Raw genomic sequence first — 72,089 nt, forward strand, 5'->3', positions numbered from 1 at the left:
GCCTTTCCCCAGCACTGCTTCACCCTAGGTACCTGCTCTGGTTCTCAGCAGCCAGGCCCTTCTCCCTCTACAGGCAGAGGAAGACTGTCTGCCCTTGGCTTCCCTAGCCTTCTTATTAGGCCCTGTTGCTCAGTTTGGGTCATGGCCCCCAGCTGCAGCCACTTCCCCTAATCAGCCCAGCCTAAAAGGCTGCTTTCTCCAGCCCCAGCCCTTATCCAGGGCTGTTTTAACCCCTTCTGGGCAGGAGCAGAGATCCACTCTGCTACACAGACCAAGGCAAGCAGAAACCAGCTCACACTAACGAATGGCAAATCCCCTTTTAATAGGGTTTGAGGACAGGAGCAATTACAATACACAGTTCATAACGTCTCTGGTTCAGCTCCCTAAAAAGTCTCTAGTTAGGCCTAGAGCCAGAGAGACCACCCCCACACTGCAGCCTCCACAGATTCTACTCCCCTCTCTTGCTCAGAGAGCATCTGCGCCTCTTCCTGTTTATATAGCCCAGCCATAGGGTGGGGCAGGGCCTCCTTGATTACACCCCAGACTGTCCCAGGTGTAGGCTTCCAGCTTGTCCCTTAAAGAGGTAGTACACTGCTTTACATACCTAGATTGCATGTTGGTGTTACAAATGGAAGTCACATTCTTTCAGTCAGAAGTACAGACGTAAATTCCTCCAATTCTTCTGGCTACTTTTCCCTGTCCCACCAACATGTTCTCAATCTTGTTTGGAATAATCCAAAACTAGCTGAGCCCTCATCCAAGTCCTGGTTTCATACAGACACTGGGTTATTCGTTCCACTGCTCTGACCAGGTCAGATGTCATGGAGCAGTAGTTTGCATATTTTCTAACCCTTTCTTAAAACTGTTTACTTTCCCATTTTGGCATATTATTCATTTTTTTTCGCACTAAGGTGGAAGACCGTTTTTTTTGTTTAATTTTTGGAAAAAAAATCCATGTATGGAATTTGAGCCATTCTCTGCATTTTTCATCCAAAGCATGCTTCTGACTGAGCCATGGAATAGCATGGTTATTCCAAACCCACTCTATACTAGCCACAGCTGTGTAAGTAATTCACTGTTTGTGTGAGAAGATCTGAGATGGGGAGGGATGAATGTAGGAAGAACTGATAAAAAATTGTGTTTTCATTTTAAATCCTTTTACCCGAACCCTCTCATTTATGTTAATGATATAATTTGACAAAAATGCTGTCATTGGTCAAATGGCCTCCAACTGATTATACAACAGACTCTCTTATATTAGTTGCACATTTAGGATTCAATCTTGCACTACTGAAGTCATTGGGAATTTTGACTTAGATTTTATGGGAGTAGGATCAGGTACAGTAATGGCAAACAAAAGTAAAAATCAGATAATCTATTGCTTTTGTTATACAGAGGTGTCCAAGCACAAAAAGAAAACTTTCATAGACTGGAGACTAGTATCCCATAATCCCTTTAACACAGGTGGCAAATTCCTAATCTATGTTAGTAGTCAGCATGTATGTGGAAATACACTTTAACAAATCTTATTGGTTGAAACTTGCTCATGTAACCAAAGAGTAAATTATTATCCTTTCAGACAGTGATAGCATGTTGGGCATAAGCAGTAAGTTCCACTGTGGATGGTGGGAAAAGGCCAGCACTGACAGCCAGAGAAAGCTGGCACCAGCAAAGAAAATCTGGCACTAGAGCGCTGGGGAAAGAGGAGCCAGCTCCAATGCCTCACCCCTATCTCCTGAAGGCAATCAGTGTTCATTAGCCTTTCTTTTGTCCGTGATTGGGAGTGTCCCTGATTTTCTGCCCACCATCTGTTAAAGGCTGCACCTGCTCTCCTTGCCCCAAACTGGATTTGTCTGGGGAAATGGCCCAAGGAGCCTGTGCCCTTACTACTGGTATCCCCAAATAGTGCCTGTTCAGTTCTGCCCACCTTCCCCCAAAGGCCACTGTAGCCTGAAAGAAAAGGGGCCAGGAACTTGCTCTCTAAAATGGCTACTTCCAAACCACTTCCCCTAAATACTACCTTTCCTTTCTGAGGGAATGCTGTCGCCTGGAGGAAGAGGATCAGACAAGTACTCTGTAAGCACTGACTGCCCTCCTCTTGCAAAGGCTTCTGTTGCTTAGTAGCAGAAGGACCCCAAATCTTGCTCATTCTACTCTGAAGCCTGTTCCTTGAAGAGGAAGAGATGTTTCTTGAGCATGGGGATAAAACTAGTGGGAAAGCCCCCCAAACATCAATCATTAAAACACTGACTCTTCGGCATTTGCTTTCTCATGAAATAAAAATGGGTTCTGTATGCAGACAGTTCCTGGGTGGAGTGACCAAGTGAAGAATCTATCTTATAAAGAAAACTACTGAAATCATCTAAGAGATGGATACTCTGGATTAGATATTTCTAATTCATGCACTCAAGAAAAGAAGTCCACCACTCTTTAAGGAGAGAAAAAAACCTCTTCATTTTAAGAGCTATACGATTACTGAGATGGATAGATCATATTGCCTGTTAGTAAGAGCTGCGTGATCCTTAAGCCTTAGAAAACAACTTACTGGATCAGGGCATGCATCTATGTTAATATCATTTAAGTGTAGTGGAATTCCTCTTTAAATTCTTTGTGCTGTAAGGCAGTGCCAAGAAATATACTTAATATCCCCATTTAAGCTGCCACAGCTCCAGCACACCCAACTGATGAAATGTTTAATTTCATCACAATTTGAGGATTTATGCAAATCTGACATTTACTAGTTTTAATTTTTTTCTGAAGATCTGAAGGTTTTTCAGGCATTTTTCCAGGCTGAGTTGATCCTCCTTTATGGGAACCCATGGGTTTAACACCACAACTGCATACATGGTCCAGAGTATTTAGCTAGGATTTAGTCAGGTGTCACTGTGCATTAGATATGAAGTCTTTAGGCAGAGCTGTCCTAGAAGCATAATCCTGAGAAGGAACTAAAGATTTCAGAGTTGGTTTGCCAAATAATTTAAATAGAATGTGTATGATTTGTAAATAAGGGGAGGAAAAGCATTGTGTGTTTGGATGCTTTGAGTTTGTCTTGTATTAAATTAAATGATATTAGCATCTCTTCATTGTCACACAAATCTCTGAGCAATGTTTCCTAAATGATGGGTCCTGACTCACCAGTGGGAAATAAGAAGGTTCTAAGTGGGTTGCAGGCCCAGTGTAGAGGGGAGGCCCTGGGCAGTGAGGGGGAGGTAGGTGGAAAGCAAGCCTGCCCCACACTCACACCACATAGGTGGGCCCTGTTCCGCATGGCTGGGCCCAGTTCCCTACTCAGGCATTGCGACCTGGCACCTTCTCTTTCTAGGCCATTTCACTTTTTGGTTCTCTAACACTGTCACAGTGCTGTTGGGTTTTAGTTTCCAGTATTGCAGGAGAATGGCTTTGATTGAAATTTTAAAGAATTATGAAAACATTTTATATTTATCTCAGATTCTGAAAAATCCTTTAAAAATCATGAAAAAAAACAAACCCCAAAACAAAACATCTGGTTCTACTTAACCATGCCCCATACTAGGAACATTTTTCACTGATTGATAATCACATTTTGTTATACTTACATAACAACATATTGTTGCACTCATTGTTCTGTACTGAAAAATAACTATACCTGTTGTAAGCGGGGGCGTTGCCGGGGCTCGACCCTCCCAGATGAGGAGGGGAGCCACACCAACCTCGACCTGTCGTCTGAGGGTCTAGGTCCTTGGAACTGTAGCCCACCGTCCGGGTGGCTCGGTCTCTGGGGATAGAACTGGGTGGCGGCACAATCAAAGGGGGCCCAGCCCTTGGTTTGGGTGGGGCACCAATACACAGTTACCTCAGCTCCGGCCCTCTTGGTTCAGGGATGGCTGGCAAGGGTGCGGGTCGCTCGGGCCCTTTGGGACAGGACCGAGCAGTGGCACAGTCAAAGGGGGCCCAGCCTGAGGTTCGGGCGAGGCACCAATACACAGTTATCACCGTTTAGCTGGCCTCTTCAGGCCGAGGGGGGAGGGGGATTCTGCCACCCGTGGACGGGTGGCAGGGGGAACGCAGGCCCACCCACTCCACTGCATTCAACCCCAGGGCCTAGAAGCGGTGATGACTGCTGCAGGTGGTCAGTGGGGATCCTGACCGCAACACACTGCCATGGGTATCGGGAAATCTGCAGCCTGACTCGGGTCGTCTGCCCCCGGGCTACTTCCAGTATCCCCCTCCAAGCCTACCTGGTTCGTGGGACCCGCTTTGGGGACATCCCACCACAGAGGCTCGTCACGGCCAGGGCTGGGCGGCAAGTCCGGCAGCTCCTCCGGGAAGTCCGGCCAGGCCTGTTCCGGGGTGTCCTCGGGGCTGCAGCAGGGGCGGGATGGTTCTGGCGGCTCCTCGTTGTAGCGAGCGCAGGGAAGCTCTGGCAGCGCCTCGTTATAGCGAGCGTCGGGAGGCCCCGGCCAGTCCGGACACCGGCCTCAGCAGCCTCCCAGTCAGGAGCTCCCGCTGACAGGTCTGCTCCTGCCAGTGGCCGGGCCCCAACTGAAGGCCGGCTTTTATCCTTCCGGGTCGCCGCTTGACCCTTTGAGGGGTGGGACTTCCGCTTAGTTGCCCCACCCCTCTGGGTGAGTGACGGGGCTCGACCCTCCCGGATGAGGAGGGGAGCCACACCACCTCGTTACACTGTTTATGTATATATAGTAGTACTATATAGGTACTTAACCACTATAATAGTGTACCTGTAACTATGTTACACAGAATGGGCCAAATTCTGCCTTCAGTAACAAATGTGAAGACCAATTGCAGCTATAACTGAGGACAAAATTTAGCTCTGTGTATACAATTGCTGGTCAGCTTAGCTTTTTACAGATACTGAATGGGTGGTGAAAATCCTTTCAATGCACTATAACGTGCAAGAAGAATTTTGTTGGCAAGACAACTCATGAAGCACCACAAAAATGGCTTGCAGCCTTAAGGAAATACAGAAGAATAAATGAAGGGCAAAAGTTACCAAATACCAGAATTAGAACAACCACAAAAAAAATAAAAAGTGTAACTCTCCCATAAGATAGTCACAATTTCATAACACTCTGAAATGCAGATGGAAAAGACACTTAATGAAAATGATAAAAGAACTAAAACATCCAGAACAACACACACAAGCATATTCAATCTAAACCAGAAATAACCCAAACAATTATGAAAAATTGTAGATTTCTGCCATAGACACATTTCTATGAGAACTTTACATGTTTTCCAAGGGGCCTATCAGGCGAAAGGAGACTTCTCTAATGTTGGCTCACAGCTGCCGGCTCCAGGGTTTTTGCCGCCCCAAACAGTGAAAAAAAAAAAGTCGTGGTGGTGATTGGCTGCAGCTCCTCTTTCTTCTTCGGCAGCAATTTGGCGGCAGGTCCTTCCCTCCGAGAGGGACTGAGGGACCCACCGCCGAATTGCCGCCGAAGAGCCCGACATGCTGCCCCTTCCCCGTGGCCGCCCCAAGCACCTACTTGCTGAGCTGGTGCCTGGAGCCGGCCCTGTCCATAGGCCTCCTACATAGGTTGTAAATCATTGAGGGAGCACTGTATCATGATCAGTGGAACTGGAGTCAGGGAGCCCATGGTCCCTGGAGAGACTTCCACAGAGCAAACACTAGGGGAATTGGAAACATGGAGACTTAGGCCGGGCACAGCTCAGCTACATGGATAGAGCAGTCCACAGGGTTTAGTAAAGTTCCATTTGTTCAACTTAACCTGCATTCAGTTTCACTTAGTGCTACTGAAACAAGTACACCTCAGATCTAGAAAGTATGGAGTAGCCTCGCTTGGTCACCACATGTGATGGATCATAAGAATAATATCAAGAGATTGAAACCCTGACAGCCTAATGGGATGGGTTTTTGACCAGCTGACTGAATATCAGTCTGCTGAGAAAAAATGTAAAGAGTAGTCAGAGGCCAAAGATCTGTCTCTCTCTCTCTCTCTCTCTTCCTGAGACTTTTGTCCTGGAGAGAGGGTGGAGAAACCAGCCATGTAGTTTAAAGACTAGACCCATCTAGCAGAAAATGTGGGGAGGATGCATGTTCTTTGCAGTCATCATGAGCAGTAGTCCTGACTCCTATTCTTCAGCATGTTTTTCCTTGTCTTTTAAATGGTCCTTCAGATGAGATATAAAACGTGTGGTTACTAGACCATGTTGTACTTTTCATAAGAGCAGGAGCATTAACCCCAGTGTCTTGACCACATTCTACTTTGCCTACTTGCAGCTTTATTTTGTACTCTGCTGTCACAGGGAGCCCTGCATGTCAAGCACAGCCATCCTGGTTGTCCCAGTCAAGGGTTGGTACACCCTGTCATGCGAAATTGTGGTGACTCCCTGTGGGCTCTGGCAATAGCAATAAGGAAAGCTCAGGGCCTCTGGTGGGGCCAAGCAAACAATCAGTCTGCAGCCCCTGGGCAAGGCAGAACAGAGTAAACTGTCTATGGCTTTTGAGCCTCCTGGCTGGGACAGGCAATAGCAGTTGGGGGTTCTGACCCTCTGGGTAGGGCAGAGCAATCAGTCTGTAGCCCCTGTGCAGGGCAGAGCAAACCTTCAGTAGCCACAGCTAGTGGCAATGTGTGTGTGGCGGTGGGAGGGGGGTAGGGGAACCTGCACCCTCCTACTCCACCAGGTTCTGACCCAGGGCCCTATGCAGGGCCAGCTGCGGGCACCAGCATAGGAAGCAGGTGCTTGGGGCAACCAGTAGACCAGTTCAAAGAGACGGCACTCCGTCCGGTATCGGGGTGGCATGTCTGGGTCTTCGGCGGGAATTCGGCAGCGGGTCCCTCATTCCCTCTCTTCCTCTTTGAGCTGCTGCTGAATTGCCGCAGAAGAGGAAGAGAGGGAGGACTGCCACAGAAGAAGTGGTGTGACTGAGCTGCCGCTGAAGAGCCGCCATTTTTTTTTTCTTTTTCGGCTTGGTGTGGCAGAAAAGCTGGAGCTGGCCTTGGCCCTATGAAGTGAGGAAATTACCAGGTAAGGGGTTAAACATCAGTTTCTAATACATTCCCAGGGTTATTACCTACTGCTCGTCTTGGCATCCCAGTCAGTCTCCACAGCTGGTTGGTCATCCAGAGCGTCATACAATCCACAGTTCCCACCATGTGCAGAGCTGCAGGTGCTTCTACTGAAGCCTGCAATACGTGTCCTTCCTCCTTCTCAGCCAGCCTAGACTGGGCTGGACTGCCTCCTTTTATCTGTCCCTTCCACCTGGAGCATGCCCAGCGGGTCAAGGGGGTGTGGTCTCCTGGGCCCACGGCAGAGGTGAAAGTAAGCTGGTATGCTCTGGTACAACATACTGGCAAGAGCTGGTATGCCGTGCCAGCCTGGACCGGCTTCTCCAGCATTGATTTAAAGGGCCAAGGGCTCCAGCCCCTGCAGGAAGCCCTGGGCCCTTTAAATCACTGCCAGAGCTCTGGCAGCCGGGCTCGGATGGGGATTTAAAGGTCCCGGAGCTCTGGCTCCTGCGGGGAGTCCCGGGCCCTTAAAAGTGCCACCTGAGTCCAGCTGCCAGAGCTCCAGCAGCGCTTTAAAGGGCCCAGGGCTCCCCGCAGCAGCTGGAGCCTCTGGCTCTTTAAATCACCACTGGAGCCCTGCTGCCGCTATCCCAGCCCTAGCCTGAGCCCTGCCGCTTCAGGGTAGCAGCCTCAGGGCTTCCACAATGATTTAAAGGGCCTGGAGCTCTGCGATGGCCGGAGCCCCAGGCCCTTTAATTCGCCCCTGAACCCCAGGGCTCTCAGCTGGTAGTTCCAAGGTGATTTAAAGGCCTCACCTCTTCCCATTGAGGCCACGCCTCTTCCGGTTGAGGCCATGCCCTTCCCAGGACTCCAGTGTACTGGTAAATCCTTTAAACAACTTTCACCCCTGGCCCACAGTGACTGGTCAGGCCCCGGGCCCCAGGCTTGGTACACCCCATCACGCTTCTAGTAAACAGTTCCAAGTTTCACCCCAAAAGTGGCTGCATTTCACTGGTGGATGGAGGGATCTCTAAATTAAGATGTGTTAAACAGCTGCAATTCCCATTGACTTTACTAGAAATCAGGAATCAGTTGGGATAACAGAATATAGGCGATAGGGAGCTCATTTATAGAAGTTCTTTTCTTCTCCTGACTCTGAAGTTAAGTCCTTTTCCACACAGCATTGTTTATATTTGTTTTTGCTTGGAGGAGGGTTCCTGAGCAGTCCAGGTTTACCATATCACAGAGCCAGCATCTGTGGTCTTTCTTTTATTCTGCATCAGAGTGAACTGAAGTGTTTGATGAGTAGAATTAACAGACCAAATCTATCCTTGATGTAATTCCAGTGACTGTAATAAAATAACACCATGGAAAGATTTAGGCCAACGTTTTTGCTTTTGGGCTGGAGGTGGTTCTCTGCAAGGCTGGGGTGGAAAACTGATTACATTGTGAAGCTTAGATGCAGTGGGTAGCAGCAAAAATTACAAAAGGCCTGAAAAACTGAGGAATCCATAATGTTTTTCTGTCTGTGGTTTTCCATTGGCTCTGGACATGACTCTTTGATTTTGGCATCATATCCATTCCCACTTCAATGGATTAGGATAGTAAAAACTCAGGGGATTATTGTCTCTAAATCAAGCCCATCATTCAAGTGTGTACACAAAAGTGAGCCTAGGGACCTGAGATCTTGCCAAAACCCCAGAAGCTGAAAACAAGCACCGTTTTTGTTTTTTTTTAAATTTGTAAGATACTTTTTAGTGCTTATGCAGTTTTTAGTCCATCTATTTCATTGCTGCTCTCTCTTGATGTTGATAGCATGAGGTTTAGTGCCTCCCATATATCAGCAGAGGAGACTGAGTTCAGTGCTATGGTGGGGCAGATTGAGACAAATACCCCTTTTCTACTTGATGTCTCTATAACCTTCATTCTCAAAAGATCTCCTTGGCTTCCTCTGGGGGTTTAAGCAGTCCTCAACTCCCTGCTGAAACAAGGCTCCCATTTATTGTTAATAATCTCAGATTTCACCCTGTGTGTGCCACAGAATGACTTGCGGTTTCATGGACATTACGATTTTTAAAGTATTTTCTATGCTTGTTTTTGACACAGTTACTGTGGAGAATTTATACAATTGCATAAAGAGTTAATAGTTAATACTTTATTATTTATTTGTGGTTGTATGTACAGGCCCCCCTCATGATCTCAGTCTCACTGTGCTAGGGGCTATTCAATCTAATTTTTGGAAATGTTATTGTTGTCAGTAGCTATCGATGTGGTGCTCTGCTCTTGTTCGATGATAACAGTCGGCTGCGTGCGTGTTCCCTCTGTGTGCTGCCCCGGCTCTGCGCAGATAGCTGACACAGCAAACCCCGAGAGAACCCCCAAAGACCACAGACTCTAGTAAGGTATGAAGAAACCTGAGCCAGGTTTATTGTCAAACAAAGCATGGTAATAGTTTCCTATAGACTCTACATGTGCCCCCTGGCAATGGACACAGCTCAGTCAGTGGCGGGACTTTCTGTGAAGTCTTGTCTGTGAAGTGTTCTGATGTCATCTTGGCACAAGATCCTCTTATTAGCACTTATGTGTAGACGCACCTGCTTCTAGCAACCCTCTTTTCGCCAACTTTTGCTTAGCAATGCCTGGAAGTACTTTGGTTCAGGCTTCATGCCTCAGACTAGGCCTCTAACACAAGAGTTTATGTTCCAGTGCCTCATCTTACTACAGTTATAAATAGAAAGGTAGGTGCATACAACTGCATCCAGGCATTTGCATGCATTTTGGCATCAATCCCACAGTGTGTATGTACTTGCAATCACACATGGCCATTAGGTGCCTGACTGTGTGGGTATACAAATATATTTGTGCAATTACAAGTCTAGCTTTGAAAATCTGACCTTTAATGTTATATGTTTTTATTTTCAGGTTGGTTCCCCTTCCCTCAGTAGCATAAAATAAGGGTCCATCTCTTAGTCTAAATAAATCAGGTAAGATGATAAGTTATTAGTAAGGATTCTTGTTGATATTTAAAAAGAAATTTGAATCATAATCAGCATTAAAGGAGGACAAAAGCAGCAACCAAGAGGTTGAACTGATTTAAAAGCATATTCTTTTTATATCCTTCCCAAGAAAAATGCAAACAATCCACACAATTGGTGCACAAGTGGTACAACACAAATATGTTTTTAGAACCAGATGATTCCTAGTATGGAACAGCAAAATGAATATCAGAGCATTCATCCAATGGAATTTCCACACCAGACTATAGATTTTATCCATCCATTTGTAAGTTGATTTATACATAGCTATAGTCAGATTTAGCCTAAAATTGATTGTCTGAAGAATTTGTTGAAATAAAGTCTCCAAGTATTTGGGAAAGTGACCACACTTTGGGAAAGTGACCCACTTTTCTAGATTGCTCTCGTATCCTCCATCTCATTAAGATACCCAAGTCTGACATGAGGGGTCTTATCATCCTGGCTGTTTGCAAGTTGTCCAGTGTAATTTTAGGTTATTGTAATTTGAATTATTTATTTATTTATTTTTGAGGCACCAAGAGTAGTGTGATTCTAAAGTTTCACTGAGCACAACTGGAAATAAACATCCTATGTATTGTTTCATAGCTGATTCCATTGGAATGGCTTTCTAAGTTGTCCTAATTTAGGGTCTGACCCTGCCATCCTTACTCAGGCAAAAATCCCACTGTAGGATCTGACCCATATGGTTTACTGTGTTTCCATTTTCAGAGTGGTAACCGTGTTAGTCTGTATCAAGAAAAAGAACAAGGAGTACTTGTGGCACCTTAAAGACTGGTATTTTCCACTGCAGGCATCTGATGAAGCGGGCTTTAGCCCACGAAAGCTTATGTTCAAATGAATTCGTTAGTCTCTAAGGTGCCACAAATACTCCTCGTTCTTTTTGTGTTTCTATTGTTGTTTTTCATTTAAGTTGGAATACAGATAAGTACATTCTAGATTTAAACAGTTTTTTTCAAAAGAACAAATTTGTTTAGCTGTCTAAACCCTGGAAACACCTTCAAAGAGGTGATTTTAGTATCTTGTAATTTTCTGTACACTATAAATGGTTACTTGGAATGTGCTTCTATTTGTCTTCCCTGAAAGAAAAAAAATACTGACCAAAAGAATTTAAAGTGCTTAAGAATTTTAACCACGGAGGATACACTGGGAGGCTAGAATGGCACATGGTGCTGAGCCTGTGAGATTCTTAAAATACCAGCAATTTGGGTCTATAATCCTGTCACTCTTTTTGTGTATCTGAAAAAATATCATTAATTGAAACCTGAGATTTCAGGCAAGACATCTGATTTTTGCAGTACCCATATAATAAATATCAAGTGGGACTTTGGGTATAAAAAAATGCAGAGGCACTGCTTTCTAAACAGACCTTTTGAAGCCTCACCAAAAAAAATCTGAAAAATACAACTTAATAACAATTCTCCTGGATCATATCCATATTTCCCTTTCCTCATTTCTGTTATCGGTATTTTCTTTGAAAGTATCATTTTTAAATGATCTGTGTGCTCCTGTTTATTGCCCACTTGAAATGATGGTTCTCAGTTTGTGACATCATAACTGGTTCATTTAAAAATTATTATGTCAGAAAGGGTCAAATCATGATTGGTACTGAACTCAGTGGAAATTGGGTGCTCAACACGTCACAGGATTGGGCCCATTGTGAAGATTACATTGGCATGTAGGGAGATAATTTATCAGCAACAGTAGATGAGCTTTTAAGGAGAAAATATTCAGAAGACATATAAAGCATAAATCTGGGTGTTTTGAAATAAAATTATTTTCAACATTTTCCAGGAAAAGTCAGCTGCACCTCAAGATTCCAATAAAAGTACAGATTTTTGTTTTTAATGCTAAAAATAGAAAGTTTTTAAACCTCCACATGAGCTACAATTTACTTATGACTTTCCAGAATGACTCAGGGCTTTATAACTAATCAGCTACTGGGCCACTCTTGGACTATTTAGCCTTTGCTATCCATGACCATTGACTCTGCAGGGAAAGGCATCAAGATGTCCCTGTGCCCCTTAACAGGTCAGAATGGTGTGCACCTGATGAAGCAGCAAGGGAGCTGGCTGGATCGCTAAGGTTCACTGACAATTTAGTCCATCACACCACACAGAATGTTGGTATTTTTATGCTACACGTGAGAAGAAGATAGTTTTCTTTTCCTCAGCAGTAGTAACTGTGGCATCCAGAATAGCAGAACTAGACCATTTTGAGCTGTGGGCACTCTGATTAGCCAGGCTCAATAATAGAATTGAGTGATTCTCTGTGGAAACCACTCATTTTCTTTCACTGGTCAGATCTGGACAGAGGTAGATGCTTCAGTGAGCAAAGGATTAAAGGGGGGAAACCACTTTTACTACGGGGTTTTCAGCCACTTTTATTTACTGAAATGTAGGATTTGCTTGCAAGCTGCATCCCACCACTTGTAAGATAATCCCCATGCCCTTCATGCCTGGTTAAAGTCAGTAAGGAGACCGTGGACCAATTATTGCTGAAGATTGATAAAGGAAAAGAAGATGGAGGAAGTAATCAGGAGGCAGCCATTTTAGACTCAATTCTGACTACTGGAGAGAAATTGGAGTTAATATTAAAGGCACAATGTCAAACTATCCTGATGTGAAAGAAACATAGCAAGAATGGAAAGAGGCCAATATGGTTGAATCAAGAGCCCTTTAATGACCTGAAAATGAAAAGGAATCCTACAAAAAGTGAAAACATGGGTGAATTGCTAAGATGAGTACAGCAAAATAGCACAAGAATGTAGGGACAAAATCAAAATGGCTCAGGCACAAAATGAGTTACACCTGTAAAAGGACATAAGAGGCAATAAGAAGAGGTTCTTTAAATATGTTAGAAACCAGAGAAAGATGAAGGAAAGTGTAGTCCCACTGCTTAGCTGTGAAGGAGAGCTAATAACAGACAACATCAAGAAGTCCAAGGTGTTTAATGCCTATTTTGCTTCAATCTTTGCTAAAAAAGTTAAATGTGACCAGTTCCTTAACACTATTAATATTAACAACAAGGGAGAAGGAACACAAACTAGAATATGGAAAGAACAAGTTAAAGAATCGTGACATAACTGGAAACAATCTAGATTAATGAGCAACTGTGCCACCCTTGTAGTGCAATCTTGGATGCATTATCATGCCTTGCTGAAGGAGGTCTCATCTGGTCCACTCACAAGCATGCAATGTTTGTAACTGCAATTTGCCAGCTACACTTGGGTTACACTCTGACTCTCCCCAGCCTTCTTTATACTGCAGGGTGATCCCAACACACTCCCAATCTTAGATTTCCCCCCAGAAATGTATGTCCTGTACTGCCCAGCCTTCTCCTGGACACTACAAGTTATATTAGGTCTGTTATTTCTTCAGGAGAAATAGTATGCGCACAACTTGCCACTCCAAATGGAGTTTCCCTGACACTTCAATTCAAGCACACTGGATTAGATAAAACAAAAAACAAAGTTTATTAACTACAAAGAGAGAGATTTTAAATGAGTACAAGGCATAAAAGTCAGAAATGGTTAGAAGAAAAAGATAAAACGCAACTGGTGCCTAACTTAACAAATTATGTTAAATTCAAAGCAGTTTTCTTACCACTTGCTTTTAGCAGTCTTATTGAACAAACTTCTTGGATCAAGACCCCTTCTCTCAGAATCTGGCTAATGCTTCCTTTTTCACTTCACATGTGGTGGGTGAATGCGATAAGGATGAGGGGTGCCTTTAGGTGTTTGTCCCTCCTGTTTATATCTTCAGTTCCCCTCTTGAAAAACATTTCCAACTCAATATCAGGAGACACAAAGCCAGTGGGGAAGGATGTTCCCTTCTGCTCTTTCCTCACCTGTTTGAGCTTCCTTTGTTTCCCCTTCCTTCTTGATGACTCTGTTTATTGCTTAAATGCAAATTAATTAGAGCAAACATTCCTTTGTTTAAGAAATGCCTGTTCATCTCAGTTTGGAAATGTGTTAGTGGAATCTTATAACTTTACATACACTGTTGCCACACATTTTACCAGGACAATAATGACCAGCAAATTATGAGTTTTTAATAGGACTGTCAATTAATTGTGGTTAACTCACATAACTCAAAAAAATTATCATAATTAAAAAAAATAATCGTGATTAATCGCACTTTTAATCACAGTTAAACAATAGAATACTAACTGAAATGTATTAAATATTTTTGGATGTTATTCTACATTTTCAAATATATTGATTTATATTGTAACACAGAATATAAAGTGTACAGTGCTCACTTTGTTGTTTTTTATTATAAATATTTGCACTGTAAAAATGATAAACAAAAGAAATAGTATTTTTCAATTCACCCCATACAAGTACCATAGTGCAATCTCTTTATTGTGAAAGTGCATCTTACAAATGTAGATTTTTTTTGTTATATAACAGCACTCAAAAATAAAACAGTGTAAACTTTAGAGCCTACAAATCTATTCAGTCCTACTTCTTGTTCAGTCAATTGCTAAGAGAAACAAGTTTGTTTACATTTACAGGAACTAATACTGCTGGCTTCTTATTTACAATGTCACCTGAAAGTGAGAACCCAGGCTTTTGGATGGCACTTTTGTAGCCAGCATTGAAAGGTATTTATGTGCCAGATATGCTAAACATTCGTATGCCCTTCATGCTTCGGCCACCATTCCAGAGGAGATGCTTCCATGTTAGGGTGACCAGACAACAAGTGTGAAAAATCGGGACAGCTGGTGGGGGTTAATAGGAGCCTATATAATAAAAAGACCCCAAAATTGGGACTGTGCCTATAAAATTGGGACATCTGGTCATTCTATTCCATACTGATGAAGCTAGTTAAAAAAATAATGCATTAATTAAATTGTGACTGAACTCTTTGGGGGAGAATAGTATGTCTCCTGCTCTGTTTTACCTGCATTCTGCCATGTATTTCATGTTATAGCAGTCTCAGATGGTGACCCAGCACATGTTGTTAATATTTAAGAACATTTTCACTGTAGATTTGACAAAACGCAAAGAAGGTACCAATGTGAGATTTCTAAAGATAGCTACAGCATTCAACCCAAAGTTTAAGAATCTGAAATGCCTTCCAAAATCTGATCAGGACATACTTTCAGATGTCTTAAAAGAGCAACACTTCGATGCAGAAACTACAGAACCTGAACCATCAAAAAAGAAAATCAACCTTCTGCTGGTGGCATCTGACTCAGATGATGAAAGTGAACATGCATTGGTCTGCACTGCTTTGGATCATTATCGAGCAGAATCCGTCATCAGCATGGATGCATGTCCCCTGGAATGGTGGTTGAAGATGAAGTGATATATGACTCTTCAGCACATCTGGCAGGTAAATATGTTGCAACGCCGGCTACAACAGTGCTATGCGAACATCTGTTCTCACTTTCAGGTGACATTGTAAATAAGAAGCATTATCTCCTGCAAATATAAACAAACTTGTTTCTCTTAGCGATTGGCTGAACAAGACTGAGTGAACTTGTAGGCTCTAATGTTTTACATTGTTTTATTTTTAATGCAGTTATTTTTTTGTACATAATTCTTCATTTGCAAGTTCAATTCTCATGATAAAGAGATTGTGTTACAGTAATTGTATTAAGTGAATTGAAAAATACTATTTCTTTTATTTCTTTTTTGCAGCACAAATATTTGTAATAAAAAATAAATATAGAGTGAGCACCGTACACTTTGTGTTCTTTGTTGTAACTGAAATCAATATATTTGAAAATGTAGAAAACATCCAAAATATTTAAATAAATGGTATTCTATTATTGTTTAATTGCACGACTAATCACCATTAAGTTTTTTTAATCACTTGACATGTCTAGTTTTTAAATGAACCCTCACAAGATGTACTTTGTACAGAGATTATTACAATAATGTATAGGATGTGAATACAGGGATACATTCTGTCCCAAAGCTATTTAGGCAAGTTAGAGATATTAACGTTGACAGGGCTTGACTAAATTCATCCTAGGGTACTTCAGGAACTAGCTGAAGCAGTCTCAGAACAATAAGCAATTTATCTATTCAAACTCACAGAGGATGGGTGAAGTCCCTGAGGACTGAAGAAGGGCAAACATAGTACCTCTCTTTAAAAATGAGGGGAGGGGTGAGAGGACCCAGAGAATTATGCACCAGTCAATCTAACTTCAATACCTGGAAAGATACTCGAACAAATGATTAAACAGTCAATTTGTAAGCACCTAGAGGATAAAAGGATGATAAGTAATAGCCAGCATGGATTTGTCAAAAAACATATCATGCCAAACCAACCTAATTTTCTTCTTTGACTGGATTACTGGCCTAGTGAATGAGGGGTAGGCTGTATATGTGACATATCTTGATTTTAGTAAGGTTTTTGAGAAGTCTCACATGACAGTCTGATAAACTAGGGAAATGTAATCTAGAGGAAATTATAAAGTGGGTGCACAACTGGTTGAAAAGCATACTCAAAGTAGTTATCAGTGTTTCATTGTCAAACTGGGAGGACATAGCTAGAGGGGTCCTTGGGGTGTCTGTCATGGGTCTGGTACTATTCAATGTTTTCATTACTGACTAGACCAGTGGTGGGCAAACGTTTTGGCCTGAGGGCCACATTGGGGTTCCAACACTGCCAGTTCTTCATTAAGTTAAAGAGCTTAATTTAAGTTCCTTAAGACTTCGGGATGCATTTTCTATCCAAACCTCTTGTTTGACATATATTCAGGGCCGGTGCAACCATTTAGGCAAACTAGGTCACCGCCTAGGGCGTCTAGTGGTTGGTAGCACCTAAAAACCCCCTCAGTTGAGGAGGTGTAGATGAGATGGGTGAGGGGCGCGCGGGGAGGGCTGACTGCAATAATGGGGGGGGGAACCGCTCCCTGCCCCAGCTCATCTCCACTCTGCTTCCTCCGCTGAGCACACAGCCCTGCTCTAAGTCTCCTCCAATCAGCGCCGCAAGCCTGGGTGGGGAGGAGAATTATAGCAGCGCCGACGTGCTCAGTGGAGGAGGCGGAGCCGAGGTGAGCTGGGGCGGGCTACTCAGGCAGGCTTAGTTTCTGCAGGAGGTCTCCCCAGGCAGGGTTAGCTGCCGGGGGGGGGGGAGTAGGGGGGAAGTCTCCCCAGGCAGGGTTAGCTGCCAGGAGAGGGAGGGAAGTCTCCCCAGGCAGGGTTAGTTGCCATGGGGGGACGGGGGGAGAGGGGTTAGCTGTCACAGTGGTGGGGGATAGCTGCTGTAGGGGAGGCTCCCTGGGTGGGGGGCTGAGTTAGCTGCCATGGGGGGGCGGGGTTAGCTGGAGGGGGTGCAAGGTGGAAGTTTCGCCTAGGGCACGAAACTTCCTTGCACCGGCCCTGCATATATTCAGTGTTTCTAGGTATTTTCTTATCTGCTTTTTATAAACAGCTGTACTAGCAAAATGTCCATAACTCTCTAGTTGCTTAGATCCCCTTTCCTTAGTTTTCTAGTTAGAGACATTTTAAAAAAGCAGGTTAGTAGTTCTGCCATTTTGGAGTCACCACAAGTGTGTCTCTTTTCTTCTTTATTAATCAATCACCCTCCTTTATCTGTAGTATTTCTTTGCCTTCTGCTATGTGGGGGAAAGGCTTTTTTTCTACTCTGCTCCTTCTTCCTTTAATTCTTACCCAAACACTAGAATGTTCCAATGCATTTTGATCTCAACAGAAAAATAATGCAGAGTCAGAACCTATTTAGAATAGAGAGAGTTGGGCAGCAAGGAGAAGCATTAAAAAAAGGATTAGTTTTGGATAGTGAAATTTATTCCACCTGCAAAAAGCCCAGCTGAGCTCTATGTAAGTGGAGTATGCAGCGATGGGGGTAGATGAAATCTACCACCTGAAACGAGGGGTCAGGGCTGCTGATACTCCAATCTATAGGCTGGGATAGTGGTCACAGCAGTTCTCTGCAAGTTGTGCAGGAAGCTGGAGACACTGTATTGCATTAGTGCTAATATCTGATTCCTGCTCCCTTTGTCCTGATCTAGCCCCCAGTGTAGCCTTCTACCTCAGCCTAGGCAGGGCTTGTGCACAGGCTCTTCCATCGAATGTAGACACCCCTATATGGCCGGTCATCCAGCAAACCTCTTACGCAATCCCTGTAAAGGTCTTAAACATTGTGGAGTGGTTTACAAACAATTCTTTTCCCAGGTGAATTTCATCCATTTAAAGCAAAGAAGAGGAACAACACTAGCATTTTGTTATTAGACAGATATGGTCAAAATACAGAAGTGGGCACTAGGAATTCCTTAGATAGAATCCTTCTCTTATACCAGCCATTTGTGTACAATGGGCAAATCAATAAATGACTCTGCCTCAGTTTCTCCTGTGTCAGATAGGAATAATCCTGTTAACTGACGTAAACCGGAGTTCTGGGAGTTAGTCAATATTTATAAAGCACTTTGAAAAGGAAAAGTCTACGGATAGAATTTTCAAAAGCAGCTAAGACCCATTCTCAAGAGTCATTTAGGAGCAAAAGTCCCACTGTCTTTCAATGAGACTTAGGCATCTACGTCACTTTGGGGTTTTGAAATATTTTTTTGCTGAGAAGTTTGCTAACCTTTATAGAAACCATATTGACATGGGAATGACATTTTATAGAGAGCAGAAAGAATCAACAAAATAACACATTTCACTTTTGTTTGTGAATAAAACAGCATGACTGTGTCAAAGAAATATGAATTCATAGAAGGAGTTACTGGTATATAGAGCTGAATTTTAAAGTCATATTATGTGCAAGAAAAGGAAAATGCCTTGGAAGTATTTCAGGTTCAGGAAATAAACATCTGTTTATTTAATGAACTAAAGGTATGTTTTTCCTTCATGGCTATTCATGATCCTTCATAGATCACATTATGTACTTTCTTTTCCAGATGTGTATAGGCAACTGCTGGAGAATGTGATCCATTTTTGCTTTGACTGTACATTCAACTGGGTCTGGAAGTCTGAGCTCTGGAGCAGAGAGGCCAGCGGAGATGAACATCAGGGAACAGGTTGATTGGACTCCCGTATTAATAGCCCTTTCCCAGTCTTAATTTTCATAGCTTGTATTTTTTTATTTGCTTTTTCCCCTCCCTGTTTCCATTTTCTTCTTTTCTTGTGTGTGTTAAATCAGGAGATAAAAAGTGCTTATTCTGTTCTCACTTCTTGCTGTTAAAAAAGTGCAATAGTTCACTTTCAGAAATTCCTGCTTGCTTTAAACTCCCTGAAATAGTGCCACCAAAACCTGCTTTTAATTATTATGTAGAAGCTGGAGGAAGCCCTGTCGGGAAAGCAGTTACAAAGAGAGTCAGAAGTTTTAGTTATTCATTATCAATTAATTTAATTCCTTTCTCTGTGCCTGAGGTGTTCTGCTCAGACCAGAGGTCATTGTCTACATTGCAGTATTAACACTTTTCCTGCTGGAGGCATCGAATATAAGGTCTCGTTCGGTCATAATGGGATTGAATCTTCTTGGATTCTAGCTGGTATGAATGCAGAAATAAGTTGCAGAAGTACGGAATGCAGAAAGATTACCAGCTGATGTGTGTGAATTTTAATCCTTCTCATTGAAAGGTGCATCATATGTCCTTCTTGGTGTAAAACAGCATGGCATATTATTGTAATTCTACAAGAAGGTACATATAGCTGCTGTGCAGAAGAATCAAGAGAAGGATTTACTGGATACTTCTTCAGTCAAAGTAACTAATAAGAAATGAAAATTCTTTGAGCCAATAAACACAGTCGCCAGCTATCAAAGATCTGAAACCTCCCCTGCCACAAACTTAAATCAGAACTTTTAAACATGGGCGCTTAAAATTAGAGTCCTAAATCTATATCTAGACCCTTAATTATAAAAACTCATGATGGGCAGTGAGTTCCTGAGCTCACATTATGTTCATTGGGATTTGTGGGTGCTTGTCACTTAAATAAGGCTGATATTTAAGAAACTAAATATGGATTAAGGAACCTAACTTTAGGCACCCATACTTGAAAATATTGGCCCTATTGTTTCCTAGAAGAGTGACCACTTTCCATGAAGTCACAAGAACATCCCTGGTTAGGTCATTTTTCATTTTCGAGCTTCTTAGCCCAATGATATCACCAGTTCAAAAAGCTTAGGGTCAATATAAGAGTAGCTCAAAAAGTAATTCACACTGACTGCTTAAAAACAGACAGCAGAAGGGATCTTAGATGGGGTGGGATCTAAGTTACTATGGAGAATTCTTTCCTGGGTGTCTGGCTGATGAGTCTTGCCCACATGTTCAGGGTTTAGCTGATCGCCATCTTTGGGGTCGGGAAAGAATTTTCCTCCAGGGCAGACTGGCAGAGGCCCTGGGGGGTTTTCACCTTCCTCTTCAGTGGGGCTTGGGTCACTTGCTGGAAGTTTCTCTGCACCTTCTTTTGCCTGCATTGTGCAGGAGGTCAGACTAGATGATCAATAATGGTCCCTTCTGACCTTAAAGTCTATAATTCTATGATTCTATGAAATCCTGTTGAAAGTAATGGAAAAGTTGTTCTGCCTGCATTTATATATAGGCAATAGGCAAAGATCATTTTGAGGTGAACAAAGCATGAGCAAATTGGACAAGTTTGAGGTGCATTTAAAAATTGAGCCCAGCTAAGTTTGTTTCTTGGATGATCTTGCTTATTAACATTAGCTTCCGACGTCATAGATTCATAGATTCTAGGACTGGAAGGGACCTCGAGAGGTCATCGAGTCCAGTCCCCTGCCCTCATGGCAGGACCAAATACTGTCTAGACCATCCCTGATAGACATTTATCTAACCTACTCTTAAATATCTCTAGAGATGGAGATTCCACAGCCTCCCTAGGCAATTTATTCTAGTGTTTAACTACCCTGACAGTTAGGAACTTTTTCCTAATGTCCAACCTAAATCTCCCTTGCTACAGTTTAAGCCCATTGCTTCTTGTTCTATCATTAGAGGCTAAGGTGAACAAGTTTTCTCCCTCCTCCTGATGACACCCTTTTAGATACCTGAAAACTGCTATCATGTCCCCTCTCAGTCTTCTCTTTTCCAAACTAAACAAACCCAATTCTTTCAGCCTTCCTTCATAGGTCATGTTCTCAAGACCTTTAATCATTCTTGTTGCTCTTCTCTGGACCCTCTTCAATTTCTCCACATCTTTCTTGAAATGCGGTGCCCAGAACTGGACACAATACTCCAGTTGAGGCCTAACCAGCGCAGAGTAGAGTGGAAGAATGACTTCTCATATCTTGTTTACAACACACCTGTTAATGCATCCCAGACTCATGTTTGCTTTTTTTGCAACAGTATCACACTGTTGACTCATATTTAGCTTATGGTCCACTATGACCCCTAGATCTCTTTCTGCCATACTCCTTCCTAGACAGTCTCTTCCCGTTCTGTATGTGTGAAACTGATCGTTCCTTCCTAAGTGGAGCACTTTGCATTTGTCTTTATTGAACTTCATCCGATTTACCTCAGACCATTTCTCCAATTTGTCGAGATCATTTTGAATTTTGACCCTGTCCTCCAAAGCAGTTGCAATCCCTCCCAGTTTGGTATCGTCTGCAAATGTAATAAGCGTGCTTTCTATGCCAACATCTAAATCGTTGATGAAGATATTGAACAGAGCCGGTCCCAAAACAGACCCCTGCGGAACCCCACTTGTTATACCTTTCCAGCAGGAGTGGGAGCCATTAATAACTACTTTCTGAGTATGGTTATCCAGCCAGTTATGCACCCACCTTATAGTAGCCCCATCTAAATTGTATTTGCCTAGTTTATCTATAAGGATATCATGCGAGACCGTATCAAATGCCTTACTAAAGTCTAGGTATACCACATCCACCGCTTCTCCCTTATCCACAAGACTCGTTATCCTATCAAAGAAAGCTATCAGATTGGTTTGACACAATTTGTTCTTTACAAATCCATGCTGGCTATTCCCTGTCACCTTACCACCTTCCAAGTGTTTGCAGATGATTTCTTTAATTACTTGCTCCATTATCTTCCCTGGCACAGAAGTTAAACTAACTGGTCTGTAGTTTCCTGGGTTGTTTTTATTTCCCTTTTTATAGATGGGCACTATATTTGCCCTTTTCCAGTCTTCTGGAATCTCTCCCGTCTCCCATGACTTTCCAAAGATAATAGCTAGCGGCTCAGATACCTCCTCTATTAACTCCTTGAGTATTCTAGGATGCATTTCATCAGGCCCTGGTGACTTGCAGGCATCTAACTTTTCTGAGTGATTTTTAACTTGCTCTTTTTTTATTTTATCTTCTAAACATACCCCCTTCCCATACGCATTCACTATGTTAGACATTCCTTCAGACTTCTCAGTGAAGACCGAAACAAATAAGTCATTAAGCATCTCTGCCATTTCCAAGTTCCCTGTTACTGTTTCTCCCTCCTCACTGAGCAGTGGGCCTACCCTGTCCTTGTCTTCCTCTTCCTTCTAATGTATTGATAAAAAGTCTTCTTGTTTCCCTTTATTCCCATAGCTAGTTTGAGCACATTTTGTGCCTTTGGCTTTCTAATCTTGCCCCTGCATTCCTGTGTTATTTGCCTATATTCATCCTTTATAATCTGACCTAGTTTCCATTTTTTATATGACTCCTTTTTATTTTGTAGGTCCTTACCACTATTCCATTTTTACTCAGAACTGTTGCTCCCACCCCTTCCTGAGAAAATCTGATCTTGTCTCCAATGTCCTGTGACAATCAGGGTCCAGATACCCCAATGGGAGAACAGAGGGTTTGACTCAAGAATAAGCAATTGAATCAACTGATTGTATACAATGTTATTGTGCTGTACAAATATGTAAATTAAGGTCTTTAGAGAAGTGTTCAAAACTTAATAATCACTATGAGATAAATTCATAACCACAGCCTGGATATATATGTATATAGAGAACTGGTCTCAAAAACTTCAGCTCCACCTCACAGCAGGACAGTGAGCAATCTGCCAGGGAAAGGCACCCCAAGCCAGGTGTTTACACAAAACCAGACTCAAGGAATGATCCATTACACAACCCAGGAAAAGACAAGAATGAGCCATTAAAGTTAACAGAAAGACATTGAGGCAACTGGTGATTTCCCCACTTTGAACATCTACAGTGACTGAAGATAAAAACTGCAAATGCTTTTAAAATGGAAGGAGTCTGGAAATGGAGAAGGACCCATATAATGTTGCAAGCTATCGACTGATAACTGTTGTCTGTGCCATTCAAGGTGCTGGAGTGTCTTACTCTTCATTGCATCTCCCCACAAGTGGAGTCTGTTGTCAATAACTACCAGTGTGGTGCTCTGCTCTTGTTTGATGATAACAGTTGGCTGTGTGCGTGTTCCCTCTGTGTGCTGCCCCAGCTCTGGGCAGATAGCTGACACAGCAGACTCCGAGAGAACCCCCAAAGACCACAGACTCTGGTAAGGTATGAAGGAACCCGAGCCAGTTTTATTGTCAAACGAAGCACAGTAATAGTTTCCCGTAAACTCTACAAAACATACTACGAATTTGTGCCCCCTGACAATGGACCGGCTCTGTCAGTGGTGGGACTTCCCACTGCCCCCTAGGCCAGACAAAGATGCGCACTCTGGGACATACTTTTATACAGTTACAGGACAGATTACACTGGGCTACAATTTTTGAGAAGTCGTCTGCTTCAGAGATAAAATGTGACATTTATTATGTATTTTGATGTGCTGAATTCAAATATGACAATTAAAACAACTGATTGACTGCTGTTTCTAGGATATTTAAGTTTTTACATTTTATGTCTATGTATATTGTGTAGATAGTAGAGTTTTAATCATAAATTGTAAACCTAGGTCTTTTCATACGTTTATGGTTGCTTTACATGATAATATTTCACCTGTCCTGTTTATGTAACACTTTAAAAATCAGCAAAAGTGTTATATAAATAAAATTTATTATGAAACAAAAGGCAAAAAACTATTATGTACATAGTTTAGTCCTATTCAGTGCTTCTTGGCTTGTCTCTTGTATTCATTAAATGGAGCATCTCTTGTCACTGTCCAGCAATAGTCTGCAAGCATTGATGGGCTCTATTTGCCCTGATAGCCTGCCAGGAGATTCCACTGCTGTAGTCTGGAGCCCAACAGCTCTGCCTTACTCTTGGGTAGTTCCAAATCCCTGACAAGATCATTCAGTTCACCTTGTGTTATGAGGTGTGGTTCAGAGGAGGAGGATGGGAGAAAATGTGGGTCCTGTGACATTGATGGTTCAGAACCAGAAGTTTCATCCTCTTCCTCTTCCTCATCTGACTCAAGTGAGAATGATTCTGGTGCATCAGGAACCGGCAGTCCTTCTCTGTGGAGTACTGGGTGTATAGCTGATGGAATGTTTGGATAATGCACAGTCCACTTTTTCTTCTTTGACACACCTTTCCCAACTGGAGGCACCATGCAGAAGTAACAATTGCTGGTATGATCTGTTGGATCTCTCCAAATCATTGGCACTGCAAAAGGCATAGATTTCCTTTTCGTGTTCAACCACTGGCGAAGATTTGTTGCACAAGTGTTGCAGCATATGTGTGGGGCCCACCTCTTGTCCTGATCTCCAATTTTGCAGCCAAAATAAAGGTGATAGGCTTTCTTAACCATAGTGGTTGTACTGCTCTTTTGTGATGCAAAAGTCACTTCACCACAAACATAGCAGAAGTTATCTGCACTGTTCACACAAGTACGAGGCATCTCTGCTTACTTTGGCTAAACAGAAATGTGTCCCTTTGCAAAATCAAACGCAGACAAATAAGAGAGCACGACACTGTATGATTTCTAGAGCTGATATAGGGCAATTTGTTCAGCAGAGTGATGTAAGCTTCATTATGATTGCATCATCCATGACTTCTAGGAATAACATGATGCAATTCATATCATGTATGACACAATACCAGCTTCAGATTGCATCATTCATTGTTTTGCCTAAAAAGCAAGTACTATCCAAACCCAGTTATAGATTTATTCATAGATCCAGTCAAAGATGTATTTTAGTCATTTCTGGTTTAAATTGAGATCCCTTCCCTTTATAACTCACTTATCCTCTGCCATTCCCAAGTCAAGGGTCGTATATACTGACCCAATAGCATATCTTGAAAACTAGAGCCAATCAACAATTTTAAGCAACATTTTCATTCTCAGTGATCCAGAATTAGTAAAGTTGGACTACATTTATTTCAGAGGCATTTTGGCTGTAGAGCAGTGTTATTCATCTCTACTGACGTATTGAGGTACAGCCCCTTGGCTCATTAGGGTGCTGTCTCCCCCTTTGATCATGTTGTTTCAGACAAAGAGATCTATCCATCATGCTGTCCTTTTGACCCTGTCTTTAAGATGCACCTGCCTGTTCCTTGTTATGTTTATGGAGTGTCCTTTTATCAGGCTGTCCAGGTGCCATCTTGGCACAAGTTCCTCTTATTAGCACTTATATGTGAATGCACCTGCTTCTAACAATCCTCTTCTCGCCAACTTCTGTGAGTGAAGCCTGCCTCTGGCTCACAGCCCAGCTTTTGCTTAGCAATGTCTGGAGGAACTTTGGTTCAGGCTTCAGGCCTTAGACTGGGCCTCTGACACAAGAGTTTGTTTCAGGGCCTCATCTTACTACAGAGTCAATATTCAGCATCGAGCAAGCAGGCTTTTGAAGAGGTCATAACACCTTAATTCAACTGCTTGCTTTGACAACATTCCTCAAAAATGATTTTCAGAAAACCTGAAGAAGGGAGGAGCCTTATTTCTGGACCTAACAGCAGAATATGATGTGGCCTGGCACATGGGGCTCTTAGTCAAATTGTCAAGAGCGTACCGTGCCTGGGTAGTCAGTGTTGCTTAACTTCTCCTCTGCATCAGACATTTCTGAGTGCACATGGGAGGCAGAATTAATGTGTGAAAGACGAACCAATGGTCTATCCAAGGGACTGTGCTGGTGCTGATTCTATTAAATCTGTACAGAAACAACCTTCCGCTCACCCAGTCCTGCAAGTTCACATATATGGATGGTATTTGCTTAGGCATCCGAGCATGGTCATTCCCAGAACTTAAAGATGCCCTGAAGACAGACTTGATTGTCTGAATATTATAGTCCGTGACATGTACAACCAAGTCTAACCAAGACCATTTTGAGTGTGTTCCATCTTTACAATGGCAGAGCAGATCAAGAATGAAATATCTTTCTCAATGATCATTGCTTGACACACGAATCCCACACATTCTACCTCAGAGTAACTAGATAGATCTCTCACATATCTTAACCACGTGAGGAAAACTGTGGCTATGATGAGTGTTAGGGGGCTTATTTCTTCATCTTCTTACCTTCCTGGTCCTTTTCGCATGAACAGAGAACAACAATACCCGAAGTCCAAAGGCACAAACAATTTGATGTTTATTGGGGTGAACTTCCAGCAAGCATAATTCCAGTTTTCTTCCTTAGTGTCCCCCTTCCCAGCTCTGACACCACAGAGCCTTGCCTGTGTCCCTGTTCCTGTTGCCATCCCCTGTTCCCATTCCCCCGTTAAAACATGATCCCAATTCCCCCATCCCCAGTCCATGTTCCCATTCCCCCCGCACTTCCTGATTGACTGCAGACTATATAGTAAAACTTGAATTTTGCTTAGCTATTCCTTAACCAATCATTTTACTGAAATTTAACTAACCAATCCTAACATATTGTAACATAGTTATTTAACCAATTATACCCCCCACCTTAATTGGTTTACACTCAATACAATTAATTATACAGTAGACAGAAAGAATTTCAGAACCAGACAGAGACCATGCAAATAAACACACAAAACAATATAGAAGTGAGGATTTCACAACTACATCTATACAGTCATAAGGATTTTCCAGCTGTGTCTATTGATTAGTGAGTTCTTGCCAGACAGGATGCTATCAAACTAAGTTTTCTTTTACATCTTCTAGGCTCTTCCCTTTCTCTGGAGGTGACAGGAATATCAGGACAGGATTGTATTCCTAATAGCCTCGTTATCTCTAGCTTGCTTGCTAGCATATATATACCTGTCCCTGGAAATTTCCACTACATGCATCTGAGGAAGTGGGTATTCACCCACGAAAGCTCATGCTCCAAAACGTCTGTTAGTCTATAAGGTGCCACAGGATTCTATGCTGCTTTAATAGCCCAATAGCACCTTATTTCAATGTGACTAGTTTGGAATGTGAGGATGTGACCATACACTTCCCAGCTTATGGCTGCCTAACTACATCTTAGCTGAAGGCCTTAGCCTGTCACGGTAAGAGAAGGCCATTACACAGACAGTGATCTTTGACACCTCTATAACTAGTTAAGTGATAAAAATACACCTAAATTCTTGAAGTGTAGGCCTTTGCAGACAGGTCTGAATATCTATATCCTAACAATAAGGACGCATAACAGACTTCTGTGCAAATTTGCCACATCTCCGTGGGGATCAAATGCTCAAACTCTCTGATCATCAGTTTAGTCTTCTGTTACTCTGCAGAAGAAGAGTGCTCTGGTCTGGCTTGGTTCTTCTCATGTCAAGTTGGTTGACACCCAGCTGCACCCAACCATGCGCATAATAACTGGGATGATTTGGCCCATACCAGTACTGTGGCTCCCTGTGTTAAGCAACATCACTCCCCCACACATCTGTCATGAGGATGCTACAGTCAGAATGGTTGAGAAGATCAGGGCAAACCTGAGTGTACCACTCTGCACAGACCTGTTTGACCCCCCAAGAACGTGCTAATTGTTGAGGCACCTGTTATGGGCCCACTTGCCCTACCCAGATATCTCTCTGACATCAATGTGGTGTGAAGAATGGTCTGCAGCTGACACCAGAAACCAGTCTCTTATAATATACCCAACCAAGCATGTACCCTGCTTTGATTTGCCGCACCACTCATGGGCCTTTCTGAACTGATTTTGAATGGGCACAGGGTCAATGTGCAGCCAGCCATCACACCTGGGGCCAATGAGAAGATTCCACATGCGGCTGTGGCTAAAGACAGACATCATACCTCACTGCTGGCTGACAGTTCAGACCAGATTGGATGGTGGTCTGAGGGCTCTGCACTTTGCTGATGAGGCTGCCGTAAATTGGCTTTGCAAGCTCCATTATTGTAACAATCTTCATCTCTCCCACCTCAAACCCCCTCTCTCATAGGAAGTTCACTGAACTTTTCATCTTTCAGTCATTTTTGGAGGACTGAGTGGTTTTTTTCCCCAAATGGTTAATGACCTACTTGGAGTCTTAAATCATGGGTCCCTCATCCTCCTATTTTACCTAATCTCATGGCAGCTTTTACTAACCACTTTCATTGGCCACTCAACCATCCCTGAGTGCTTCAATCAAGAAGTCCTTTCTCCAGAAATTTCATGGACTGTTCACATAACTTTCGTCTTTAGGGACCTCTCTTACTGAATCCCTATTGTTCTTAAACATGAAATGTATATGCCTACTCTGAAATGTATCCATTTAGCCTGTTGTATGAGCAGCTGTGGGGCAGACTGTAACACTGAGGTGGGAAACCTTTATCTCAGACAAACTGCAGGTAAGTCCCCTGTAATACAAACAGAAGTATCCTCAGGGCACAATAGAAAGGAGAGGGCATTGAATATAAAATGAGAAATAACAGATTAATTACCATACTTTATTAGAATTCAGAACGGTTTTCCTCTCCTTGTCTGCTGGAAGTGGGATACCAAACATGATCAATTGTTATTGAGAACTGGCATGCCCCGGTTAGTTTCATAGAACAGTACACTTTTTATCTATAAAAAGTTAGAGACCCCATTAAAGCTATTCTGACCCCTCTTCTGACATGGTCCTAGGTGTAACTTCCCTCTATGCTTTATACAGGAATGAAATAACTGAAATGTGAAGTCAGATGCTGGCATGCTTGAGAACCATACGCCTGCTCTACTAAGAGAGCAGAGCATCTGGAGAGAGATGAGAGAGTGTGGGTGGCAAAAGAAAAAACAACCAAGGCTGAATGTTAGAAAGATCATATCCTTACTTAATTTTGTAGGTCTCAAGAGCGATTAAGAAAACATTGAGGCTTTAAAAATATTGTTGAAGACTACAGAGTGATTCACAATAACACTTCAAAGAAGGGAATTCTTGGAAGTTTCATTGTAATGCCAGAATGTAGACTGGAGGGCAGCAGAACAGCCACACAAGAACATAGTGATGGAGAAAGAACATATCTGGAGAGGAAGAAAGAAGAGAGAGGCTGAAGATTGGGAGAGGTGATGAGACAATATAGATTTGTTCATATTGAGAACATGTGAGTCCACTGGTGGGGGTGGATTCATTGCTTTTCAGAATTTGATTATATAGGCTGGGATGCTAGCCAATGCTTAGCCATATTTTCAGGAGAGGTGATGCATTAGCATGTTGGCCAATCAAATAGTGAATTCAACTTCACACCACTGAGTGAATGACTCTACAAGAGCTTGTGAGGAACTTTTTGAGGAAGCGTTTTTATTCAAAAAAAATTCCAGTTAATCAAGTTTTGAGTGTGGAATGTGTTGGTTTTGATAAAACTTTAATTTATAAAGGTTTCTTTGATTCTGGAAGGAATTTCTAGTCACAGAGGGCATTTTTTAAAGACCACTAAAGCTCTCTCACAGGACACTAAGGGTAAAAGCTAGATATTAATGACATTTTTGAAAAATTCACCACTGCTAACAAGGGCTGTGTAATGGGGTACACTCACCTCTTGTGAGCACCACCTTAGCCAAGAGTATGTCCCTGCTATGGGTTAGGGCAATGCCTCAGGGCTCCCTCCCTGAAGACAATGTCTTTGCCCTCTTAGCTACAGCCTTCCAGCTGGGCCACTATAGTTGAGTTCCCCCTCTGAGGTGCCTCAGGGTCCAGACCACTTCCCCTCAGTAGCTAATGGGGGGTGGGGGAAATCCAGGCCCGCCCACTACTCCGAGTCCCAGCCGAGGGATCCTGTAGGTAGCAGCCATCTGCTGTGTCCCTTTAACTATTGCACACAGCTTCTCTAATTCTCTTGCCACTTCCCTGTAATATCTTCACCCTTTCCTCAAGGCCTTGTCCTAATGGAGTCCCAGCAACCAACTCCCTGCTCCTTCTTGCTCTCCCTGGCTTCTGGCAGCACTGCCCTGTCTGCAGTTCTATAGCTCCATCAGCCAGCCAGCCACACTCCTACAGCTCCAGCAAGGAACTGAACTCCCTCTGGCCCTGCAGCTCTTCTTATATTAGGCTGCTCGGCCCTGAGTGGCTCTAGGCAGCTTGGAGGACCCCCTCCACTGCACTTTTTTGGTTAGGGGGTGTGGCAGGGCCATGAGGCCTCCAGCAGGGGGTCTTACAGGGTCTGGTATATCCCATCACAGGCTGTTTAAAATAAGTGTCAACATTCTAGAGATCAGTTTGAATTATGTTCAGTATCCGAAGCCACATATTCTGTAATTTTATAAATGTGGAGGTTTTGAAGAGTAAACTTGAGCTGTACTTTATAGAATCTTCTTTTTAACTGTTTGACTGTAGAATAAATTGTTACGCAGTGTCTTGGATGCAGTAAGAGATAGACATAAGGGCTCTGACTGTTTAGAGTTCTGCAAAAATAGTGAAACAAAGTTTTATGTTGTATCCTCTTTATTAAGTATTACAGCGGTTTTGGTCTCTATCCTGCATCATACTGAGAACTGGAGCTAGATGAATAGTACAAAAGAAGATGAGTAAGTTCAAATATTTTTTATGGTCATACTATTAGGTGCCCATTAGTATTCAAATGTCCATTGGAGATTCATAAATCTTAAGTGTTTGATGAATGATTATTCATACCAACTAAGTGTTACTTCCTATTTGTTAGTCTCCTTTTAAAGAAGTTTCAGGCATCTAATGGAGGAGAAAAAACAGTAGGTTATGAGATTACCGATCACATACCGCAAATAAGCAGAGAGTTGAAACAATGGGTTTACAAGTGCTAGGTTGAAATGTATTCACCGATTAGTCAGTGAAGGGTTATGACTACATTAAAAATCAATCAGTTCAAGAATGATACATGAACAGAAAAAAGACTAAAATTATTCTACCAGATATCCTGAGCATCATCCCAAGTCAGTAGGTAAGAAATGCCTCATTTATTAAGTGATTAACATAAGTTATTCATTTTAATATTGCCAATCCTGTTGTGGATGTCAGAGTAGGATTTTTTTTTAAAAGCATACTGAACATAAATGGCCATTTGCACACTCAAGCTTGGTGACAAAACCTGCAACTCGAGGCCCTATAAGATTCCCCTATCAACAGATAGGATTGCAGACAGATTGTTGTCGGGGTTTTTTCCCCAAACCCACACACCATTAAATTGAACCATTGCAGATATCACATTTCAGCAATCATTAAAATATAGAAAGACAATCTGCATTTTTTTGAACTGCATAGCAGGTAAGTTTAAGTTATGACTTAGAAATATTTTACTGAGATACCCAGTTATGGATATGCAGCTCAGTCCAAATACCAGTTAATATTGCTCTTTTCTATTGTCGTACATGAGATTTAAATAAAAACCCCAAAACTGAGTGACTCAGAGTGGTATCCTTCATGATGAATTTACAACCATTAGCAGTCATTGTTGATTGTCTGTATCAAAGTAGCAGCTGATCCTAGTTCCATCCAGTAATGCTTTTTGTTTAGCCTTATTAGAGAGTGAAGTGCAGATGCCAATGATATCCTTAGCTGTCTCTTGACTTTCTCAAAAGCCTGGCTTGAGTGTTGACTTCTTTTCCAAAAACTGAGTTGTTGTATTTACTAGTGATGGTACATTCAACAGGATCGATATAATAGTAAGTATTACAAACAGATATATCCTAATTTAATGCCTGGTATTAAAGTTAACAAATGGTATTAAAATCAGTGAGTAGAAATTGCTTCCAAGACAGTAGGCAGACACAACATGAACTGAAGAAGAGTTTGGAGAGAGTTTATTTTAAGTCCCTTTCCTCAGGATTGACTTTATTAAGATAAAGATGGCTCTAAAACAGGATCAAAGTGACAGCGAACTCAAGGCAACTGTCAACAGATGTTTTTTCAGTTTCCAACAAGCTGTGAGGGAAGAATACACATGCTTCCCCTTATGTGGTCTCCCGTAAAACAGCATCCCCTTTTCTTGTGTAGCCCTACCCACACATGACCCATATGATGGGCAGGGAACTTGGATTTTACTTATAACCCTTGTAGCAAAACTGCTGCCCCGACACACCCTCTCCTGGCTAGATATGGCATTACAGCACCGTTTCCCTCACCTTCTTTTGGTGTACTCTGGCCATAGGAGTGTCTTGGTCTTCCAGTCACACCACTTTACAAGAGTCCAGCCCCTTCCAAAGCTTCTGAGTTTTCTACCAATGTCTAACAAAAAACATGACCACAGCCAGACCTTCAGTCCAGTAGACCACCTTTTCCTCACAGGCACATCTCAGTTGTGATAGGCTTTCCCTACACCTCATCCCAGAGTCCTATGCCTCCCACAACCCCAGAGGCTGGCACACTCTGCTCCCCGTAAGGAGCTCAGGCAGGCTGCAGCTCATCAGGGATCCTGCCTCCAATCAGGCATCCAACTCACTCTGGGAGTAGCCTGTCTGCTTTCCCCCTCTTCCTGCTTCTCAGCCTTTTTTTAGAGAATTTCATGGAGAGAGGGCACATGCTGCTGCCGCCACCTCCTCCTTCTCCTCCTCCTCCTCCTCTCCTCTCCAGTTGGGCTTACCCAGCTCCATATAAAAATCCCCTGCTCTTCCTCAGAGGCAGGGGCGGCTTTAGGCATTTTGCCACCCCAAGCACGGCTGGCCGGCTGCCTTCCATGGCTTGCCTGGGGAGGGTCCGCTGGTCCCGCAGCCGCGGGACCAGCGGACCCTCCCTGGGCAAGCCACCAAAGGCAGCCTGCCTGCCACTCTCTCAGAGACCAGCAGAGCGCCCCCCAAGGCTTGCCACCCCAAGCACGCGCTTGGCGTGCTGGGGCCTGGAGATGCCTCTGCTCAGAGGTCTGCTAACTAAATAGAACTACCTGATCTCCAGCTGATTGAGATTAGCACAAGGCAGAGTGGGGGAATGCTCTGCTATAGGCTGAACCCTTAAGGGTCAGCCAACCTGTGACATCCCTTATATGTTGGAATTTAAGGAGCACCTTTATATGCTAAAGGTGATTTAGGTAGGACTAAAGCTTTGGCCCTTAAACCTCTGTAGAAATCTTGTGCCGAAGGTCAGAGAAACCAAGCATGCTGGAATTTTAAATAATATAATTGCATATTGACTAAAAATGTCCAATCAGTCAGTGTTCAGCAGTTTCTTCATAGTTTGTCCACTAAACATAGCCCCTGTTTACACTAAATAAATTTGCACCAATGTAGTTGAGTTTCAGAGCAAAACTGATGCAGAAAAACTGCCCTAGTACAAAGCAGGGCTCAAACTAGTGTAGATTATTTCAGTGTTATCAGCTGAAACTGCACTGGTATAAATCCTGCTTTGCATCTCCATGGCTGTACACTCATGGGTATTTAAGGTCGACAGGACTGTAGAGACGATACACGCTCACTACAGAGCCTTCACATTTATCTTCAAAAATCATGAGTGTGCTATATATTGTATGCACCTAATCTCAAATGTAGGGTGCCTAAAGCCAAGAAGATGACAGCCTAAGTCAAGCTAGGAAGTTTCCAGGAAGTTTGAAACTGAAGAAAATAGTGTTTGTGGCTTTGGGAAATATAAACATAATTATACAGCTAATGGAATATTGAGAATTGGGTTGTCCTATCTTCCTGGTTACTGCACTGTACTGCTAGAAAAAAAGCAGTGCTACAAACAGAAAAGCATAGCCATGGCAATGCGTAACCTATCAGCAGGTTTATATTCTCATCTAGACACTTGATATTTTCTTTATAGTCTTATATTTTCACAGTTTATATTACATGAAGGTACACCTAAGGTATGTCTACACTGCACGCTCCTTTTGGCTGTCTGTAGGGTACATACACTGCATGTCTGCCTAGCGTGGTGTAAACAGCAGTGTAGACAGAGATGTGAATAAAGACATGCCTGAACCCTGTGGGTATGTACCCTTTGCTCCCCCAAGCTGTGCCTCCTCATCTACACTGCTATTTTTAGCAGTGGAGTATCCTGCCTTCTGCTGCTGGGGCTTTTCCCCGCTGGAGGGAAAGGCTCCAGCAAGGGGGAAAAGACTTTGGCAGGGGGGAGGCAGTGGGAAAGGGTTCCAGCACCCCCTTCTACTGGAGCTTTTTCCCACCACAGGGACCTGCTGGAACCTAGCTCTATCACAGCAAAAGACTCCAGCAGCGGGGAAAGGCTCTGCCAGGGGGAGGCAGTGAGGAAAGATTCCAGCAGCTCCCTGTTGCCGAGCCTTTCCCCACTGCCTCCCCCATGTCAGAGCTTTTCACTGACTTGTAACTACACACCACGGTGTGAGTGCAGCCTGCTTTTTGCTGCTAGGTGTAGCTACACATACCCAACATGCTGACTCAAGAGGTGTGCAGTGTATACCTAGCCTTATTGACAGGATGTGGACCTGTCTCAAACTCCCTCTCTTCCAGTTTCAAGTCAAAGATGCCATATTTGCAACTGTGCTTTTATTAATCTCCCTGGAGCCTATTTGCTTGGTGCATCCTACACTTTTTCAAAGAAGTACCCAGGTGCCGAAGCATGCACCAACTTTTCAACATTTAGATACCATAAGGCTTGAATCAAAGCCCACTGAAGTCAATGGAAAGGCTCCTGTCAACTTCAGTGGGCTTTGGATCAGGCCCATAGTGTACTCTGATGCAATGGAAATCTGCAACACCAGCTGGCTGTGAGATATGAAGGTCATCATACTCATGGGAAAACTTGTACTTAGCGTGAATCTTATTTATTACTTCATGCAAAACATGCATGTACGTTGTTATTAAGAACTTATGCTATAGTAGCATCCAGCAGATCCAGTCCAGCAGATCCAGTTTTGCTGGGTGCTATACAACCTAAGACCTAGATCTTACAAATGGATCCACGTGGGAATAGTCCTGTGCTTGTGTCTGAAATCAGCGAGGCTCTGCATGGGTGCAGGCTTGTGCCCAGGCACATCCATTTGCAGGATCTAGCCCATGGAAGTAGTCCATGCCCTGAAGAGCTTACTCTCTAAGAAGATGAGCATATGGAATGTGAGGGGAAGAAGAATAATCAAATATACCCAATTTATCTATCTAGCTGCATTTACATACATTTCCTATGTATATATTTTAGGTTTGCAATTCCATAAATAAATCAATATTGACTTTCTCCAAATCCCCCTCAGCTGCCCACCAAAGCTAGCCAGAAAACTCTGGCAATTCAACCAAACAAAAGAACATTTTCAGTGATTTTTTTCATTGAAATTCCCTCTCCCATCTTATGGCATGCTCTGCTCAATTGCCTCTCAGCCTAGTCACTAAACACTGGCCGATTTCTTGTAGGTGTTATGGCACAAATGGTCTTGAGAAGGCATCAAACAGGTAAAACTTTAGCAATATAGCTTCATATTATAGTTGTGTATTTGTTATATTACACACAAATGTTGATTAAACATTAATTTTTAAAACAATGAACTTGCATGAACATCATAAAAATAGAGCTACAATGATAATTACTTTACTGGGCATATCTTTTAGAAAAGAAATACACAACTGAAAGCGAAAATACTCCAATTTAGTACCACCTGATCCTTCATATGTCTGTAGAGCCATTTGCTAGTCACTTGATATATAGTCCAGTAGGACCCTAACACTCATTGATAGTCAGGAGAAAAATAAATAATCGTGCTAGTTTGCTTAAATTTTAATACAGTTATCACTTTCTCAAATAAATGGTTCCCTTTATAAAATGCACCCCCTTCCCCGCCTTGTCCAAACACTTTTGGGCTAATTTTGATCTCTGTTTGAAACTGTATGCATGTGCCTGAGGAATTGGTAGCACAGTATGTTCTCTACGTCCATGTGCTGCAAATCTGGCTGACAACAGCTTCGCACAGTATTCTTTCCTGATTGTCCTTCATCACAAATGTTAAGTGCTGCTATCAAATAACTTGAGACTTTACTTTTTTTGCTCTGAATTATATGGTTCCCAGAATTTCCTCAACCCGTGGCTCAGCAGCCTTAAAAAACTATTTTAAAAAGTCAAAATAGATGTCGCTTTGCTTTCGTTTGTTGCTACAGATATCAGAATCAGGTGAAATGTGGTTTTGTAGGGGGTTTAAATTTGCTCTCTGGGCTACATGAGAATGTTTATTTGTAGGAGTTATTTCTATTATTTATTTCTATTTTGAACTAATAAAAGACATTGACACAGAAAGTACTATAGATATAAAGTACTGGGACTTTGGAAAAGCTTTGACTATTTTACTACAGTAATTATAGCATTGGAAGTGAGCTGCTTCACTATATAAAGAGCTGGTGTGAATACTGTGGTGGATCATTTACCATCCAGAAGATATAACATCTGATATAAACTGGAGGTATTAAATACATATACTTGGCCTACTATTGAGGCAACAAGGGACTTACATACTGTCTAACCAGTCTGGTAAGAACAGCAAGAAGCCCCAGGGGAAAGAACTGTAAGCATATGAATGAACTTTATGTTAATCAAGACATCTTGGAATAGATGTGAAGCCAAGTGAAATATTCAAAGATTCTGGGTCAGATCCCATTTCCAGTCAAGTTGTGTTTGGTGTATAACCTTGATTGGAGTGGATAGTGGGGGAAGTTGGCTTTAAGCCGCCTTTCCACTGCCCTGATCCTTAGCCTTATTGGGGATCAAACCAGACCACCGTGTAATTTAGTGCAGCCTAGAGATTGCTTTAAATTGTGCCAGATGGACAGATGTACCCCTGCCCCCAGTCACATGGCCCATCCAGGAATGCCTTCTAGGCCTTTGGATGGGTAAGGTAGAGTTTGGTATGCTGGCTTTACCTCACCTGGGGACTTCCCCTGTGTTAGGGGAATCCCAGCTGCTGTGTTAGGGATGCTCTCCTTGCTCTTTGTGCTGCATGGCAAAGGAGATGGGGTCAGAGGTCAGGGGCCAAGATCTGATCCAGAGTGTCTACGCCTAACACCTAGCCAGGCTCAAAGGGATCTTTTCATATAAGGTGTGTTAAATGAGAGGAAATTTAAAATATACATTCTATTAATATTGGATATAAAGGTATAAACAAGAGGCACAAGCCAGAGAAAGGGAATGAGCCATGAGCCTGGAGAGACACAAGAATGACCTGACAGCCTGGATGTTAGCAACGCCCATAAACTCCATGGACCAGAGTGTGTAACCCTTACCCACTCAACTAGTAAGATTGATTTCAATGGGATTTCAAAGGGAGCAAGGATTCACCCATGTGAGTAAAGGCTGAACAATCTGGCCCTAAGAAGTGAAGAATTCTTGCTTAAATCCATAGTAGCTAGAAGATTTGACCTTGTCTAGCAAAGTTGTTTCCCTCACTGGATATTTAGTATAATGCTCACCTTTGATTTTTTAAAATAAACTTCTATTTTTAAGATCATTTTGGCAGTAGGCTGTTACAGAAGTAATCACTGCAGGCCATATCCAAAGACCTCTGAAGACACAGGCGCTGCCTTTTGTTTTTGCTGGGTGCTCCTCTCTGCCCCTTCCTCCCCATGTGAGTGGCAAGCGGGGCCTTGGGGGAAAGAGGCCAAGTGAGAGTGGGGCCTTGGGGGAAAGAGGCCGAGTGGGGACATGGCCTTGGGGCATAACACACATGGAACTTGGAGGTGGGGAGAAGTTGATCGGGGTAGGGCCTTGGGGCAGAGCAGGGAAGGAGCCATGGCCTGGGCACCAGAGCCCACAAAACTTTAATCTGGCCCTGTGGTTGCTGAGTTCCCTCTATTTATTTTTGGTGAGTGCTTGAGTCCTGGAGCACCCATGGAGTCAATGCCCCTATGTCTGGGAAGTCAGGTGGAAGGTATGATAGACAGGAGGTTCCTGGAATACTCAGTTAAGTGTGCATAAGAGGAGTGCCAATTTTCCAAAGGTGCGGACAGGACTTTATCTAATGCTAATTGGACAGTGAGGGGGAGATTTTCAAAGGCACAAAAGCAGTGGGGGTGGAGACCTAACTCTCATTTGTGTCTTTGAAAAATCTCTCCCTGAGAAAGTCTGAAGATGCAGGGGAATGGCAGGCATGGCTGACCAAAGAAAGCTATAAATATCAAACAAAAATGAGATACCTTTGCAAATGGAAGGAACTTTATATGGAGGAAGGCGGCCAATAGGGTTCAAAGAATGTAAACAAGGTGTAGTAGGTTGCTGATGGTACTGTATAAACTGCTGAAAGGGATGTAGGATATGGCAAAATACTTCCAGTTGAGAGTGGCTTTTTAAGGTATAAATGCAAACAGATGAATGGTTTTTTTACAATACATTGTAGAAAAATTAAGGTTTTGAACTGTCACAGAAGATAAACACAATGGCCTAGATTTTGATCATAGTTAAATCCAATGTAAATCTGGAGTGACTACATTGATACCAGAGGGATTATTCCAGCGTAAAACTGGTGCAAGAAAGTGTTTAATCAGGTCCTTTGTTTTCCTGCATGTGTGTACAGACTTGAGCACTCTGACAGCACTCAGCAACTAACTAACTAACTAATAATGGTAGGTATCCCTTGTTGGTGGAAGGAAGCATAGAAGAAATTAATGTTAGATTAAGAATTGTTTGCAGGAGTGTTTGAGTGTTTCATTTCCAGGTTTGTACCTGGGACGCTATTTGTTGCTGGACTAAGTTTGATTCTCTCTCTTCTTCTGGATAATTTGAAACAAAGTGCAAAAAACAAAGAATAAAAAGGTATTTTTAAAAAATGAGTAAAATCTCTGGTTTATTTGTTATAAAATATCTTCCTTTGCTCAGCATAAGTAGCTCTCAGTGAAGACAAGTGTGTGAGCTTTTTGCTGTATACAGTTTGTAAAGAGAATAACACACTATTTAGTAGTAGGATGTGTCTCAAAATGCACCAGATCACATTATGTTACTTCACAGTTATATTTGTTTAATGTCTGGAAGCATCCCCTTTAGACCACACCACAAGTTCCTTCCTGTTCTATCCCTCCAAGCTTGAACAGTGAAAGCATGATTATGCTAAGAGTATAACTCAAGTAGCTCTTGACAGGAACAGGTAATTACTGCTTAGATTGTGCTCTGTTTGATATATCCCTTTGCTGCCTTTTGACTTCTGGTTTTCATCCAGTTGAAGGGGGGTAAAAAAGACAAGGCAATAAAATGTGTTTTAAAACAGCATGTTTCTCAATACACTGTAGCAACTGGAAATACTTCTGACACATCTGAGCTTTTCAGAAGTGGATCATATTGTTCTAATCTGATCTAAACAACTTTCCCTGAGCAACCTCAGTGGGATTTATGCTTAAGATTTATTTTGAGTGGAGGATGTAACAGGATCAGATAACTTTGATTTGTACAAGAGGGAAAGTGTGATCTCTTTCAAGGATTCCTGGCATTCACCACAAATTTCTCTTCTGTTGCTCATTAAAGGGAGAGTGATAAATAAGTGATCTGCTTTCCATTTGGAAGCAAAAATGTGGATCTGGAAGCTGATTTATTTCAAAACAGATGAAAATGCTTGACCTCTGATAGCCTTTTACCAAAGTTTAGTAATAGCTGAAGGTACACTAGATGATCCTTTAACTATAGAAGACAATTAAGAAAAAGGACCACTTCCTTCCACATTTTGTCTGAGTGGAAATCATTTTGTGAGCCAGAAAATGAGAGTGAGTCTGAGCTAGCAAGCTGCACAAAACTCCAGGCTTTAACTAAAGTGTGCCAGAAACATGGGACTAAGAGATATGAGGAGCGAGAAAGCAGAAGGTGAACTTTATTACAAAGCAAGGAAAAACTAAAAACTGGAAAGAATTCTACTGGCTAAATTCTGGCTTGGTAAACTGTGCAGCTGTGGCGAGCTCTTCATCATTGTTGAACAAGACTGTGAAGAGCCCAATTAGGTGATACAATGCTGACCATGACTAACAGGTCTGTTTAGATCATGGCCAGTTGTGTTCAGCATCATGTCAGCTAATTGTGCCTAAATACAGCTGGGATCTGCATTTCATCATAATTAGCTGATATGATGATGAACACAACTTCTGGTTGACACTGAAATTGTGAACAGCATCATTTCAGGTAATTGTGTTTAATCGCTAATGGGACAAGTGTTTAATCACCATTAGCTGCTATGATGCTGTTCTACCCTAACTGCATTGTAGCAGATAATTTGATTCTTTATCATTGTTTTCAAACACGATACAATTTTCTAGTGAAGACGAGGGGGGCTGTACAGGGTGAATACTGTATAAAGTTAATGTTAGTAAGATTGCACAGATAAGGATTGGGTCAGAATTTTTCTTCCTTTATTACAAACTAACCAGAAAGGGAGACAATTTGGAATAGCTCTGGTTTGCACTAAACTCTTGTAACTGTCTTAGGTTTTCTTTATTCAAATTGATGTCCAAAGTCTCTGATTTCACAGTTTTGACTTCTTTTCTCAGTCCAAAGGCCAGGTGCCAGTTAGGAGGGGTCATAGGGCATAGCATGTATTATCTCAGGATACCTGTATGAGTGAGACAAACAGTGGCTATTGTTAGGTCCTGGAAAGAAGAGTAACACAGCAGTGCACTGAAAGAGGAGCACAGCAATGTATTCAAGCTATCCATTTCCCCAGGGTTAAGAAAGACTAGAGACTGCGTATTTCATGAGAGTATCTGAACACCAACTGATACTCATCACTGGGCTTATTTCCTTTGAACCCTCTCATGTAAATGCTTCATGAAAGGGCACAGCAGTTCAGTTTATTTCCAGAGGCTGGCTTTCTTTTCTTCTGTTCTTTTTAAACTGGGGGAGTATATCACTAACTGCTTTGGTTCCTTCCAACCTAGGAACAGTTTTGAAGGAAGTTGAACCTATTGCTTTGAAAATGATATCCTTGTGGAAGAGGCAGCCTAATGTTCGCAAGAGTAAGAAGTGAAGTGGTTGATATGCTGAGGGAGGGGAACGGAGTTTGTGTTCTGATGGAGGCTTACAGAATGAGGGGAAAGACTCCAACATTAAACCTAAATGCTTTAAGTGTATCCAGAGCTAGATAAAAAAAAATCCTTAGTGACCCGTTCAAATAGAATTATTTTTTTACTTTAGATTGCAGTGTCAATGGATAGATAAAACATTTGTCTTTAATGATGATCCTTGTACCCGGATCCTTGCTCAAATCAAAAGACAGAGAGTCAAAATAATGATGATGGCACTGTTGCAGAGTGCAGTGCTTTGGGTAATTCAAAAGAGTTACTTCCCCATGGGTCAGGGTTTCACTGCAGATGCTAAGATTGGTCTTCACCACCTGACTTTGGAAAGCAAACTATTCTTGGAGGTTTGGAAATGTGTGAGAGCTCTGGTATGTCTATGAGAAACAGTAACCCCATAACCATAATCCCCTGTAATCTACAGCATGAGAGACTGCCCGTGTTGTGTGTGTGACTAATGTTTGTGGCAGCAAATGGATTCAGCTCAGGGAGGTCTGAAATGGATGGGGCCATTTGGTTTCCCTTAATCAAGGTGGTAAGTTCAGCAGACCCATAAATATGCAGAGAGGTAGCATATTTAATGCACGGCTACAGAATGAAAAAATTAGAGTGTGTCCAAAATTTTCAAACTTGGATGCCTAAAGTTAGGTACATGATTTGATATTTTGGTACCTATATCAAAATGGCCAAATTTTTAGAAAAGCTGAGCACTCACAGCACCTAATGAAGTCATTAAGAGTTGTGGGGAGCCAGCAGCTTTAAAATCAAACCAGTTTGATTTGAGTGCCTAGCTTTAGGTGCACATATATGAAAATATTGACCAATAGTTTTGGTTGCAGACTAATGAGGGAATTAAGTGGTATACGTTCCATAAGCCTGAAGTGGTTGCGTGGATATGGCAACCTATTTCTGAAAGGAGAAGGATTGTAATATTATCAGCAAAGAGTCCTGTGGCACCTTATAGACTAACAGACGTTTTGGAGCATGAGCTTTCGTGGGTGAATACCCACTTCATCAGATGCATCTGACGAAGTGGGTATTCACCCACGAAAGCTCATGCTCCAAAACGTCTGTTAGTCTATAAGGTGCCACAGGACTCTTTGCTGCTTTTACAGATCGAGACTAACACGACTGCCCCTCGGATACTTGTAATATTATGTTTATAAACTGTTTTCTGCAAAGTTAACATTACTTTGCATAATAGGATCTAAATTGCCTTAAAAGTTCTTCCTATTTCTCATTAGGTCTAATCTGATATGGGGAAAATCTTCTTAAATTTAATCAGGAAGATTGCAACAACTTGAGTTTCTCACCTTTATCTTTCCTAAGCGAGATATTTATATGAGGAGCTATTAAAGACATACAAGAAGATGCCTTCATCCCAAAATGTCTTGATAAGTGTGATTGGAAATGTATTAATTGTTATTACTTAAAGAAGTGTAGGGCTGAAAAGGACTTTGAGAAGTAATTTAGTCCAGCCCCCTGTGCTGAGACAGCATGAAGTAAACCTAGACCATCCTGGATAGGTGTTTGTCTAAGTATTTCTTAAAAACTCCAATGAGGGGGACTCCATCACCTCCCTTGGAAGCCTACGTCAGAGCTTAACTATCTTTGTCGTTAATAAACTTTTCTTAATACCTCACCTAAATCTCCCTTGCTACAGATGAAGCCCCTTACTTCTTGTTCTACCTTCAGTAGACATGGAGGACAACTGATCTCCATCCTTTTTATAACAGCTCTTAAGGTATTTGAAGACTATCATCAGCCCCTCTTATCTTCTTTTCTTGGAGATTAAACATGCCCACTTTTTAACCTGATTTATGAGGTTATTCTAAACCTTCTATCATTTCTTGATGGTTTCCAAAAAGATCATGTCCAAAGTAGAAAAAACAATAGTTGGGCATAATCACTTAGAGGTGTTATTTCTGGATTCTTGCTTGGGCTTCATATACATATTAAGATGTTAGATGAATTGAATGTTTTAGCCTTTGTGGTTTCATCATAAATTGGTGATGACTTATTTTCCCTGCTTGGTTTTACTGTAGGACTTCAAAGCAGAATGTAGTAATGAACACCTGCAACTTGAAGTCAAATTGCTGTTTTCCCAAGGTTTGGGTTACAGAAAAGCCTGAGGAATTGATGACACACAGATGAAACTAGGGCTACCATCCCCCACTAACCCATTCTTTGAATACATTTCAGATTACTGAGCATTTTGAGCCTGTCTGCTCTAAGGGGATGCACAGCTGTCCTTTGTTCAGGTAGGAATTGGAGCTTGATTCAGTGAGGTGCTTAAACAGGTGCCTTAGTTTAAGCAGGTGAGTAGCCACCTTGCCTTCAACGGGATTATTCATCTGCTTAAAATTAGGCAGGTGCCTAAATACCGCCTCTGAATCGGGGCCTTCCTGAGATGCTCTAAGTTGTAGGCTAACGGGAAGCGGCTTCCCAGCCTTTGCGAGACGTGACACGTGCCAGAGCACAGCGGGTTACTACAGTGCACACAGCTGTGAGGCAGGGGTACATCTGGGTTACCGGCGAACATATTTGCAGCGTCAGCAGAGACTGCAGCTGCCCCTTAAGAAAAGGCTTAATTGCCTGTGCTCACCCCGTCGCGGACAGCCCCGAGCTCAGGGCTAGAGCGATGCCTGGAGTCAGACTGGGGGCTCCGCAGCCGGAGCAGTGGATTTGTAACTTTACAGAGCTGGGACCAGGAGCTGGACATGTTTGGGATCGAGACGCTCAGACTCTTTAGGGTTAGCGCCGGGTTTGGGTTTTTTAAAGTATTTATGGCCGGAGCCCAGCGGTTTCTTCTGCCCAGCAGCATTTTGCATCTCTTCGGGGAAGGCTGCAAGGTACCCTCCGGGGCAGGTTTTCTGCAGAGCGCTGACAGGGGTCCACGAAGTGCCCGGGATAGCGGGCGCGCGCCCTGCCGCGCCCCCAGCTCCTGCACCTCTGCCCCAGCTATCTCCTCCTGCTCGCCTGATCCCCAGCAGCTCGGGGAGTGGGGAGGGGCGGGGAGAGATTACAAGGTAGAGGTTTCCTTAGCTGATCAGTTCCGTTAAAGGGAGCCAAGAGCAGGCGTGTATTTATTCCAGATCTTTATTACTATAAAAAGTTCATAAAAAATGAACGAACATATTACAAAAAAGATAGGAGAGAGACCCCATAAATAGGACATTCCGTTTTGCCCCGGCTAGTGGCACTTCTAGTAGCTAACAACATCGGACTCGATTCCCTGGTATTTTGAAAACCATTTCAAAATCGGTCGTCACCAAGCGATACTAGAAATTCCAACTAGTTTTCTGGGCACTCAGCAGAGACCACTCGCACACACAAGCATGCGCGCCCACACACACGCGTACCCAGACCCCTTAGAAAAACCGCCATAAAAATAGGGAATGCTTTGTTTGTTACAAAAAAAGGGGTATTTACAAGATGCACAAGGACATGCAGCGTGAACCGAGCTGGGCTGGCAAATCAACATGATTCGATCAGAGAAGGGGCAACAATGGCACTTGCATGAAACTCACACAGCAGCCTGCAGTCCCGAGGGAGAGGAGCGGAGAACAGCTCCTGCCACCCCCCCTGTGCAGGACACCCCCTCCTCACCCTAGCACAGGGGCTGTTTCCTTTTACACGTGGATGACCACCGTGCTGGGGCTCTGGAGCCGGGTTTTGTACTGGTCGAGCCAGCTCCGGAGTTCGGAGATCTTGTAGCCGTCTGGTCCTCTGCCTCCCTGGTACATCACCACCTCCTCCTGGATGATGTAGAGCCTTTCAAAGAAGGCGCCATAGGCAGCGCTGGAAGCATTGTCCATGGTGTCCACTGCCAGGGGGCAGCCAGGCGCCCCTTCCTGCATCAGCTGAGCCGCCCTCAGCCTGTCCTGGAGGCACTGGTGCTTGGGGATCTGGTAAGCTGCGTCCGAGCTGACCCAGCCGTCGGAGGGGTGAGCCTCTTCGATGTACACCAGCAGGAAGTCAGCGATGTCCACGAAGTGCGCAGCCAGGCGCTGGAAGGATCTCAGGCGAGCCATGAAGGGGGGTCAGGTGCAGCTCCCAAAGTTCAGGATCAGGGGTCTCTTGCCTCGGGCGTAGTCCAGGATCCTGAGCCGCTTCTGCCCGTCCAGCTGGATGACTTCGGGGTTGGGAGCGGAGGAGCCCACGTGGGCTGACTTGAAGAAGTCCAGCTTCTGCCCGTGCCACACGGCTTTCAGGGACTCCAGGGTGAACATGCGGTTGGAGTCGGACACACAGACCGGGGGGTCGTCCGGGGGTGGCTCCTGGCCAGGGCTGGCTTCCTCCTCAGCCCGGCTGCCTATCAGCAGCACCTTCTTCCTGATGCAGAGAAAATCCAGGAGCCAGAGCATCAGCGCGGTGAGCAGGAAGCGGGGGAACAGGAGGATGCAGGCAGCGACCTGGGTGAGCAGCTGTAAGGTGTGAACGCCGAGGGAGTGGAGCATCTTGACGGTAGCTGGGCTCCCGCCCCTTCGACACACGCCTGCCTGCCTGCTTGCCGGGCTCTGTACAGCGCGGCTGAGATCCCGCGTCTCTTTAAGCCCATTTTATAGTCAGGGATTTAAATGAAAAGTGACTCCACCTCCGGCCAGAACCCGCCCCTTTGGAACTTAAACCCGGGGATTACCTACCCCTCCACTCCAATGACCTAAAATACACAGGGAGGAGGAGAGAGACCCGGCAGGAGCTGCAAGGGACGTGCCACGGAGCAGCCACTCTCCGGCAGCAGTCGAGAGCCAGGGCACAGCCGGGGGCTCCGGCGCAGATAGCAAACACCCCACCCCCTCTTTACAAACAACCCAGCCTGGACAATGCAACAGGCGAGCTCCGTGCTCCCTTCCCCACTGCGCTCCAGGGGTGTGCGCCAGGGGGCAGCGCACGTGGGGAGGCAGCGTGAGGGCCAGCCATAGCTGCACGCCCCCAAGGCGCCTCAGCCCCGGGTGACGTGACCCCGCTCCCCGGGGGCAGGACCAGTTATTTCCTCCGATTAATCTCGACTATTGCTGCGAGTGTTCCTCTCCCCAGGTCCCTGACACGCCCCCTCCTCTGCCCTAACTTCGGGCGCAAGCCGCCGCGTGTCTGCGGGGCGAACTTTCCCCTGCGCAGCGGCCGGGCCATGGCCTGGAGGGGCTGGGGCTGGAACAGGGGTACCCTCCGCCTTGGCCACGCTGGAGGGCTGGGCTCTGGAAAGGGCCGTACCTAGGAGGTGCATTTGGTTAAGGGGCGCTTCGCCCTTGCTCTGCCTTGATGAGCAAACAAACGCCCGGTCCCCTGGTAGCCAGCGGTACGCCTTGCGCTCAGGCTGGGGAGCGATTGGAAACAGCCTCGCTGGGCTGCACCCGCCGGGGGTCTGTCCTGGAGGAGGGGCCGGGGGCGCTTGCCAGGTTAATGACCACCCGCTGCCTTTAGTTACTAAACCTGTTGACAGCATGAAATCAACGAGAGGAGAGGGGAGGGAGAGTGAGAGAAAAGGGAAGCGATTCCTCGCCACTAGGGGTAGCTGTTGTCCGAAAGCTGAAACGTCCCTGCGCTGCTGCGGGTGGTGAAGGCAGAGATCCTTCTCGCCTCTTTGCAGAGCTGTGGCCGCCTCTCCAGTTGTAATCTTACATAACCCCTGCAGACTCTTCCCTCTGCTGCAGAAAGCAGAAGCCTTAAGTTCACCTTGACCAAGTCAGTCCACAGTGACAAACAGGTGCTAGACTGGAGGTGAACTTGTGACCTGTTGGCTCTTCGTTCTATCCACTCTGATCCCTTCCGGGTAATTTCATGTCATTGAACATTACTGTCCTTTCTTATTTCCAGTGCAGAAACGCCTACTAGCTGCAATTGAGATCAGGGCCCTGCTATGCTAGGCAAGGTGCAAACATACACTTAGAGATGAGTCTTTGTCTCCAAAGAGCTTAGACCCAGATCCTCAAAGGTGTTTAGATTCCTAAATGCCATTGAAATGGGGCTGGGCCTTACAACCTAAGCAGAAAGGAAATGCTATTTATCCCCATTTTACAGACAGGGAATGGAGGCCTGCGGCAGAACAGGGAATAGCACTCAGAGTTCTCAGTCTCAGTCTGGTGCCTTTATCTCATAACCATCTTTCTGAGAAAGCCTCCAAAAATCTAGACCTGTCCTGGTTATCTGGGTATATATCTGTCCCCCATGGCAGTAATATCTGAGCACTGCCATTATTGGGACAGTTAGACCATTTCTTGTCTATGTGATCTTCTGGGCATCTTCTGGGTAACAAATATGTATTATCAAATTTAATCTGAAGTGGTACAATGGGATTTGCTGCATGCAGTGGGGTCTGTAAAGTATGGAACTAGTTATATCAACATTGACTAAGTCAGGTTGAATGTTCACTTAAAAAGACCCCAAACAGACAGAGACAGCAAATAACATAATGCACAGAAAAAAAAAACCTTTCCATGATCAAGAGGAGCATGAATATAAACTTCTCGTGACAACTGGTGATGGAGCAAAATACTTTAAATAGATGGGTGGAGTACTGTTTACTCTAAGGGATGGAGCATGGGATTCATAGCCAGAAGCTCTGGATTCCATACCCAGCATTGCTAATGACTTGCTCTCACATAGTATTCACATCTAAGTATTCAAAAGTGTTCACTAATTCTGAATGCCTCTGTTGTTGTATGATCAATTGAGATGTCTAGTGCCTGATTTTCAGCAGTGCTGAGGAGCTGCAGCTCACATTGACTTCAATGAACACTTCTGAAAATTTGGCTGCATACATCTCTGCCTTAGGTTCACCATCTGTAAAATGGAGGTAATAACTCTTAACTACCTCACAGGACTCTAGAAGGCTTAATGTTCATGAAAATTGTCTTGAGAACCATGGAGAAAGGCCCTATGAAAAGTATTATCCTCATTCTTCTATTCCAGAATAGACTATAGTATTGTGAAATAATCTATCTGTGCCCTCAGTCCAGAGGCCAACTGTGGGTCATCCTTAATGTGTGACAACAGTGAGTGAAGTAATTCAGTGTTCTGTTATCCAAATGGAACTGCATTTTTATCTCCTTTTTACTAGGCACCTCATAAAGACATGTTAATGCACTAGGACTGTTCTTTGTCTTGAGCCTGGACTAATAACTTATAGTGCATGCCATGGTGCTCAGTACAGGGCAAATCACCGAACAGTTATTTACTGTATTGTTAAACTTATTGCTGAACTCCTCATGGGCCTCTTGCCACCTCTCAGTGCACTTACACAATCTTCAAAACCACAAATTAAAGCTTCTAAACGAGCACAGTAACAAATTATGTTGGCTCTAAAGAAACCCCCAGCAAAAAAAGCTGGAACTCTCAAAGCACCCCCTTCCAACTAGGCTGACAGACAAAAACCTGAGTAAACACATGGGGCTTGCAACCTTGAACATCAACAAACTTTGCTCTGTCAAACCAATGGGAGTGACTCTGAGGCATCAAAATATGAAGTTTTATATAGATTCCTTGGTGGAAAAAGATTGGAAATTCAGTCTTAGTTTATGCCTTTGGAAATCCCTCACTCTCCGTTCCATGTAAACAACTTTGTTTTTCTTTTCAGTTTGAGAGGCACTTTTCAACTGTGGCTTCCTATTCAGGTATGGACAACTACGTTGGGCAGAGCACCTGGTGGAACAATTGCTGGCATGGCCTGTGTTTGCACTCTTTTGCTCTGGACTCCAAATACAATCTGGGGGCATAATTTCATACTGATGTGAGGTTCCAGTCCTAGAGTCTATGAGTCTATATAAGATGGTGTCTAAATTCAACCCTCATTTGCAGCTAAATAGAGCTAGAAGGAGAGGGAAGAAGACCCCACCACACCTGACAGAGGACCTGAGAAGATTTGCATTCCTGGCATATTCAAACACCAAGGAGGACTTCCAGGGTAAATTGGCAACAGACCATTTTATAGATGCTCAGCTGGACTTGGTGTTGCAGATCAAGATGAGCAAAAGGAGCCCAAAGACGCACTGAGAAGCTATGGAATTTGCTACTGAACTTGAATCTTTCCTTGCAGAGGTGCACTGGAAGAGGAAGCAGCTGCTAGTGAGGAAGAGGGAAGCTGAGTGCCATGAGCCCTAGGCTATAAGTATAGCTCTGAGTCAACTATGTATGAGGAAAAAGGTGTTTCTAATATGGTTCATGACCTTACTGAACAGTTGAAAAAACTGATAAATTCGGTCTGTAAAACAAGGGAAATTGGCAATCATTGCAAAACTAAGGGAAGTAGTTCAGTAAAATGCTAGTACTGTGGGAAAAATGAATAATTAAAGAGACTATTGTAAATATAAGGTGGGCCAGAACAGAGCATCACATCTAATGAAAGCCTCTTTCCTAGCTGGGAAATGGGGGGACACCATGCTGAAGGGGCAAATCTTGGCAAGGACTAGTGCCATTTTAAAAAAAATCTGGGCAGCTAAAGAACAATATTGGAAGTTTGGCTATTGAGTGCATATAAATAAATGGAAATATCCTATCACCTAGAACTAGAAGGTCATTGAGTCCAGCCCCCTGCCTTCATGAGCAGGACCAACTACTGATTTTTGCCCCAGATCCCTAAGTGGCCCCTCAAGGATTGAACTCACAACCCTAGGGGTTTAGTAGGCTACTGCTCAAATCACTGAGCTATCCCTCCCTCTCATTAGGCACTATGAAAAGTGTGGGTATAGTGGATGCTGGCTCAAACCTAAATTATTAAACCAGACATACTAAAAAGCCTAGGGAATAGAGGATCCAAACTGAACCAACTAATTTGCCTCAAATAGAGACAATGACTAGGGAGTTATTTGGGAAAATTGGGTTTGAAAATTGGACCTCTGGAATTAGAGCAAGAAGTCTGGGTAGCCAAGGTGGTGGATGAGCTGATAATTGTTTGGAATTTTTTTAAGGCTAATAACTTTGTAATAATTGCCAGGCTGGTGTCTTACAAATCCAGTCTGCAGAAATTCCCGTTAAAGAAGTAGCCCAGGTGAAACAAATGGTTTGTAGGCAGTTGGCTCACAGTGAACAAGTTTCCCTGCTTCCATGGGCGGAAGTCATTATAACAGCTACAGGGTATGGTGGCTTTCCAGGAAAAGGAAGATGGGCAGTGGCTGAAACTTGTTTTGAGACCCAGGGTCTTGGGGGAACCTTAGCTGCTAAAGCTGTTGTGGTGCTTAAACAGGAACAGATTCATTTGCTGAATGTTTCCAGCAAGCAGCAAATAGTAATGAAGAGAGCCATGGTTGCAAAATGTGAACCAGTTGATCTAGTAAATGCTGATATAGAAGAAAACTACAAAGGGCCAAGGGGTAAAGGTGAGCTCACAGAGTTCTGCTGGGGCTTGTCTACATGGAGCGGCAACATGCATGTCTTACACACTGATTGGTCCATGTAGACCCTGTTGGGGTGTGCACTAAAAGTTCCCTAGTGCACTTTACATTGTGCTGTTTGAAACTAGGGAACTCTTAGTGTGCACCAGGGTCTGCATGGACCAATTAGTGTGAAACACATTAGGGTGCTTTAGAAATCACACCCCGGTAGTGTGCATTGCGACACCGTGCAGACTAACCCTTGCACTTGTTCTGGCACAGTGGTGTACACTTAAATGGGGAACAGCAGAATGGTCTACAAGACTTTCTGATTAGGAAGCAGGAGTTGTTTTCCCTGTCAAACAAAGGTATAGGTTGTACTGTACTAGTCCAGCGTAAGTCTGATAGTAGGGGAAAACAACCCAATAAACAGTAACCAGTGGCAAAGAGGAAAGAGGCATTAGAGGCCATTGAGGAAATGTATTAGGAAAGCATAAATGAGCCTTCAACCACTCTTGGGCCTTATCCATAAGTCCAGTTAAGGAAAAGGATGGCAGCCCTAGATTCTGTGTGGACTATCAAAAACTAAATGAAGTCACTTGGATTCTTATCCCTCACCACAAATAATGATATTCTGAATGATGTAGCACATTCAATCTGGGTTTTTACACTGGATCTTAAAAGTGGATATTGGCAAGTGGAAGTGGATGCAAAGAAGAGGAAAAACTGCTTCCACAGAAAAGCAAGGTCTGTGGCAATTTTAAGTGATGGCTTTTGCCTTGTGCAATGCACTAGCCACAAGTGAGAGCGATTCCATGGCTTGCCTCTCTCAGCCTGTCTGTTATACCTCGATTATATCTTGGTGCATGCTAAAACCTTTGCATAAGAACTGATACACTTACAAGTAGCCTGGGATAAGCTGAAGGATGCCAATCTGAAATGAAACCCAACTACATGTGAGTTGTTTCCGAAAGAGATCCTTTACCTTGGGCACACAATTAGTGAGGAGGGAATTTCCACTGCAGAAAAGCTTTACAGAGCTGGCGGACTCCCTAGACACACACAAATGTGTAGCACTTGTAGGGCTCTGCTCCCGCTACAGAAGGTTTATTTGTGGGTTTGCTAATATTACAAAACCATTGCTTAGGGTTGGGTAAGAAATGGAAATCATTTCAGTGGTCAGCAGAGTGTGATGCAGCATTTTTAGAGTTGAAAAAGGTTCTAGTGGCTGCACCTGTCTTGGTCTACCAATGTTTCAAAACCCCTTTCATGTTGGGCACAGTACCGACACAAGGACACAGAGGGCTTGAGAGGTGGTGGCTTTTACAGCAAAAGTCTAAGTTCTCATGAAAGAAATTATCCCATCACCCTAAAAGAACTCCTAGTAGTGGTTAAATACATAGAACATTTCCATCACTTATTTATACGGGAGGAAGTTTATAGTTAGGACAAACCATGCTTTCCTGCGGTGGCTGTTTAGATTCAGGAATCCTGAGGCGCAACTTGCCAGGTGGTTGGAAAAATTGCAGGGCTCTGATTTCACAATTACGCACAGGCCTGGGCAAAAGCACATAGTAATGCTGATGCCTTGTTGGGTGTGATAATTGCAAACACTGCCCTGACCAGGGGAGCAAAGTATTAGTTGCTCACATGATTGAGTGTGCTCAGAAGAGATGGCTTTTTCCTCTCTTCACATAATGTGCAGAAGTGCAAATGTTCCTATTTCATCCACTGGAACAACAGGAGTGGGGTTGCAGGAATGCAATCCAGAACTAAAAGTTTCCTAAAGAGCAGATCGGATCCTGATATCAGAATAGCGTGTGATTGGAAAATCAGCTGGCAAACACGGTCACCCTGGAAAGTTTTCACCTTGCAACACCACAGTAAAAGCTTTCTGGTCACAGTGGGAAAGCTTGGATTGGAAGATGGAATGTTCTATAACAGATGGGAGAAACCAGCCAGAGGGATACAGATACCAGCTGGTTGTATCAGATACATTGAAAAAGGAGGTTCTGATGTTATGTCATGATTTTAAAACTGCTGGATATTTTGGAGTTGCAAAAACCTTAGCCAAGTGAAGGGAGAATTTCTATTGGGTAAAATGCAGAATATTGGTGCAGGAAATATGATTCAAAGAAGGGTCTCCCTAAGACAGGGAGAACTCCTTTGCAGCAGTGACTCATGGGAGCACCAGTAGAGCATATTCCCACTGATGTGCGTTGGGTCCTTGCCTGAGACAGAGAGGGGCAATCAATACTTGCTGGTAGCTATGGACTATTTCACAAAATGGCCTGAGGCTTACCCAAGAAGAAGTCAAAAGGCTGTGACAGGGATCCTTGTGAATGAATTCTTCACCAGACTTGGGGGCAGAGGGAGTTACATCCCAATCAAGGGAGAAACTTTGAATCTAAAATATTTCACCAGGCTTGTGGTATTCTACGGGTCCATACAACTTGCAGCACCGCATCACACCCACAGTCTGATAGGATGGTGGAAAGATTCAATAGAACACTGTGAGTTCAGCTGGCTACCTTTGTAGTATGGTACCAGAGCCTTTTATATTAAATGCAACATTATTCACAATTTCAGTTGCATTTATGTGCCTTCAGTCTGTTAAGCCAAACTGATGTAGTTGCTAAGGGCTAAACCCTGTTGTTAGAAATAGAGCCTATATTTCTTTTGAATATATAAAGACTTCTATCAAGGAAAACTCTTGTATCTTCCCAATCCTCAGCACTGGAGATCTCAGAGAATACATTATTCTAAATGTTGTACAATACAATAGCACATTTGGGTATGGATGGATTTCACCCATCTACATGTGGTCTATGGTCTACAGTCACTAACCGTGTGTGTGTGTACATTTAAATGTATAATTATACATATGTTTGTGTCTACGTTTTAAATTTTCTTTTTCCCCTTTTGAGGTTTTTTGTTCTAGTTTTTCTTAATTTGGTAAATTTGATTTCTAGCCTTGTGGTAAAGTTTGTTTTTTTTTACCAGCTGCTACAAAATAAATTCAGCAACTTATAAAAACAAAACCTCAAAAAGCTAAAATTAAAAACATCAGTTCTGCTTTGATCCAGAGGATGTGTTGAAATAATATATTTACATGTTTATTTTCTATTTTCTAATTCCCAGTGCAAAAGCATATAAAACTTCCCACATCTCGTATCTTTTAAGTTACATGTAGTTAATGTGTTAGGACAGAAAGTGTAAAAGAGATGGGAAAGACTTGTGTTAATCTCATTGAACTTTGGATAAGACTTAAATCTGCAAATAAATAATTTCTCCTTCCATAAATGGCTACTCATCCCAGTAACTACAGTGGAGCAATTACTCCTAGTTAGTACAGGTCTTGCTGCCCTTTGACCCATGTCTCAGATCATCTCAGTTCACCTAACATTTGTTTCCCTACGTTGGGTTTTAATACAATCTTAGCTGGCCCTGTATGTGTTGTATCCTCTGCTATTCCATTTCTCTGAAGTGCGATAAACGCTGGAATCATCTTTTTATTGTTCTGCGCACCATCTTAAGGGACAGAGAAGAAAGAGGGCTCTTCAGAAATGGATTACATTAACTCATGCCCCAAACAGAGAAACGCATTTTTGGGAGGTGGAGGGTGAAATGTAGAATATCTAGGCTTCTCCCCTGCCAACATGCTCCTCTCTCCTTAAATAATATTCTGTTTGGCACTTAAACCACTAATATAATGCATAGTGCTTGAGAGATTGTAAAGAATAGTAGATAGAACACTGATTCTATGGGGTGGAATAACTGTATTGATTCAAATGCTATCAGTCTCCTATTAGAACTCTGCAGTGGAGAACTCATGAGAAGATTTGGCCCTAAGGTGACACCATATAACTGTAGCCCTCAGAGTGGTTTGCTCCTTAGCAAAGGCAGCAGCCTAGTCCAGAAATTGAACTCCATGGACCTGAACTTAACCTGCAGCTTTATACAGACTGAATACAGATCGAGAACTTGGGGAGGGACAGTGCTAGTCTCTCTACCTTTTTCACAGTGACTTCAGGCGTGATACAGAAAGATGACTTTTTCTAGGAATGAGACTCACTGTTTGCTTAGATCTGGACCTCTTCTGAGAAGACTATTGCAAATTATACCAAACTCTCTGCTGTACAGAGGTTTTATAACAGGAGTTAGTGTTTTCAACGGCTACAGAGTTCAATCAACTAATATCATTCAGAAGAATGAAAACAGACAATATATGTGCCTGATGGAAATAAGATTAGTTCTTCTTTTAAACTGCAGCTCCTAAATATTGTGATGGCAACTATATCTTGTCAAGACTCAATCAAGTGGCTCTTGTCCCATAGAAGACTTGACTTGCGAATTGGCAAACTGGGTCCCAGCTCTGTTGGTGGAAAATGATCAGCACACTGCTGAACATCTGCTGTGGGAAGTTTCATCACTGTATGTCACTCTTTGTTAGTGCTGATCCTTGGGCCACAAATACTATCTAGGTAGAGCTCCTATTGACTTCAGTGTAGTCAGGATTTCACCCATGCTGCGTAGTGAGATAACAGGACCCAAAAAGGGATGAAGAATCAGAAAATTGTTGTTTCACTTTGCTGCGTTTGGGAAGTGTAATAGAGGTTACCACATTTTGTAATGTCTTTAGAAAAATAAAACCTTGAAACCTTGAATTGTCCAGACTGTGATGCTCTCCTCATCTGAAATGAACATGGATGTTTCCGTTTTCAGTCTATAGCTGACTAGGGAAGTGGTAAATCAGCATTAAAGCAAATGTCTACTCAAGAAGAAATGTTTCGGGATTATGAGTAGAATCATCTTTTGCAAGGTGACCTCACTTCTTAGAATGTAAAGATTTTACCCAGCAATGGTTTAACATTTTTTGAATAAGCTGTGAAGCTGAAGCATGAATAGTTTAACAAGACTGTCGGAGTTCACTATGCAGTAGAGAGGCAGGAATGTTAGACTACTTTAAAACATGGAACTGAGATGAGTAGGCTACTGAGCTTTTAAGTGTTTTTATCAGCCCAAAGCCAGAAACAACACTAAAACTCATCTTACACACACAATATGCCTTACTTCTGTGAAAATGATCATTTTAAGTAAGATGGAACCACGTTAAACAAATGGCCTTCTCAACATAAATCTAGAATGCATTATATTGTCTGCATTATTACCAAAGCTTCAAATAATTTGCTCATTTCAGGGCTTTTCTTTGAACATAAGTGTTTGCGCAGTTTTCCAGAGATTTTTTTTCTGGCATTTGCACCATAACTCCATTATTTTTAGCCATATAAAATGGTATTAAGCAACATCTGATATTTGTTTCTTTCAGATCTTGGTGATTTATAAATCTTAATTTCCAGGATACTCCCTTGAAGTTACCTTCACTTCATGGCTGTAGGATTTCTCTTCCCAGACAGACCTTTGGTGTTTATTTTTACCATTTCTGTGGTTAGGGTTTGGCAATGTTGTATTCTACTAATGACAAAACATAACATAAAAATTGGAAGAAACACATCTCTTAATCTCCTAATTTAATGCAACTGAAAGCCTTTGTTAATCAATAATAGAGAGAATTATAGCTAGTTTCTGGACAAGTTCGACACAATATAAAAATAGACTGTTGCAGCCAGATAGACTCTGACAAATGTGAACTATTCAACTGAAGAATAGCATGTAATTATTTGATCCAAAATAGATGCAATTTGCTTATTTTAAATTGCAATACAGTATTTCTTTCTAAACTATTGCCCAGAAAGACTTGGAAGTGGTAGTCTGTTAGTTTGGACAAGTATAGATTGTTTATATGGAACATTTTAATTGACATAAAAATTGTGTAAACCCAATAGCTCCTCTGTTCTTGAATGAAGAGAAGATCTTTGGCATAACAGGGAGTTGAATTTGTTCTATAATTTTTCCTCTTAGGCAGGAAACTGCACATAGTTTAATGCTCAGATGAAATTTCTCAGCATCTTACATGATCATTACATTTTCCCTATAAGTGGAAAATTCTACTTTATCCTATCATATATCCACTATTGATTTAAAATCACATCTACTGCTGATCTTTGCACTTTCCTTATGTTTCGATTTAACTTTGTTGTTTAGTTAGTTAGGCTATACAGACAGGGAATTAAGCTTATCTTAGTAATTAAAATAGTCCTTTGAAAATGATGCATTTTACAGTTTAATTTGTTTACACAGAACTCTTTCCATTTTGTATTCCTTAGAACCAAAAGAGAAATAAAGCAAAAATCCTATTGACTTCAGTGGAGTTAGGATGTCACCCATTAGGTTAGTTTAACAGATAGTTTAAGAGTATTTGGTTAGTTTAATTGCTCAGGTTGATTTGTGAGGTTTGCTTCTATACCTTTTTGTTTTTAGAGGAATAACAGTTATCTAGTCTGTGAACTTCAAGGGTATTCTTAAACTAAACAGTACAGTATCTTTATAGGGAAAAATGTGATAAGTGTAACTAAGTGATATAGCCCATCATTTTCTCCTGAAGCTCTGTAGGAAAATCTAGCAAAGATGAAGTGTGTACTTGAAACTCAGATATTAAATTTTGGATTCTGATTCACTCTTCTTTGGGGATGAATTACTGTGGATGCTTAGAGTGAGTCCAGTACCTCTGCAAACTTTAATTTAAGGGAAGCTGATTGCATTTGAATATTAATGCCTACAAAAACAAGAAATCCCTCTATATTCATTACTGTTTTTTTTCCAATTAATTATATGGGAATGTTAGTCCTTTGCTGTTAGTTATTACCTGAAACCTAATTTAAATTCCTTGAAATAAGAACATAGTATTTATTTAGCATAGGCATTCTGTAGAATAGCTTTATGGAATAATATATGCATAAAGCTAGAAATATTGAACATTAAATTGAAGAAAATAAAATTATTGTAAGTCCATCCCCAAAAGGGCAGCTGTTTCAAATGCCTGGATTTAATATGTACTGAGGGAACATTTTCACAAATGATGATGTATTTGGAGAAACTGGCATTTTCTTTATCTAATTTTAATTGGTGTTGTGCACCAGTTGAGCCAAAAACAAATGAAAAAACAGCCACAAACCCCAGGAATTGAAATAGCAGCGTAGTAACTGAAATGGTGAAAGTGCAAACCACTCAGAGGTAAGGCTCTGAATTCATCCTTAGCTCACCCCTCTGTTGCTGCGTGCTCTCGCTGCTTCCATCCTGCATTAATACTGGTTTAACAATCCCTGACATTGGGCTGCCAATGGAAGCAGCTGTCCCTTTTCAGCAGGAAAATAACTGCCAGCAGCAGGCTCAGAGAGGCTGATTTTAATTAAAATTCTGATTTCAAATACAATTCAGTTTGTTGTCCGTGACCAAAGGAGTTTTGCAGGATGGGATCTAACGGGACACCATGTTAACCAGAACAGGAACCACATTTGTTGAATAATCTCTGGGCCCTACTAATCATGAGAGACAGATCCTCAGTGGGTGTAAATTGTCAGATTGTCAATTTACACCCACTGAGGATTTGCCCACAGGTGACTAGAAAGCTATATTTAAAACATAATATCCTTTAATTGACTAAAGTGGCTTTTAAGGTCATGCAATAGGTTTACAGTAAAATTATTTTGCTGTTCATCATATTTTTGGTATTAGATTATTAGTACAGGCTGGTATTTCAGCATGCTTTATTTCTACAGTCACGACTATGCAGCCATATAAAATCCATTGTAAACCTATTTTTTTTTATGTACAGTAGATCCCAATTAAATCTTGTCCTTTCCCCACATCTCTTCGGGGTAGTGCCAGTGAGGTAGAGGAACTAGGACCTGATCCAAAGACCACTGAAGTCAATGGCCTGGTCTACACTACGCGTTTAAACTGAATTTAGCAGCGTTAAACCAATTTAACCCTGCACCCGTCCACACAACGAGGCCCTTTATATCGATATAAAGGGCTCTTTAAATCGGTTTCTGCACTCCTCCTCAGCGAGAAGAGTAGAGCTGAAATCGGTATTGCCATGTCGGATTAGGGTTAGTGTGGCCGCAAATCGACGGTATTGGCCTCCGGGCGGTATCCCACAGTGCACCACTGTGACTGCTCTGGACAGCAATCTGAACTTGGATGCACTGGCCAGGTAGACAGGAAAAGCCCTGCGAACTTTTGAATTTCATTTCCTGTTTGCCCAGCGTGGAGCTCTGATCAGCATGGGTGGCGATGGAGTCCCAAATCCAAGAAGAACTCCAGCATGGACCATACGGGATATACTGGATCTGATCGCTGTATGGGGAGACAAATCTGTTCTATCAGAGCTCCGTTACAGAAGACAAAATGACAAAGCTTTTGAAAAAATCTCCAGGCTATGATAAACAGAGGCCACAGCAGGGACTCAGCACAGTGCTGCGTGACAAGCGTAATGGAAGGCCAAAGAATCAAATGGATGCTCGTGGAGGGAGGGATGGAGGGAGGGAGGGAGGGGGGACTGAGGACTCCAGCTATCCCACAGTCCACGCAGTCTCCAAAAAGCATTTGCATTCTTGGCTGAGCTCCCAATGCCTGAAGGGTCAAAACATTGTCCAGGGTGGTTCAGGGTATATCTCGTCAATTTACCCCCCCCCCCATGAAAGAAAAAGGAAAAAAAATCGTTTCTTGCCATTTTTCTACATCACCGTATGTCTACTGCATGCTGCTGGTAGACATGTGCTGCGGCGCTGAACAGCAGCATCCCCTCCCCTTCCTTTCCTGATGGCAGACGGTACAAAATGGTGGAAAACTGTCATCAGCCCGTGAGTGCTCCTGGCTGGCCTCGGTGAGGTCGGCCGGGGGCGCCTGGGTAAAAATGGAAATGACTCTCTGTCATTCCTGGCAGATGGTACAAAATGCTGGGTAACCGTCCTCATCATAGCAGCTGGAGCCTGAGCTCCATCAGCCCCCCGGCCCTTTCGTGTCTAAAGAAAAGATTCTGTACTCCCTGGACTATCATAGCAGTGGGAGGCTGTGCTCCTCTCCTCCCGGACCCTTTAATGTCCTGCCTGGACTATCATAGCAGCTGGAGGCTGCCTCCCCCTCATTTTATCTCACTAAAAAGTCAGTGTTTCTTATTCCTGCGTTCTTTATTACTTCATCACACAAATGGGGGGACACTGCCATGGTAGCCCAGGAAGGGTCTTGGAGGAGAGAAGCAATGGGTGGGGTTGTTGGAGGGACACCCCCTAGAATGGCATGCAGCTCATCATTTCTGCGGGATCTTTGGGGCTCTGACCCGAAGCGGCTGTGCTCTCTGGTCCTCTAGTAGGCTTGCCCCATATTCTAGGCAGGACTGACTCTATTTTTAAACAAAACATAAAGAAGGGAATGACCCGGGGAGTAACTCCCATTTTTGTGCATGCAACCCGGGCCAACCTCAGCGAGGCCGGCCAGGGGCACCCATGACAGCAGCAGACGGTACAAAATGATTGGTAACCGTCATTGCCAATTTCCAATTGCAAACGGTACAAAATTTTTGATAACCATCATCTCATTGCCAATTTACAATGGCAGACGGTGCAATAGGGATGGTAACCATCTCTGCTACCTTGCAAAGGCAAATGAATGCTGCTATGTAGCACTGCAGTACCGCCTCTGTCAGCAGCATCCAGTACACATACGGTGACAGTGACAAAAGGCAAAACAGGCTCCATGGTTGCCATGCTATGGCGTCTGCCAGGGCAATCCAGGGAAAAAGGGTGCAAAATGACTGTCTGCCATTGCTTTCACGGAGGAAGGATTGAGTGACGACATTTACCCAGAATCACCCGCGACATTGTTTTTGCACCATCATGCATTGGGATCTCAACCCAATGGGTGGGGGAGACTGCGGGAACTATGGGATAGTACGGGATAGCTACCCACAGTGCAACGCTCATGAAATCGACGCTAGCCTTGGTACATGGACGCACACCACCGAATTAATGTGCTTAGTGTGGCCATGTGCACTCGACTTTATTCAATCTGTTTTACAAAACTGGTTTATGTAAAATCGGAATAATCTCGTAGTGTAGACATACCCAATGGGGCATTTTCCTTTTATTTCTGAGGTGGATCAGGCCTTAGTACAATTCTGTGGGGCAAGGAGCATCTCGCAGAATTGTGTCATGTGTGATTTCATCTGCCCCACTCTGTCTGGTCCAGGGCAAGTGGATCAATGACTGATATATCCTAATCCCTTTGGATTCATTGGCAAAATTACCGTTGATTTCAGATGGAGAATAATTGGGCCTCATTCTGACAACACTTGCTAGTGGGCATAGCACTTATTACTGACAGAGTCCCATTGATTTCAATGGGTTTCAGAATGTTGTTGAACTGTGGTGACACAGTCTACCAGCTCTTATCTGAAGTTGCTATCTTGGACTCCACACTCTTAGCATTTATTATAATCTCCCTTTTCCTCCCAAACAGTGTAAGACTCTAGCTAACCAACATTCCCAAATGGCACCTGACAGTAGGGTGACCAGAGAGCAAGTGTGAAAAATCGGGACAGAGGGTGGGAGTAATAGGAACCTATATAAGAAAAAGACCCAAATATTGGGACTGTCCCTATAAAATCGGGACATCTGGTCACCCTACTTGTCAGCAGCTATAACCTGGCCACTCCCTGTGACCCACAAGATGCAGAGATTTCACTCCATAAGAAGTTCTGCCTCAAGTGATCCAACCGACAGTTGTCTTAGTGATCCCTGATTGGCTCCTTGTTAATGTATAAACCCATGGAGCATACCAGGAAGTGTCCAGGCACCAATATGAATCTCTAGCAAGCTGCCATGACCACTCTGATTCTGCACTCCCAGTACTGATATCAGTTCTAACTGGGACTCCTAACTGAGCCCCCGAACCTCAACACTAGCCTTGATACCTGGTATTTATCCTCAGCCTGATTCCGACTTTGGCTTTGAGTTTCAACTTGACTCTTGACTCTGATACCAACTCTAACCCTTGGCTTCGGTTCCTGATTCCCAAGGTCCTGCTACTAGTCCTGTCTACCTTCACCCAGGATCCTGACAAAGGTACACAATCATATTTGGAACAGCTGTATGATCTCCTTTGAGCAGCCTCTCATATTGATGATCCATATGGGTGCTGCTTATTTTGTGGGTGGAACTTGGAAAGTACTACCACTTCCAGTTATCCTCTCTCCCGCAGTTCAACCCTCGGCAAATAGATGGTGAAAGCAGAACACTTGACAGAGGGAGGCAGTGTTGGTACCAGAATTTTATGAAGCTATTCTGAAGAAATTTGAAACTTGCTCAGATTTCTAACCATTCAGGGAAGGGCTCTATCAAAGATCTCTACTCTACACTGCTTCTAAGAGGTCTCCCGTTAAGGATTTTCTTTAGTTTGGATATAATGGGTTATTTTTTCTTGGGGGCGTGGGGGAAGATGATGTAATTGATGAAACTCCTTAGACGTCAGCTATGGTACTGAAGCACACCAAAATTACCCATTATGAATCTTTTCATCACATACTGTACTGGAATAAATGCTTTCACTGCCAATCATGCGAATTGGGAAGACTCATTTACATTGTTCCTCCTGAAAGTTTTGCACACCCACACCAAGTACTTTGTTACATTTGAGCAATGTTGACTCTGTTATTTCCTTACACTAAAAGCAAGAAATCATAAGCAAGGCAACAAAGATATAGATGACTCACATCCAGCCAATTGCAAAGTGTTAGCTGGTAACTGTGATGACTCTCCTCAGCTAGTAACTCTCTCTAACACTCTCACTTTCAGCTTAACAATACCACTGACTTCAGAATCCAACCCAAATAACTGAAAAATCACATGGCAGCACTCACCCTTGATTTCAAGCCATTAACTTGCTGCTTTGTTATATAACATACTGTTAGTACACATATGAATCTGTATGCATCTGTACAATTCAGTGGGTAAGATTTAATTTAGTAGTGTATACAGTACAGTTGACTTTTTGAGGAAGTCAGTAGTAAGTACGTGGTAGAAACTTGTATTTTTGAATAGGTAAGAAGTTTTGAATTTTTCTCTAGTGTATGTTATGTACAGGTGCTAGCTAGTAATTTTAAGTTGATAAATGTCATTGAAAGATTAAACAACATAACACTAGAGTGCAAGGGTTAAGGTTGAATGTCACAATGTGATTTTCAGCTCTTTGTGTGCATTAATGGTGATGGTATTATTGAATTGAAAGGGAAATTACTGTCCACATCATGTAAGCTCAGTTTTGTTGGCTAGTGTGAGAATGGAACCAAGCCAGCTGTGCCTCTCTGATTTGGGAAAGACTGAGAAGTGCTGGGCACACAGCCCCTGCTTTTCTCTCTGTGCCTGGGGAGATTATGGAGACAGGTGTGTGTGGGAGCAGAGTTTTAACTTCCTCTTATGCTCCTGTGTGACACTGTAAGGGTTGGCCATGATCTAACGCATTGTTAGGCTAAAAGTGCCAAAAACATGAACAGAAGTACAACATGTAAAAACCAAATATTTTTTCAGTGGGGAAAATACAGCACATTACATATGCTTAGATTAAATAAAATAGTTAATGTGACTCACTAGTACAGTATAACCTTGATCATCTGAATGTCATGGGAGACATTGAGTAAGCCCTGGCAGTCAAGGTTTTGACTGAGTGGAATTTTCAAGGCAATAGATGCTGGGGGAGTTGACCTTGTTTTGGATTACAAGAAGTCTTGAATCAGAAAGGTTTGAATTAACTGAGCCTGTGTTGTGAATATTGTGTCAAAGATTGCTGAAATGAATGCACCAAAGTCAAACAATAATGTTCTTCAGTGTATATCTTTTCAGAAGAGTTCATGTTTTTCACTTAAAAGAATCCATTGTTGTAAAGCATATTCACTTTCTGTGCTTGCTTTCTTCATCTGGGCTGTCTGTGCTTCATTACTGATTATTGACATAATTTATAGCTTCAGTACCATCTGAATCTATGTCTTTGAATCTAGTTACACATTCCTCTGCTCATATTCAATACTTTTTCCACAGCTGAGCTTTCCCATACTGTGCTGTAAGTGGGCTTCTACTGTGACCTGTAGGGAGAGACCAGGGGGGACAGAAAGATAGTTCATTCTTCATGTGGATGCAGTCCTTGGCCTCTTTGCTGAGACTCCTGCCAAGTGTTATAGCTGTGTTGGTTGTTTCTGTTGGGTATACTTGCTGACTAGGGACTTCACTGAGATGGTCAATGCATGTCACTCAATAGCCACCATGTAGTAATGAATTTTGATTGTTACTAATGTGAGACAATACAAATTAGTGACCTAACGGTGCATTTGCTTTTGTAAACAGTGATGTCATCCATTGGAGAATGGTTTCTATTTTACTGTGTCTTAATACATTAACATTTAATTAAAAGTGGTCAAGAGGAATAGCCACATAGATTGTGTAATCTTGCCATTTAATTTTTGTCTACATCCATTTTAGTACATTTACTTGTCCATTATCTGCCCACTTATTATTTCTGCAATTAATGCCCCTTAAAATATTGCATTTTTTATTAATGTCAAAAGATAAGATGAATTTCCCCAAATGATAAAAGCATGAGTGAAGTACAATGTTATCAGAAGTCTTACAGTTATAAATTAACTGCATATATGAGTGGTGCTTTGAAGTATTTGTTGTAAATTATTATTCTTAATGTGTAGGTATTATTCCTGTTTAATTTTTGGTTGACGATCTGGCTTTATTATTGTATACTCCATAGTTAACAACAGATGATCTTGTTGCCAATTGGCTGCTATTCTTTCCATTTTCAGTATGTCCCTTATTTTCAGATGCCATCATTTAGCTGAAGGGCTTGATTAATTTAACCAGAGTATAAAGATTCATTTCTTTGCTGTAGTGATCACAGTTCCCCACAGATAACTTTCTTTTGTTGCCTTTCTGGGATTTCCAAGAGGGCTCCCAGAAATTTTCAAAGAAGAGATTGAAAAAAAAAAAAGAAAAAAGAAGAAAGAAATACCTCTTTATAAGTGTTACACAAATCTGAGTCCAGCAAAGATTAATTTTGAGATATAACCAGTACATCATGTGCATGTGTGCCTCCCTAACCACACACTCTTCAGCATAAATCAGATTTAATTGAATCTAGTTTGTTTTGTATAGTTGGTGTACAGAAATATTTGATTATTTTCCATTGAAATTCTCACCAGCTCGGGGCAGTGATGTATTTATATGCGTCTGCACAAATCTCCTTTCATCCCTGCTCTGCAATCTTAAACTGAAACTAATTTTCCTATTTTTCTGCTATTTCCTCTGTGTTTATATATACTTGTCCTTCATGAGACAGGACAGAATTTTGCATTTGCCTTTAGTGATCTTGGTTTATATATTTCTATTGAGTTTTCTAAAGGGCATTATTGTTCTTTAATTCAGAGACTAGGCGAGCAGATTCTGATTTACATCCATGTTGCTAAGAGCAGAATGTGGCCCTCTGTGTTTAAAGATATGGTCATAATTTTAAAAAGTAATCTCAGATGACTCCAATTTTGGGTGCCCAATTTGGGACACTTTAAAAGTCTTGATTTTTCAGAGGGTGGGCGCTCAGCATTTTCTGGAAAAATCAGGCCCCTTTAGGCCTGGTTTACACTGGGTTGGGGGGATCGATCTAAGATATACAACTTCACTACGAAAATAGCGTAGCTGAAGTCAACATATCTTAGATCTACTTAGAATCACTTACTTTGCATCCTTGCGGCGTGGGATCGACGGCCGCCGCTCGCCTGTCGATTTTGCTTACGCCTCTCGCCAAGCTGGAGTTCAGCAGTCAACGGGAGAGTGACCGGGGATCGATTTATTGCGTCTACACTACACATGATAAATAGATCCCCAATAGATTGATCACTACCCGCCAATCTGGCGGAGAGTGTAGACATACCCTTAAAAGTATTTCAAGTTGGGCACCAAGGATTTGAGGCATTCAAAGTCATGTATGACTTTTGAAAATCTTGACCTTCATCTGGAAATACTCGTAGAAATCTTGTCTGTGTAACTTCTTGTTGTTTACTTGTAAGCAGAGTCAGGATGAGCTCTACCCTGACATCTGGTGGAAAGAATTTCAGAGAGTATATTTGCATAGGCACGCCTACCCCATCCCAGGCTACCGAGCTGTGGGACTGCCTTGTGACAGAAATGACTCAACCTCAGTTGGGTGATACTTGCTAGACAAGGGACATGGGTTCCAAAACCCCGTGAATTGAGAGAGGCTGGGGACAGGTATCTGTGCCTGGTGGTGCAGTCTCCTTGTGGAGCCAGAAGCACCAGTTCCACCCCCTCCTCTCTCCACTGTGGAATGTCAGAATTGATTTTTTATTCCCTTAAGGATCTAGATACAGGTGACTGAGCTGAACTCACTTTGGGCTAAGGGTGCACTAACACTGGGGCTCCCCTACTAAGAGCTGAGATCACTAAGAGCTGAAATCACTAAAGAGCTGAAATTACTGAGCTGAGAGCACTGAGTACTGTGCTAACTAGTGGGGGAGCCTGAAGCTATACTGCGGCACAGAGCAGCTGGCGGAGTGGAGCAGTTTGTGGGGATGGCTGGAGCGGATCACGGGACAGCTGGTGGAGCGGAGCGGCTGGCAGAGCGGAGTAGCTGTGGGACGGGTGGAGCGGCCCACAGAGCGAGCGGAGCTGAGCAGTTTGCAGGGAGAACTGGAGCAGCTCATGGAGCAGAGCAGCTGGTGGAGCAGAGCAGTTTGTGAGGATGGCTGGAGGAGCAAGTGGAGCGGTTGGTAAAGCGGAGCAGTTTGTGGAGAAGGCGGAAGCAGAACCCACGGAGAAGCAGGGCAGTTGGCCCCGGACCACGTAAGGTGCCCCTTTCTACCCAGGCTGGGGGGAGGGACCTCTACAGATAAACTCTCGAACTCTGGGGTGGCATTGACCAGAGACTTTTGGGTTGTTGGACTTTGGAGTGATTGAACTTAAAACCCTAAGGGGAAAAAGGACATTGCCAAACATACTTGGAGGTGGGTTTTTGTTTATGGTTTGTGTTATAACCCTGTTTGTGGTGTTTCTCCAATGGGATGCCGCATTGATTCCTTCCTTTATTAAAAAGATTTTGCTATACTCAGACTCGGTGCTTGCAAGAGGGGAAGTATTGCCTCCTAGAAGCGCCCAGGGGGGTGTGGTATGTGAGTGTCCCAGGTCACTGGGTGGGGGCTCGAGCCGGTTATGCATTATGTTACTGAAATGGAACCCCTGGATACTGAACCCGGCCCTTGTTGCTGCCAACTCAGAGGGGCAGAAGGGTTACAACTGTATTTATTATTTGCCAGCTGACAAGGTACTTGGCGCTGTACAATACACTACAATAAGATTATTCCTGCCTCAAAGAGCTAAAAGTCTAAAAGACAGGCATAGAGGAGACAGGGAACACTGAACAAATCCAGAAGAAGGAGTAACATCCATATCATAGAATCATAGGACTCTAGGGCTGGATGGGACCTCGAGAAGTCAAGTCCAGCCTCTTGTGCTGGGGCAGGACTAAATAAACCTAGACCATCTGTGACAGGTATTTGTCCAACCTGTTCCTAAAAATCTCTAATGATGGCTATTCCACAACCTTTCTTGGAAGTCTACTAAGAACATAAGATTGGCTACACTGCATCATACCAATGGTCCATCTAGCCCAATATACTGTCTTACAACAGTGGCCAGTGCCAGATGCTTCAGAGAGAATGAACAGAATGGGACAGTTATCGAGTGATCTGTCTCCTGTCCAGTCCCAGATTCAGTCAGTCAGAAGTTTAGGGACACCCAGAGCATGGGGTTGTGTCCCTGACCATCTTGGCTAATAGCCATTGAAGGACCTATCATCCATGAACTTATCTAATTCTTTTTTGAACCCAGTTATACTTTTGGCCTTCACACCAATGCTTGGCAATGAATTTCACAGATTAACTGCATTGTGTGACGAAGTACTTCCTTATGTTTGTTTTAAACTTATTGCCTATTAATTTAATTGGGTGACCTCTAGTTCTTGTGTTATGTGAAGGGGTAAATAACATTTCCTTAATCACTTTCTCCACACCATTCATGATTTTATAGACCTTCATCATATCCCCCCTTAGATGCCTCTTTTCTAAGATGAACAGTCTCAGTTTCAGTCTCTCCTCATGTGGAAGATGTTCCCTACCCCTAATCATTTTTGTTGTCCTTTTCTGCACTTATATGTCCCTTTTGAGATGGAGTGACCAGGTCTGCATGCAGTATTCAAGGTATGGGCATACCATGGATTTATATAGTGGCATTATGATACTTTCTGTCTTATCATCTGTCTCTTTCCTAATAGTTCCTAACATTCTGGTAGCTTTTTTGGCAGCCGCTGCACATTAAGCAGATATTTTCAGAAAACTATCCACGATGACTCCAAGATCTTTCTTGAGTGGTAACAGCTAATTTAGACCCCATCATTTTGTATGTATAGCTGGGATTATGTTTTCCAGTTTGCATAACTTTGCATTTATCAACACTAAATTTCATCTCCCATTTTGTTGCCCAGTCACCCAGCTTGGTGAGATCTCTTTGCAATTCTTCATAGTTTTCTTTGGATTTAACTACCTTGAATAATTTTGTATTGTCTACAAACTTTGCGACCTCACTGTTTACCCCTTTTTCAAGAGCATTTATGAATATGCTGAACAGCACAGGTCCTAGTACAGATCCTTGTGGCACCCTGCTATTTACCTCTCACTGCTGTGAAACTCATTTATTCCTACCTTTTGTTTCATATCTTTTAACCAGTTACTGATCCAGTAGAGGAGCTTCCCTCTTATCTCATGACTGCTTACTATGCCTAAGAGCCCTTGATGTGGGACCTTTTAAGAAGCTTTCTGAAAGACCAAGTACAGTGTATGTACTGGATCCCCCTTGTCCATATGGTTGTTGACCCCCTCAAAGAATTCTAATACACTCCAGAGTTTATAGTTTGTAATTTTTTCCCTAATATCTAACCTAAATCTCGCTTGCTGCAGATTAAACTAATTACGTCTTGTCCTATGTTCAGTGGACATAGAGAACAATTGTACATTGTTATGATGTTTGCCTTTGTCATTGTTTAGCTAATCAATGCACAATTAGTTGTTGCCTCATATGTCAGTTCCTCCAGCCAGTGATTCTGTGAACTCCCTCTGGTTTGTCAGTATCTTCCTGGGCATAAGGTGCCCAGACCTGAATGTAATATTTAGATGCAGTCATGACAGAGAAGGATTTAATCTCACAGCTCTGGGATGAGATGCCATTGCACATGCAGCCTATAAGTGCCTTATTTTGCTACCATGTGACATTGCAACCTCGCCTCAAATGTACTGTCCATACTTACCCCTAGACCAGACCTCTTTCAACAATGTTAATTCTCATGTTTCTTCCTCCCAATGATTATATGTGGAATTGTGTTCCATTGGTTCTTCCTATATATACTAGCTTGAATTTTGCCAATGTGATTTTCATTTTTAACCCAGGTTTCTAATATTTGGTTTCTAATATTTGTAAATCCCTTTGAGTTATTCTTCTCTCATGACTGTTGTTAACAACTCCTCCCACTTTAGTACCCCCAGAGAATTTCACTGAATTTCACTCACTGTCCAAGATAATCAGTTGAGATGTGCAATAATATTGGATCAAACCTCAATCCCTGCAGATCTCCCCCAATTTACTACATTGCCATTTATTACACTTTGCTTATGGTCTGTTAGCCAGGTTTCAATCCATAGGACAATGTTTCTATCCAAGTCAGTTTGAACTAATTTTCAAATAAAACTTCATGGGACACGGTATTACGTATTTTACTAAAATCACAATATATTATAGTTATTGGATTCCCTTCATTCACTTAAAATTCTATCAAAACAGGCAGCCAATTATGTCTGGCAAAATGCATTCTTTTTAGCCCTCCACTGCTTCTGGCTCATGCTTTGGGCTGAACGTGGAAGGTGAGGAGGGCACTGTTTTGTTGTCTTTCCCAACTGAAATTGTGGCTTTTTCATGTTATGGGTAGGTTGCCCTCCCTTAAAGTAAAATGACTGTATTTCCCTTTCTCTTTTATTATTTTATGATAAACGACAGTGAATTATGTGAGGAGAATTATTGTTAGGTTATGTTTTCAATACACTGCTCTCCCAGGAGAAAAAACAAACCTTATAGTATTTTTGGGTGGGCTTTTCAGAGGAACCTAAGGAATTTAGCGACCCTTCTCCCATTGAATTTCAAAGGGTTTTGAGCACCAATCTTCCCAAGGATCCTTTGAAACTCTACACTTAATTATAGTAATTTATTATTGTTAGGGTGACCAGATAGCAACTGTGAAAAAACGGGACAGGGGGTGGGAGGCAATAGGCGCCTATATAAGAAAAAGCCCCTTAAAACAGGACTGTATCTTTAAAAACAGGGCATCTGGTCACCCTAATTATTGTTCATGATTTCATGTTGGTAGTGCCTGAGGACCCAAAGCAGGGAGTATGTCCATGTTATACTCAGCACTGAACAAATGACAATAAGACAAAAAGCCCCTATTCCAGAAAGCTCACAATCTAGGATTCACACTCTCGCAATAGGTGACTAAACTGACATGATGTGGGGAGAACAAGGTAACAGTAAATCTGTATAATTTGGTGCTTTCTAACAAATGCTTTCTGCTGAAATCTGAATTAGAAAAATATATTTTTTCTGTGTCTTAGATATTTCTTATTCACTTAGTCCTATTCAGAAAACAAGAGATTTTATTTTTTGCTCAGAATCACCAGAATAGCCAAGCATTTATTAGAGAGAATTTAGTAACCAAAAAGAAAAAAAAGGCACATAACGATCGGGAAATGATTTGATAAAACATCAGTTTGGGCATGAAAATATTTCCGGTTATTGGACTCAACTAGTTTTACAGTAAGCAAAAATTTCAATTTACATTGTTGTCAACCCCAAGGTTGTAAAACTAGGAGTGTGAGATGTTATCTTCTGCCAGTTACGTAAGTTCATGATGCATAGTTATTGCAAAAAGTAGGGTCATGACTCCTAAACCAGATCCTTTTGAAGTGGTATTGTAATTCTTCTTGAGCCCTTCCTGCATATTTGTATGTTTCAGTGGATTAACTCTTAGCAGAATTTACCCTGATTTTAATGACAATGAAATATTGATGTAAAAAAATCCTTAAATCTTCTATTGGAATATTGACTCATTAATATCAAAACAGCCCATATAGAGCCTGACCAGTTTAAACACAGATTCAGTACCTAATCTTTCTTGTAGGATAGTTTAAAAATACTTAAAAAAAATAAGTGTATTCTAGATTCAGACATGAGTATCAAACATATTGTGCAGCATTGTCTAGCTGGAACAGAGAGTTGAGAGTCAGGCAACCTGAGTCCTATTGGCACCTCTGCTATTGTCTTGCACTGTGTGACCTTTGGCACGTCATTACATTTCTTTGTGCCTCAGTTTACCCTTCTTCAAAATATCACCAAATGCTAAAGTTTATGTACATAAAAACAGTACTTTTCAGTGAGTAGTAAACATACAGCTCAGCTTTATGAATTTCATCAAAGCCAGAAAGGAATTTTTTAATAGCCCACACAAAAGTGGAAACTGGAGTAGTTCTGTTTCACAGGGTGGGGTGCTGGGTGTGGAGAGTCTGCAAAGAAGTCAATGCCATCTTTGTGTCACGGGCTCTGGTCCCTCTATTCTAATGCAGAGGGTTTTTTGAGGAGATGTGACTGACTTTACAACTACATCGATCCACTGACTAGTGTATCTAAGGTATTTATATGCCCCCCCATCACTGTATTATCTAAGCACCTCACAATCTTTAATGTATTTATCCTTACAATACTCCAGTGAGGTAGGGAAGTGCCATCATTTAAATTTGACCGGTGGAGAAACGAAGGCACAGAGCTGCTGAGTGACTTTCCCAAGGTCACACAGGAAATCTGTGGCAGAGCAGGGAATTGAGGCTGAGTCTCCTAAATCCTAGGCTAGTACCCTAGCCACTGCACCAGACAGAATGGTTTGGCGGTTATGGCGATTATTTGAAGTCCTGGGTTTGGAGTGGTGCCCAATGAGCAGCTTCATTGGTACTCTGCAGCCTCTGAGGACATGGTTCCCCAGGAGCCTTGCAGAACTCATGAGCAAACAGCTACATGAGTGTAATATTTATGAGATGATTATTGCTATAAAATCTGCTTGTTCTAGGGCTCCTACCTGCTATACTAAACTGGACATAAAAGGGTGAAAATGGATGGAGAAATGGGGCAGGTCATTTGGATTCTGTTAATTAACGTTCCGTCTTAGAAAATAAAACTTTTGAAACTTTCCTGGAAATAGGAATTTACGATTTGCCACAAAGACCCACAGGGGATGCTGCAACCTACACATACTTACAAGTGTGGTTATTACCATGCAATTCTTCTTCATGAGTAATTTCCAGAGCAACACTCAGCCATCCAGTCATACATACAATGCAACAGTGTACTTGGGAAGAAAGACTCAATTAGAGGCCAAAGATTATAAAGATTTATTACCAATATTTGGGAAAAAGTTCTGACATCAGGGGAAAAGCAAATTGAGCAACAAAAGAGGAGGGGAAGTAATGGATTTCACAGAAAGAGAAGCTCTCTCAGGGTCTGATCCAAAACCCATAGAAGTCTGTGAGTCTCATTCCATTGATATCAATGGGCTTTGGGGCAGGCCCTACGAGAACAGAGACACTTTATCCTATATTCTTTCCTACTGTCCCT

General features: G+C 42.7%; 1 protein-coding gene and 1 long non-coding RNA gene across 2 annotated transcripts; both read right to left on the reverse strand.

The window, feature by feature from the left end:
* Nucleotides 1–9,608: 9,608 nt before the first annotated feature.
* Nucleotides 9,609–25,598, reverse strand: LOC115651369. The gene is made up of 3 exons (XR_004000341.1): nucleotides 25,565–25,598; nucleotides 24,888–24,890; nucleotides 9,609–9,653 (listed from the first exon to the last, which is right to left on the reverse strand). It is a non-coding gene; the product is annotated as an uncharacterized LOC115651369 (long non-coding RNA).
* An 18,628-nt stretch (nucleotides 25,599–44,226) lies between these two features.
* DIO3 (iodothyronine deiodinase 3) lies at nucleotides 44,227–45,561 on the reverse strand. Its single transcript, XM_030562281.1, has one exon. The coding sequence runs from the start codon at nucleotides 45,508–45,510 to the stop codon at nucleotides 44,683–44,685; it is 828 nt and encodes a 275-aa protein (XP_030418141.1). The 5' UTR covers nucleotides 45,511–45,561; the 3' UTR covers nucleotides 44,227–44,682.
* Between the last annotated feature and the right edge of the window lie 26,528 nt (nucleotides 45,562–72,089).

This window comes from Gopherus evgoodei, chromosome 4 (assembly GCF_007399415.2).
Source record: "Gopherus evgoodei ecotype Sinaloan lineage chromosome 4, rGopEvg1_v1.p, whole genome shotgun sequence".
NCBI classification, from domain to species: Eukaryota; Metazoa; Chordata; order Testudines; family Testudinidae; genus Gopherus; species Gopherus evgoodei.